The sequence below is a fragment of the Bos javanicus genome, chromosome 7, assembly GCF_032452875.1.
Source record: "Bos javanicus breed banteng chromosome 7, ARS-OSU_banteng_1.0, whole genome shotgun sequence".
Classification (NCBI taxonomy): domain Eukaryota; kingdom Metazoa; phylum Chordata; class Mammalia; order Artiodactyla; family Bovidae; genus Bos; species Bos javanicus.
This window is the reverse complement of record NC_083874.1, coordinates 41,424,895-41,496,983: the sequence shown is the minus strand read 5'-3', so window position 1 is coordinate 41,496,983 and position 72,089 is coordinate 41,424,895. Positions and strand designations below refer to the sequence as shown.

General features: G+C 37.4%; 2 protein-coding genes across 2 annotated transcripts; one reads left to right on the top strand and one right to left on the bottom strand.

Moving 5' to 3' along the window:
• Window positions 1-34,866: 34,866 nt before the first annotated feature.
• Window positions 34,867-36,012, bottom strand: LOC133252117 (olfactory receptor 2T12-like). Its single transcript, XM_061424835.1, has one exon. It carries the CDS (start codon window positions 35,878-35,880, stop codon window positions 34,867-34,869), a length of 1,014 nt encoding a protein of 337 aa, XP_061280819.1. The 5' UTR covers window positions 35,881-36,012.
• A 30,422-nt stretch (window positions 36,013-66,434) lies between these two features.
• Window positions 66,435-67,566, top strand: LOC133252027 (olfactory receptor 2L13-like). Its single transcript, XM_061424783.1, has one exon. The coding sequence runs from the start codon at window positions 66,459-66,461 to the stop codon at window positions 67,494-67,496; it is 1,038 nt and encodes a 345-aa protein (XP_061280767.1). The 5' UTR covers window positions 66,435-66,458; the 3' UTR covers window positions 67,497-67,566.
• Window positions 67,567-72,089: the final 4,523 nt, after the last annotated feature.

Here is a 72,089-nt window from a genome sequence, read left to right as displayed (position 1 = left end):
ATTTATATATATTGTAATATCTATCTATCTCTCTCTCTATAAGTATATGTATGTATAAATAAATAACTGGGCACTGGGTTGCCTTTGTATTAAATGACCTTTTTAAATAGAGATCTTGAGAAGAAGCTGATGTATATAAAGCCCTATCAGATGCTCTTATTCACTGAAGTTATTTCTACTACACCTTGATGAAAATTTCTCCTAAACCTTATCTTTACTATAATTAATAGAAAGTGAAACACTTGAAGAATAGTAAAAATCTATGTTATATTTCTTTGCATTAAGTTTTCCTTTTTACTCTTAGTCCTTTATTTAGGGGAGAAAATTGCTTCACACTCCATATGCCATGGTCAGAAATATGATACTCCAATATGTTATATTCAATACAGTGAAAAAGAATACTTTATGTGGATTCTGCATTAATTTTTAACATTAAGACAAAAAATCTGTTTTATTTATTTATTAATAGTAACACAAAGGAGGCATATGTGAGCCAATATGAAATAACAATGCTCAGAGATATTGATCCATGTGATATATTTTGCCCATATATCTATGGATGAAAAAAAAAAAAGTAGGCTACTCTTCTTCTCTAGTTCCTCCTTATAAAAGAAAAAAAAAATCATTTCAATATCAAAACAGAGACTAAGGTCCAGTAACAGTAAACTGGCATAAGGATTCAGTAAAAATGCAATTGAGAGCAGGTGTGAATTCCAGATTCTATGAGTATGTCTAGAATTGAGGTGGAAATATATAAATAACTTCTTAAAATTTCTAAAGATGTATGGAAAACACATGTGCCTTCATAACTACATGCTCACCCACAAATGCATTGTAACTGTGAGGTAATGGATATGCTAAAAGCTTGATTGTAGTAGGGCTTCCCTGGTCGCTCAGCCCATAAAGAATCTGCCTGTGTGCTGGAGACCTGGGTTCGATCCCTAAGTTGGGAAGATCTTCTGGCGGAGGGCATGGCAACCTACTCCAGTATTCTTGTTTAGAGAATCCCCATGGACAGAGGAGCCTGGCAGGGTATAGTCCATGGGAGTTACAAAGAGTCAGACACGATTGAGTGACTAAGCACAGTACAAAGCACAGCAATCATTTCACAGTGTATACATAAATCAAAATCTCAAGTTTTAAACTTTAAATACACAATTTTGTTTGTCAGTTATATCTTAATAAAAACTGAGAAAAAACGAAACTGATTGCATTGGAATATGCTATCGTTCACTGGCCCTATGACCTTGGACAATTTACTGAAGCAGTTTCATCACAGAAGAAAGCAGGAGATCACAATTAGAGTGATGAAAATACCCAAAACAAACTGTTGTGGTCTGGGTGCAGGTTATTGAAAGAATTTCCAGACATGAGACAGAATGAGAGGGAAATAAAGTTTATTAGAGTGGGAGAGGCTGTTAGAATAGTGGGCCAACTCAAGGGAGAACCAATGTTGAACAGGGGTCCTTAGTCCACTTTTAAACCCAGGGTACAAGGAATGGGATATGGGTCTTGCGGGTCATTTGCTGATTGGATAAGGCACATATACTGGGTGGGGGAGGGGGGAGAATAAGGCAAATATCTTCTCCCTAAGGGGTAGGAGGGGACACAGGTTATACTGCTTAGTGAAGTGAAGTGAAGTCGCTCAATCGTGTCCGACTCTTTGCGACCCTATGGACTGTAGCCTATGAGGCTCCTCCGTGCATAGGATTTTCCAGGCAAGAGTACTGGAGTGGGTTGCCATTTCCTTCTCCAGGGGATCTTCCCAACCCAGGGATCGAACCTAGGTCTCCCGCATTGTAGGCAGATGCTTAACCATCTGAGCCACCAGGTGGCTCATACTGCTTAGGAGGAGCTGAAATCCTTTAATAGTTACTACATGGGGGAGGGAAGGACGATAAGGGTCTGGTTTTTCTGTTCCTAATACCAAGACCGTCCTTGGTTTTATCTGTTCTTCCATCCTTGGGTCACCACAGAAACCACATTTGTTATGGGTTCTGAGTTTACACACTTAACTTATCACAGTGCCAAGTACACTGGAATCACTCAGTGTGTTTATCTTCTCATAATTATGCAAGAGGGAGGAGGAAGTTTTAGGGAGTTTGCCGAAATTTTCAAGGAAGGAGACATAATTATCTATGCTGAATAAATACTTTCAAGAAAAAAAAAGTCACTTCTACATGTTTGTCTTAGGAGAGAAGATGGAAAACAATGCAAGCTTTATAATTAAAGACGAGGGAATGAATTTCTCAGAGGGCTAAAGACTTAGATTTCTATTTTCTTATCATGAGCATGGTTAGTAGACATTCCCTAGGAATGAAATCCTTTTAATTTTAACTGCATTGTGTCTTCCTGGAATGTTACAGAGCATAAAAATTCAGTAAAAATACAATTCAGAGCAGGTATGGATTCCAGATTCCATGAGTATACCTAGAATTTAAATGGAAAATAGAAATAATTTACTTCTTAAAATACCTAGAAAGAGAAGAATATATTTCACTTTCATGGATATATACTCACATGGATATATCGTGTCTGTAAAATTAGATTTGATTTAGGTTGGGGGTTAAACAGAATAATGTACTTCAAAAATATATTGAAAGAAGTGATATGATGATGATTTGAAACCATTCTCATGAATATTATTCTATCCCTAGATATACCTTATCTATAATTCATTATTTTTCATTTCATTAATATATCAATAACCATAAAGTTTTCAAATTTGAGTTAAGAATTTTTTTATGCTAATATGAAAGCCTGCAAAATATGTAATTTTCTTTTCTGTGACCTACAATCTATTGAAATTGCCATACTGTGCAGACTCATACTAAGAAGTAGTATAAATAATAAGGTAAGAATGTGTTTAAACCAATGTCAAACTTTGCTGAACATGGATGGTTAGTTTCATTGATTTTTGTGCCAAGTATTTTTTGTAATTCTGTCATATTATTCAAAACAATATTAGTTTAAGGAATGTTTTCTTTAAGGATAAAGAACTGAGACAGAAGTAAAGTTACCTGCCTTAGCTCATAGATGGGAAAGACTAGATAGATTTTTTTTTTTTCTTTTCTTATATAGTAATAGTGTTTCCCAGGTAAGAAAGAAATTGACAATGGAGAGAAGTAAGTAGGAAAAAGGTGGCAAGTGAGAATAACGGTGTAATTGAGTTTTGAATTTGAATGGTGGTTTTGAATTTGAATGAGTTTTGAATTTGAATGGTGGTATAGGCCACTTTCAATTTTAATAAGCACAGCTCAGCCACAGGTATTTAAAAGTTGACATGCATGTTTTTAAGACTTTTGCTTGTTGTATTTATTGTTTAGTGTAACTTTAAATGAACATAAAAGTGCACTGATAACAAGTATTCATAGTGGGGATTTTTTGTAATATGCTTTTAACAATATTACCAGTGTTTTTGTTTTGTTTTTGTTTTTTTAATTTAATTTAATTTTTTAACTTTACAATATTGTATTGGTTTTGCCATATATCAAAATGAATCCGCCACAGGTATACATGTGTTCCCCATCCTGAACCCTCCTCCCTCCTCCCTCCCCATACCATCCCTCTGAGTCTTCCCAGTGCACCAGCCCCAAGCATCCAGTATTGTGCATCGAATCTGGACTGGTGACTCATTTCATATATGATATTTTACATGTTTCAATGCCATTCTTCCAAATCATCCCACCCTCTCCCTCTCCCACAGAGTCCAAAAGACTATTCTATACATCAGTGTCTCTTTTGCTGTCTCGTATACAGGGTTATTGTTACCATCTTTCTAAATTCCATATATATTACCAGTGTTTTTGAAAAGCAATATTACACTCTCTGATCACGTAATTCTCCTGACTCATACCAGTGATAACTGTTACCTCAATATTGCTATAATTCTTTAAAAAATATATCATCTGTGCTTAAACTTATTATAACAGGATTCATTAAAATGTTCCTTGTCGGGTATTTTTCTCATTCCACATTCTATTCTTGAGGTTCATTATTATTACTGGTAACTATGATTAATAATTATATTATTGATGTATATTTGGGTTATATTTTATGATAGATAAGAGTTGTTAAGATCAGTCTTGCTCATGTCACTTCACTCTTTTCTGTATTCTTTAATTCATGATTTCCATGATTGCTGCTGCTGCTGCTAAGTCACTTCAGTTGTGTCCAACTCTGTGCGACCCCATAGACGGCAGCCCACGAGGCTCCCCCGTCCCTGGGATTCTCCAGGCAAGAACACTGGAGTGGGTTGCCGTTTCCTTTTCCAATGCATGAAAGTGAAAAGTGAAAGTGAAGTCGCCTAGTCTTGTCCAACTCTTAGCGACCCCATGGACTACGGCTCACCAGGCTCCTCCGTCCATGGGATTTTCCAGGCAAGAGTGCTGGAGTGGGGTGCCATTGCCTTCTCTGATTTCCATGATTACTGGGTTGTTATTGTTTGGACACATATTTGTCATTACAATGTCATGAAATCCATGACTTTTCTTTGAGAAGTGATGAGATATAGAAAGCCAGTACAAAATAATAACAGAATATGCTATGAATATGCTAGAATATTCTATGACAAAGTGAAAAGTTTATTTCAAGCAAAGCAGTGTGCTTTAGATAAAATATATACAGACAAACCATAAATTTACAACTAAGGCAAAAAAGTTAACTCTGCAGGTAAAAACTGAAGCAGAGTTTAAAATTATGTACCTCGTTATATTAATATTTTTGAGAAAGCAGTAAGTATTCTGAAAAAAAAAAGATGTCCAAATTTGAAGTTTATTCCAGAAATAAATGTCTGACTCTTCACCACCATCTAATCACAAGGATATCCATCAGTTGATCACACATCCTGTGACTCTCTCCCTCATGTGTGTGTGCCTGCTCAGTTGCTTCAGTAGTGTCTGACTCTTTGTGACCCTATGAACTGTAGCCCATGAGGCTCCTCTATCCATTAATATCCTAGAACCAAGGTCATGTTTCCTCATATAAGAAACATCACTTGTTTATTTTTACAGAACATTCTTGTGTAAATATCCACATGATTCTTAAATAGCCGGTAGTAGGTAAGGCAATATTTGATATCTTCCATCTATATCAATATTAAAATGCTATAAATGTTTGATATGGCTGTTTCTTGCCAGATTTTCTGTGACAGGGCAAGCTCAGTGAAAGCAATTTCCACACATGACTGTGAAGGGAACTTTGAGGTTTAGAGAGTGGAGACAATATGATATATGTAAGTGTGAGTTTCTGTAAGTTCAACATGATCTAATGATGGAACTAAGAAACTTCAGAGGAACTGTGTAGTTTACACATTTGTTAGCCAATCTTATTTTGATATATCACTCAACAGGACTTAAAAGCTGTATGGCAGACATGTCCAGGCTATATTTAATAGGAGTATTCAAATTTTTATATAATTTTCATTACTGAGACAGATTTTTCCCCACATGTGCTAGCTGGGTATGGGCTAACTTTATCTTGCTTGCATGAATTATTCATGTTTTGTGATTGCTTTGATTTTAGTTTCATTTTTATAGAAACCCTATTGATAATACAATATTCTATACTACTCTAACCTTTCAATTTAGATAAAGAATGCTCAGATGTTAAATTTGGGGCAATTCCACAGTTTCATAAGTAAGGCAAGTATCAGCAGGACTTAGTTCTCTGTGACAGGATACTTCCTGACCTTTGAGATTCATAATCCTGTCTTGCCATATTGGTTACTGAGCTACATATTTTTCCAGAACATATTCTACATAAGGCACTCTGTAAATGTTTACCAAACCAATAAACAGATCATTTTGTTTTAAAGAATATATTTATCATGGCATGGGAGAATCAGACCTTTAACTCTGACTTCATCTTGCTGGGAATCTTTGATCACAGCCCCACCCTCATTTTCCTCTTCTCTCTGGTCTTGGGCATCTCTGCACTGGCCATCGTGGGAAATACTCTCATGGTTCTCCTCATCTACCTGGACACCCAGCTCCACACTCCTATGTATTTCCTCCTCAGCCAACTATCTCTTAAGGACTTCATGCTCATCTCTACCACTGTACCCAAGATAGCCTTCAACTACTTGTCTGGTAGCAAGTCCATTTCTGTGGCTGTTTGTGCCATACAAATTTTCTTTTATACATCACTACTTGGCTGTGAATACTTCCTCTTGGCAGTCATAAAATCTTGATGAAGAAAATATCTGTGATCAACATGCTTTATAGAAATCTATCAATTTGCAAAAATAATATATTTCTCTGTATTAGGATATATCTGTATTAGGATACAGACATTTTCTTTTCCTACATAAATTCAGGCATCATCAAAGTCAGAACACACAATTTCAAGTTATGCATAGAAAATTAATATAAGTGCATAGATTACAGCTCCATATTTTAATACATTTTAATGAATATACCAAATGATTTTTGTCTTTTGTATTTAATCCCTAATCCCTCTGAAACTGTAGTAGTCTATCAGTTTGTGTTACAGGTCTGTTTTCCCTTTTTGAGTTTTGCTTGACTGTAATGTCAAATCAAGCATCTTAGATGTCAAGTATCATTATGTGTTTCTTCTTTCCAAGAAATCTATGATAAATCCTCATTGCCAAATACTATTTATGCAAAGTCATTATTTTCTGCAGTGTTGTGCTGCTCAGTCACATCCAATTCTTTGAGATTCTTTGGACTGTAGCCTGCGAGGCTCCTCTGTCCATGTGATTTTTTAAGCAAGTATACTTGAGTGGGTTGCCATTCCCTTTTCCAGGAGATCTTTCCAACTCAGGGATCGAACTTGTGTCTTCTGTATCTCCTGCATTGCAGGGTGATTCTATACACGGAGCTGTCACGTAAATGGCTTCTACATCCTTATTCAGTTTCTGAATGTTCTAGTTCAATAGGCCCTTTTCCTGAGAATATATACTTCAATTCCTAGCTTCCTTAACTCTGCTCAAGCTCCCTTGAAAGATGTGTATTCTGTTCATCTGCTTCTCATTGCTTGTATAACATTACATATTGCCTTATGACACCTTTTCTTACTCATTCCTTTTCTCTCCCTTTTGTTTTTTTCAGTTAAAACTCTTTCCATTCTTGAAAGTGTGGCAGTTTAAGTACATATTTTAAGCACCTCTGTGTTGTAAACCTCAACTCACATAATACTAAATAAAAATATTTAAGAACATGAGGAAAACTGCTACAAACAGAATCATGGGTTAAAGAATTCAGGAACTCCTTGAAGAAGAAATTCTGAGAAACAGTCATGCAAAAAAAAAAAAAAAGGGGGGGGAAAGAGTATCCTGAGAGCGTTGAAGTGGAAATGAGTGGGGATACTCTCTAGGTACTCTCTATCCATCAGTGAGCAAGCTCCCCATGCTTTGCCAAAAAAAAAAAAAAAGCTTGGCAGTAATTCCAGTCTTGGCAAATTTGCTGTAAGACCAAAAGTCATCACATTTCCAAGGAAGTCTTCAAACAGAAGATATATACACAAAGATTTAACACACAAACACAGAATTAAAAGGCGCTGGGAACATTCAAGACATTTTTAGATTTTTTTTCATTGTTTCACAGAAATATGAGAAGCTGTTGAATCCACAGTACAATATATAAAAAGAAATACCAGGTAGGAAAAAAACAGGCTTTAGAAAATTAAAAAGACAATAAATAAAAGGATAGATTCAACTAAAGTTTTGAAAGATAAAAGAAAATCTACCAGAAATAAAACAACCATAACAATTAAATATAAAAATTAGACATTTAGAAAATATAAAGAATACAAGAATCAATATAAGATCAAGTAACATATGAGCATTTCTAAAAACGCATTTGACATAATTATAGAGCAAACATTACTAAACAAAAATATTTCCTCAAAATTGTTATATATGAGCTACAATGTTCAGATAGCATGAAAAGAACACATTAAAATGAGAAACAATTTATTAGATGATATTTTCTCAAAAATCATCTTGAAAATAACTCCTTTTAATTCTCAATATATCAGAAAGATAATACTCTAAAATCTGTTAAAATAAATTATTATAAAAATAAGAAGAAATACATGTAGTGATGGCAAATAAAATAGTATCAGTATCAGTATAGTAATTTTTTTTTGTATTGAACCAATAAATTTGAGAAAATAAAACAATATCATCAGCCCATGTTCCTAGACTTAAAGTAGGCTGCAAATATGTGGAGAGCACAAGAAGAGGGAAAGAGATTGATGGTGGTGATGTAGGGAGAAGGCAAATTCTATCCACAGCAGCCTGTCACAAATGAAAGACTGGTACTCAGAACTGTGGAATCAAACACTAGAAGATAAGTGTATTAAGTATGGGAAAATATCGGAAACAATTTTAAGATCATTTGAAATATTTGCCTTATGAATCAAGAGAAGGAGTTGTGGGACAATTATTTTCCCCTAGTATTGTTGATGCCATGTCCATGCAAAACTTGAATAAATTATTAAAGTGATATAATTTGCATGCTTTAATAATTTATTTAATTATTATATGGACATGACATCAACAATCCAAAGGGTAAAATGATAGTCTCACAACCCTTTCTCTTGACTCACAAGGCAAATATTTCAAATAAGCTTACAATTGTTTTCAGTATTTTCCCATAGTTAAAATAATACACTTATCTTCTAATGTTTGATTCCACAATTCTGAGTACCAATCTTTCATTTGTGACAGGCTACGGTGGATAGGATTTGCTTGTACTCAAAATATTGCACATATGAAACTCCAAACAAATTGTAAGAAAAGAGCAAATTCCCTGTATCTATGTGGAACAATTGATTTCCAACTACTCTGTGGCTGCTGGCAACTTGCAGAGAAAAAACTAGGGCAAATATCCTTTTTTCAGAAATTGGAATTTGGATTTAACATGAGACCAGCATATTAAACTGTATCACATTTACATACATTTTTACTATACATTTTGTCACACAGAATCTTAATTTTTAAAGCGACCGTATCTTTAATGTAGTATCATTTATTACAATAAACACTTTAGTCTTATTCAAAATAAATTCAAAAAAGAAGTTCCTAAATAATATTAGCTTTTGATCACATTATCAATTTCACTATGTTTTTCTACTATTTCACAATAGATTTTTAGAATCAATATCTATTCTTCCTGGAATTGTTTATAATTCTATTTTTTTAGGTTTAAAGAGAGTTTCACATCTTACAAAAGTAAACAAGTGTTAAAGCAATCCATTCATAATTGATTTTTTTTTTGAAGCCTGCTGTCAATTTTATAACCCAGGACTATCTTTCTAATAGACATAGGAGTGATCCCTCTGAAATCTGATCATCAAGGAAGATGGTGCCCCATTGACCTCCCTCTGTGGGAGATTAGGAGAAGACTAACCCCAGTAGCCTAACTTCAGGCAGCATGTTGGTCCAAGTAGTGCAGTATAAATAAAACAGGGTTCCTGAAAGGAAATAAAACCAGAAATAATCTGTTAAAACTCCTTCAATTAAATTCCTTTTTTTTTTAATTCCCTAGTTTCCTGAGATGCTTGAATGTATCAGTATATGAATTGCCTATGCTAGTTTTTCATAAAAAATCAGATCAGATCAGTCACTCAGCCATGTCCGACTCTTTGCGACCCCATGAATCGCAGCACGCCAGGCCTCCCTGTCCATCACCAACTCCCGGAGTTCACTCAGACTCACGTCCATCGAGTCAGTGAGGCCATCCAGCCATCTCATCCTCTGTCGTCCCCTTTTCCTCTTGCCCCCAATCCCTCCCAGCATCAGAGTCTTCCAATGAGTCAACTCTTCACATGAGGTGGCCAAAGTACTGGAGTTTCAGCTTTAGCATCATTCCTTCCAAAGAAATCCCAGGGCTGATCTCCTTCAGAATGGACTGGTTGGATCTCCTTGCAGTCCAAGGGACTCTCAAGAGTCTTCTCCAACACCACAGTTCAAAAGCATCAATTCTTCGGCGCTCAGCCTTCTTCACAGTCCCACTCCTACATCCATACATGACTACAGGAAAAACCATAGCCTTGACTAGACAGACCTTTGTTGGCAAAGTAATGTCTCCGCTTTTGAATATGCTATCTAGGTTGGTCATAACTTTCCTTCCAAGGAGTAAGCGTCTTTTAATTTCATGGCTGCAGTCATCATCTGTAGTGATTTTTGAGCCCAGAAAAATAAAGTCTGACACTGTTTCCACTGTTTCCCCATCTATTTCCCATGAAGTGGTGGGACCGGATGCCATGATCTTCGTTTTCTGAATGTTGAGCTTTAAGCCAACTTTTTCACTCTCCACTTTCAGTTTCATCAGGAGGCTTTTTAGTTCCTCTTTACTTTCTGCCATAAGGGTGGTGTCATCTGCATATCTGAGGTTATTGATATTTCTCCTGGCAATCTTGATTCCAGCTTGTGTTTTTTCTAGTCCAGCCTTTCTCGTGATGTACTCTGCATATAAGTTAAATAAACGGGCTGACAATATACAGCCTTGATGAACTCCTTTTCCTATTTGGAACCAGTCTGTTCCATGTCCAGTTCTAATTGTTGCTTCCTGAATGGCATACAAATTTCTCAAGAGGCAGATCAGGTGTTCTGGTATTCCCATCTCTTTCAGAATTTTCCACAGTTTATAGCTCTTAATAATTCTAATCAAAATTTTTCCACAGTTTATAGCTCTTAATAATTCTAATCAAAATTCTCTTTAAAATTTACAGAATAGTCTCAATTCTTATGCAATAAATAAAAGTAAAAATACAATTAGAGCTCATACCTTTGGTTATCTTCCTACAGTTACTGCATCATTGAACTGGATAGCCGACAGTGGTCCTATAGTCATCATACAATTAAAGTTATTTTTCTAAGAAGACTTCTTTAAATATTTTGTAAATAAATATATTCATCTCTCCTCCCTGCATATTATTTTAGATAATTCCATGAATCCTCAGCAGCAACGGATTTTTGGACTTATTCACCTGGAGATTAAGGGTAACACTAGTTTTTTGTGTGTGTGTGTGTGTCACCTGCAAAAGTCCATTGAGACTTAAATAATATAGGCTAAGTAACTAATAGGTCAGATTGGCCTTAGACCAAGAATGGGGGAGGAGTTTTGATAATTTAAAAAATCTTTTTACAGATGTGTTAAAGGTCAAGTTACTGTGGAAAGGAACAAATACATTTATTCAGATTCTTCCAGTGTCATTACATTTGTAAAGTTTTATGAAAGTCATATATTTTATAAAATTTTATTTTATATATAAAACATTTATGTTTTACATGTAAATTTTTATTTTATATGTAAAGTCTTTATTTTACATATACAATATAAATAAAATAAAATGTTTATTTATAAAACATATGACTCCATAAGTTTAATATAAATACATATAGAAATCTTTTTATTTCCTTCATTTTATTGTACTTTATTATTTGGCAGTTTGAAATATATTGGTTGGAAAATTGAAAACACTAAAGTGCAATGTGGTACATTTAATATGAATATATAAGAAGAAAACCAAAGAATTTGGGTGAAATCTTTTGTTTTTATATAATTTCTTTTTTTTTAGGGGAAATTCTTTTATTGATTTATTCTTTTTTTAAAATTTATTATTATTATTATTATTTTTTCACTTTACAATATTGTATTGGTTTTGCCATACATGTTGGAAATTGCCATTAAATTTTAAAACATCAAAAATATAATATAGGTAAAAAATGATGACACTCTCTTTAATGAGATACTCTTTAGATAATATTTAAGAAGGTATTTTTTCATTGCAGATAATGTGTTAAATGTTCTTATATTTCTTATCATATTCCATACTTGCACTAATGATAATTTTCTCTAGGTAAGTGTAATTTAAAGGGCTTTCCCCCTAACATTTTGAGATGCATATAAGATACAAATTACCATTTTCAGCTTTACAATTCAGTGATATTATACATATTCACATTTTTGTGTAACCATAACACAATCCATTTCCAGAACATTGTCATTATTCCAAACTGAAACTTCTCACCTAGAAATAATAACTCTGTCTTCTCCTCCTGATAACCATGATTCTTTCTTTCTAAAAAAAAAAAAACACACACACACATTATATATCTTTCATAAAAGTCTAATCATGCAACAATTTTTGTTTGGTCTCTGGCTTAGTTTGCTTCAACAAATGCTCTCATGGTTCATCCATTTTATAGCCTCTATCAGAATCGCATTCAGTTTTCAGGTCAAATAATATTTCATTATATGTGTATACTCCATTTTCTTTATGCATTCATCTTCCTTTAGGCATTTATGTTTTCCACACATTTAGGTTATGATTAATTAGGCTGCTGTGAACATTTGTATACAAATATCTGTTCAAGTGTCTGCTTTCAATTTTTTTATATATTTATAAGCATAATTGTTAGATCATAGAGTATTTATATGATAAAATTTTAGAGGAACTGTCATATTGTCTTTCATAACTGCTTAACATTTTCTATCTCAACCATAAATGTAGTTTTCAATTTCTCCCCACCTTGCCAACACTTGCTATTTCATTTTATCTTTCTTACTTTCCATTTTTTCCCTTTAATAATAGCTTTCCACATGAGAGGGGTTATCCACTGTGGTTTTAATTTGAATTTCCTTAACGACTGGCATTGTTAATCATCTCACCATGTGTTATTAGTCATTTCTATATCTTCCTTGAAAAACAAATGTATATTCAAATCCTTACTTATATTTTAATTTGGTTTTGTGTTGTTGTTGAGCTTTAGGAATTATTTATACATGCTGGGAACTTCCAGATGTTCAAGCTGGTTTTAGGAAATGCAGAGGAACCAGAGATCAAATTGCCAACATCCGCTGGATTATTGAAAAAGCAAGAGAGTTCCAGAAAAACATCTATTTCTGCTTTATTGACTATGCTAAAGCCTTTGACTGTGTGGATCACAATAAACTGTGGGAAATTCTGAAAGAGATGGCAAAACCAGACCATCTGACCTGCCTCTTGAGAAACCTGTATGCAGGTCAGGAAACCAAAGTTAGAATTGGACATGGAACAACAGACTGGTTCCAAATAGGAAAAGGAGTACATCAAGGCTGTATATTGTCACCCTGTTTATTTAACTTCTATACAGAGTACATCATGAGAAACGCTGGGCTGGAGGAAGCACAAGCTGGAATCAAGATTGCCGGGAGAAATGTCAATCACCTCAGATATGCAGATGACACCACCCTTATGGCAGAAAGTGAAGAGGAACTCAAAAGCCTCTTGATGAAAGTGAAAGAGGAGAGTGAAAAAGTTGGCTTAAAGCTCAACATTCAGAGAACAAAAATCATGGCATCTGGTCCCATCACTTCATGGGAAATAGACGGGGAAACAGTGAAAGCAGTGTCAGACTTTATTTTTTGGGGGCTCCAAAATCACTGCAGATAGTGATTGCAGCCATGAAATTAAAAGACACTTACTCCTTGGAAGGCAAGTTATGACCGACCTAGATAGCATATTCAAAAGCAGAGCCATTACTTTGCTAACAAAGGTCCGTCTAGTCAAGGCTATGGTTTTTCCAGTGGTCATGTATGGATGTGAGAGTTGGACTGTGAAGAAAGCTGAGTGCTGAAGAATTGATGCTTTTGAACTGTGGTGTTGGAGAAGACTCTTGAGAGTCCCTTGGACTGCAAGGAGATCCAACCAGTCCATTCTAAAGGAGATCAGTCCTGGGATTTCTTTGGAAGGAATGATGCTAAAGCTGAAACTCCAGTACTCTGGCCACCTCATGGGAAGAGTTGACTCATTGGAAAAGACTCTGATGCTGGGAGGGATTGGGGGCAGGAGGACAAGGGGACGATAGAGGATGAGATGGCTGGATGGCATCATCAACTCGATGGATGTGAGTCTCAGTGAACTCTGGGAGTTGGTGATGGACAGGGAGGCCTGGCGTGCTGTAATTCATGGGGTTGCAAAGAGTTGCACACGACTGAGTGACTTAACTGAACTGAATTTTATTATACTGATGATTGCTATAGCAAGGTGGGAAAAAAAGGATAGGATTAAGAAAGCCTAATTTCTATCTAAATTTTGCATTTTTAAAAAAGTCATCAGAGACAAATATTGTATTTCAAAGATTAAGCATTGTACTAGTTTCTAAACATGTGTTATACTATACCTATTATTATCTCCATATTTAAAATTTTTTTTAATTAATTAATTTATTTTAATTGAAGGCTAATTACTTTGGTATTGTAGTGGTTTTTGTCATACATTGACAAGAATCAGCCATGGGTGTACATGTGTTCCCCATCCTGAATGCCCTTCCTACCTCCCTCCCCATCTCATCCCTCAGGGTCATCCCAGTGCACCAGCCCTGAGCACGTTTTTAGTAAAGTATTCTCAATCTGAAACATATACCTTGTGTCTATGGATATTTATGCTATAAACTTGAGGATAATTATCTAGTATGATTTCTGGTAGTCTTAAAGATTATTCAAGAGAAATACTTCTTCATGGATACACAATACACCATTATAAAGTAAGATGATACATATTCAGTTTTTCTATGAGAGGCAAATTTTTACATTTCTTCATATATATATATCAGATTAATTACAATGAATAATATATGATTATATTTTAAATGAAATTTTGTGATTTTATTTAAAATTGAGAGACTAATTAAATTTCTTTTTCATTTGTGAGCTTGAATTAACATATTTTGGATTTATTGCTTTGTAGTAGGACAACTCCAGTGTTCTTGCCTGGAGAATCCCAGGACGAGGGAGCCTGGTGGGCTGCCGTCTCTGGGGACGCATAGAATCGGACATGACTGAAGCAACTTAGCAGTAGCAGTAGCAGCAGTAGGACAACAGAAGACAGTGTTTTATTATTAAAAGTTTATCATATAACTGGCAATTATTTAATACCAAACCTGGATTGACTCTAGTTAGCTGGTTTTGATGTGCAGTTCAGAGAGAGGACATTTTACTGCTATGAAATATATTCCTCTGCCAGGTGTTATCATGGCAACCATACAACTTTGTTTTCTTTAAATTTTTTAATAACAGATACTTACTGATACCTGAGAATTTCCCTCGATTGCTCTACTAGATTAGGGATCTAATTAACCCTAGGTTCCCAAGGGCAATGATAAAGTTTTAAATCTTGCTAATCGGGAAGCTATTTAATAAGGCACTGTGGGTGCTAAACTTAGTCAAACTCATTAAAACTTTTCTGCCAGAATCCCAGAGCCTGATTTAATGAGCCCCTGAACACTGCTCTTCTAATTAGGCCATTCCCTTTCATGCTTAGAGCACAGAGTTGCCTATGATTAGTGTCATCATTTTTGATAGTGAGCATCCAAGGCCCATGATGTAAGAGAAGGAAGAAGTGAATCAAAGATTCTTGGAACTTATCTAGACTTGTAGGCAGTTGGAAGCACCCCTCAATTTTTGTTTACCAATTTCATTAATAATATATTAAGTAACAGAAGATCCCACAATCTCTTTCAATACATTTTAGAACACAAATAAAATTATATGCATAAGGGATTATACAACAAGTCCAACAAAGCCAACAGTGATTAAGAGGGCTTGTTTGGCAAACTTCCAAATCTTGAAGGCTGACGAGATGTTACTATTTCTAGTATCTTTTTGATTCTTAATAATTTAATAAAAGAACATTTAAAGGAATCAAACAAGAATATCATAGACAATCTTTTAGCCAATTATTTTATTCATACCAACACCAGAGGAGGAGGAGAGGAGGGAATAAAAGCTATGAGATCATTTACCCCTGTAATACTTTTAATCTAATGGCTGTCATATATTACTGATATATTCAATTTCAATGATACGTAGGCTTTGGAGTGTTAAGACATAGTGGAGTTATGTAAATCATGAGTATATTGTTCCAAGGACAAAAAATCTCAAATTCACTCATTGATTCTTCACAGTTCCTCACATGTATGGTTTCTCTGAGAGACGATGCCAGTGTTGAAATGCCAGAGCTCAATGCCAAGTTGAAAAGACTCAATGTAAATATCATGATTTGGGGATTTGTTTTTCTCCATTTCCAGTGTAGCTGCTTAAAGAAATGAACCTGCCTGGAGAGCTGCTCCAGTCTCCCAGAATTTAGTTTTCTGCCTAAATTCACAGGCAAGCTCAGCATTTTAAAGACTCTTCTTTAAGAGTGAAGAAATTGACCCTAGGAAGGCACATATACTTAAGTAAATAATGGAAAGCTTCTCTTTAAAAACAGAAACTATTTTATGCACAATAGTGTATATATGTTAATCCCAGCCTCTTAATTTATCCCCCAGCTCCCTTTCCCCTTTAGTAACCATATGTTTAAGGACTGCTACAACTCAACAACAGCAAAAAAATGGGTCACAATGAGCAAAAGACTTGACAGTTCTTTAAAGAAGATATACCAATGGTCAATAAACTTATGAAAATTTGCTCGATATCACTTACCACTCAGTTCAGTTCAGTTCAGTTGCTCAGTCGTGTCCAACTCTTTGTGACCCCATGAATTGCAGCATGCCAGGCCTCCCTGTCCATCACCAACTCCCAGAGTTCACTCAGACTCATGTCCATCAAGTTGGTGATGCCATCCAGCCATCTCATCCTCTGTCGTCCCCTTCTCCTCCTGCCCCCAATCCCTCCCAGCATCAGAGTCTTTTCCAATGAGTCAACTCTTCACATGAGGTGGCCAAAGTACTGGAGTTTCAGCTTTAGCATCATTCCTTCCAAAGAAATCCCAGGGCTGATCTCCTTCAGAATGGACTGGTTGGATCTCCTTGCAGTCCAGGGGACTCTCAAGAGTCTTCTCCAACACCACACTTCAAAAGCATCAATTCTTTGGCACTCAGCTTTCTTCACAGTCCAACTCTCACATCCATACATGACCACTGGGAAAACCATAGCCTTTACTAGACGGACATTTGTTGGCAAAGTAATGGCTCTGCTTTTCAATATGTTATCTAGGTTGGTCATAATTTTTCTTCCAAGGAGTAGGCGTCTTTTAATTTCATGGCTGCAGTCACCATCTGCAGCGATTTTGGAACCCAAAAAAATAAAGTCTGGCATTGTTTCCACTGTTTCCCCATCTATTTCCCATGAAGTGATGGGACCAGATGCCATGATCTTCGTTTTCTGAATGTTGAGCTTTAAGCCAACTTTTTCACTCTCCACTTTCACTTTCATCAAGAGGCTTTTTAGTTCCTCTTCACTTTCTGCCATAAGGGTGGTGTCATTTGCATATCTGAAGTGATTGATATTTCTCCCAGAAATCTTGATTCCAGCTTGTGCTTCCTCCAGCCGAGTGTTTCTCATGATGTACTCCGCATATAAGTTAAATAAGCAGGGTGACAATATACAGCCTTGATGTACTCCTTTTCCTATTTGGAACCAGTCTGTTGTTCCATGTCCAGTTCTAACTTTGGTTTCCTGACCTGCATACAGGTTTCTCAAGAGGCAGGTCAGATGGTCTGGTTTTGCCATCTCTTTCAGACTTTTTCACAGTTTATTGTGATCCACACAGTCAAAGGCTTTGGCATAGTCAATAAAGCAGAAATAGATGTTTTTCTGGAACTCTCTTGCTTTTTCGATGATCCAGCGGATGTTGGCAATTTGATCTCTGGTTCCTCTGCCTTTTATAAAACCCGCTTGAACATCTGGATGTTCATGGTTCAGATATTGCACTAACCACTAGAGAAACACAAATCCCACAACCACAATGAGATGCCATTTCACATGGCCTATCCATTAAAATGTCTATATCAAAAAAAAAAGAAAGAAAAACAATCTTGATAGGATGTAAAAAGAAAAAATGGAATTCTGGTGTATGGAATGGAAAAAAAAAATAGTTTGGTTGGCAGTTGGGCCAAATATGACCCAGCAGATTGTTTCTGAGATCCAGTAATGGTGGAGTAGGACATGGATCTTGGCATAAATACATCACTCACACCAGGACATCATAAATACATCTACAAATGGAAAAATTCTCATAGAACACATACTGAGTACTAATGGAAGACCTTAAAAATTTGAACAGACAAAAAGATATCCATGTACCTTGATAGGACCTAAGGGATAAAAACAGAGAGAGAGAAAGCAGAACAAGGCCTATGCCCCTGAAAGGAGCTGAAGAAGAGGAAATGTTTCCTCACTCTGGGAAGTCTACTGATAAGATCAGGCAAAACCAAAAGGGAGCTTCAGAGGCTCAGAGAAGAGCACAATAATTGGTTTGTGGCAGCTAGAACAAAGAGAGACTTACACAGATGGACAGTACCACCACCCTGCATGTGCCAGTCTGAGACATATGTCCACTGATATGGGCAGGGGCTAGGAACTGAAACTGAAGCTCCAGGTTTAGAGGACAGACGTGGAAGACAGATGTTGGCTTCATGGAGATAGCCTGAAGGGACTGGAATGTGGTAAGTCTGCAACCAAGAGTGTTCCTAGAAGAAGCCCAGGTTCCCCAAAGAAGCAAACCATCATTATTAAATGGTGCATGAGAGGAGGGGCAGGGTTTTGTCTTCAGTCTTTTTCTCCATGTACCAGGCCCCAGTCCTGCAGGCTTTATGAAAGCATACCCCAGCAGTCACCGAGATGAATTCCCATGACCCAGGCACTGCCTCAGTCAACTCCCATCTAAGTGGCTTCATATGTACTAGCCATTGCCTGAGTGAGCTTCTGAGCCAACTACTGCCTCAGAGGCCCTGGGCACAGAGCTCAGTGGATTGCCAATGCACAGAGGTAAGGTTGAAACCACAGCTGAACCCCAAGGACCACAGAACTTAGAAAGCAGGGCTAAAATCTCTTGTCACTGCTGCATGAGCTGCAAATTTATACCTTCACCATTGCCTTTATAAGTTCAGCACCTGTAGGACGTACAAACAGACAATGGGTGCTCTGACAGCTGGGGCAGGTCTGGCCTTAGCACCTATGGGCTTTGTGGGCACATGCATGCAGGAGCTGGGCTGGGCCACTGGGTCAGGGCTGAGATGCCTCCAGAACTCCCACAGAGGGTCCAGGTAACCTACTACTGAGGTCCTGGGACCTGTCTTCAGTGGATCTACACTGGTGACCTTGTGAAAATAATGCCTGAGGGACACTAGGGCCAATTGCTGACATTCTCACAGTGGAGGTAGGGTCAAGGGCAGTGCCAACAATAGTGTACTTTGTGAGACCACACAACAGATGAAAGGTTACACAACAGAGCACACTCACCAGTGAACAGCTTCGGTGGAGGAATACTCTGGTTCCTCACCCAGTGGGGCCACTCCTATCTTGCCAACCTAGCACCAAAACTCAGAAGTGTAGCTCAGAAACAAACATGAGGGATTCTGCTCCAATGATTAGGAACAAGCCTCTGCTTCTGACAGGGAAGTGACAACCACAGAAAAAAGAGGAGGCCCTGCTCCATATCCAGTGCAGGCTTTGGTCACCACAACGAGTGACACCTCTTATCAAGAGGACAATGGCCAGCATATACTTAGAAAAGAGGAGCAAGAATCCATAGTAAAAAACAGCCCTCACACAAAAGCTATTAAACCCACTCATTATACACATGGAATGAGTGAATGAGTGAAGTTGCTCAGTCATGTCTGACTCTTTGCAACCCCATGGACTATAGGAGTCTACCATGCTCCTCTCTCCATGGGATTTTCCAGGCAAAGAGTACTGGAGTAGGGTGCCATTTCCTTCTTCAGAGGATCTCCCCAACCCAGGGATTGAACCCAGGTCTCCAGCATTGTAGGCAGACACTTTACTCTCTGAGCCACCAGGGAAGTCATACACATGGATGATCCTAACAAATATAGCTCTCCAAGGCCATAGTAAATAATTGTTTCTCCTAAACTCATGGAGCAAGAAAAATATAAGTAAAATGAAGAAGCAGAAGAACCACCCTCAATTAAAAGATCAAGCTAATTTCACTGCTGAACAACACAAAACAGATTCACATAAACCAAAAGTAACAGAACAGAAGCATAGTACAAAAGGAAATCACCGAACCACAAAAGGAAAACAAAACAAAACAAACGAACAAAAAGTCTACAGATAATAAATCCTGGAGAAAATTTGGAGAAATAGGAACTGATAAGGTCCACATGGGGTCTCATTGATAAGATGGCTCCCTATGTCGACCTTGGAAATGAGGAATAAAATCACAGTGATCCATGAGACTGACCAAGTTGCCCAAATGGCATCCTGTTATCTCACTGGCACTTATCTTCTCAAAGCTGTGAGACCACCAGATTCTGCACCTCCAGCTGTGTGACCATCCCTTCAGAGAATTTTTCATTGGTGAAGTATAAGAAGGACTCAGTCAGAAAGGGAGAACGCTGGTTCTCCTTAAGGACCAGTCACCCTCTCTTTTCCCTCTAATAAAATTCCCTTTTCTTGCCTGACTGCCTGGCTCACTTTCTTTTATCTTCACTCGCCTTATATTCTGGTGCAGAAACCCGGCGATCCACCCCACTGGGTGGGCTCTTCTCACAAGCCCACCTCCAGTGATCCCCTCCCTTGGACCTTGCTGAGAAACTGAGACAAGCTCCGGGTCGGGACTCTCCACTTGCCTTGCTGGACTGACATCCACACATCAGCCACATTTCATCCATTGATTACAAGGGAGAGTGAAATCCCATTCTCTTGGATCCTTTCTCTCACCTCATTTCCAAGTCCTACGCTAGGTGGGAGGATCCCCAAGGCCCTCGGAACCTTGGCCTTGTGCCCCATCTGACTTTGAAATAGGGGATGATCATTTCAAAGCAGACTATTCTTACTCTCTGGAAAGTTCTGATAATGGGGACGCGTTTTCTCTCGGACCTTCCTCCTCACTTTCTCCTCACTTTATTTAGCCCTTGTCTAACCTCCCTATTCAGCCTCAATGGGAAATTCTCAATCCCAGCCCTTAAAATCTACTCCTCTAGGATGTCTTCTCCAAAACCAAAAGCTTTGGGCTTCCAAGGGGATGTATAGACTAAAAAGACTTATTTACTATTCTAACACTGTTTGGCCACAATACAGAATTTTAACAGGTCCCAATGGCCAGAAAATGGAACTCTTGATTTTTAACACTCCACGGGACCTTGGTAACTTCTGCCGCAGTGGCAAGTGGTTAGAAATCCCTTATGCTCAGGCTTTCTTTGCTCTTAGCTCTTGACCTCTCTCTGTGAATCCTGTACTACTTCTCAAATTCTCCTAGCCTACTCTGGGCCACATCCTCCTAATACAATGTCTCCCAATCCCTATTCAGACTTTTCTTCTTCCTTTGGCCCTTCTGACCACAGCCCACCCCCTAGCACTCCCAGTCCCCTTTCACCCACTCCAGATCCAGTTCCACAACCTCCACCTTATGTCCCCTCCTCCCTCCCTCCTTCTCAAGGCCGCCCCAGCTGCCAACCCCCCTCCCCAGCCTGTGCCTGAGATAAGCTCTGAGACCTCAGCCCCACCTGTACCCTGAGGATCCCAAGGCTTTACCCAGACCTCCCTAGATCCCCTCCACGTACCTGGTTCCAAACAACTTTAAAACAGGAAACTTCACTGCAGAACCCCACTCCTTCCCCTGCCCCACTCCTCCCTTTATGGGAAGTAGCTGGAGCAGAAGGCATTGTTTGGGTTCATGTCCCATTCTCCCTCACTGATTTATCTCAGGTTGAAAAGCATCTTGGCTTCTTCTCCTCAGACCCTGATAATTATTAAAAGAATTCAAGTATCTTAGCAGTCTTATGACTTAACCTGGCATGATATTTACATCGTACTTTCCTCCACTCTCCTCCCAGAATGAGTATGGCAAGCCTCTTAGGTGCATGCTGATGAGATACACTGGAGAGATGACACTAAGCCTGTAGGGGCAACAGCTGCCCCCCGAGATGATCCCAACTGGGATTATCAGACAGGGAGACCTGGACAAACACCGGTAATCACATGGTTGCTTGCCTCATTGTGGGCCTTCAAAAGGCAGGGCATAAAGTTGTTAACTCTGATAAACTCCAGGAAATAACGACTAGATGAAAATCCAGCACAATTTCTAGCCAGGTTAACAAGGAACTACAAAAATATACAAAATTAGACCCCACTTCAGCAGAGGGCACCATTGTCCTTAACACCCATTTTATCTCCCGGTCATCCCCAGATATTGTAAAGAAACTTAAAAAAGGCAGAAGAAGGCTTCAAACCCCTCAATGAGACCTTTTAAATTTAGCCTTTAAGATTTTCAATAACCGGGAAGAACAGGCAAAGCTAGAGTAGGCCCAATGAGATCAGGCCAAATGCCACGTTTTAGCCACTGCCCTACATAGCTCCATGCCTCCATCAGCCAACAAAGAAAGGAAGCCACCTGGGCCCTGCTGCAAATGCAGCAAAGAAGGCCACTGGGCCCGCTTATGCCTAAAGACAAAGCCCCCTCCAGGTCCATGTCCCAGCTGTGGCATAAAGGGACATTGAAAGGTTGACTGCCCAAATCCCCATCCAGAGATCTGGACATCTCCTCTTGGTCTAGAGCAGGAGTCCTCTGACCCAGCTCTGCCCAGCCTCCTCAGACACCGCTGAAGACTGAAGGTGTGCAGGGTCTCAGGCCCCAATTCTCATCACCTTTAAGGAGCCCAGGGTAACTCTTACAGTGGCAGGTAAGCCAATCTCCTTTCTCATTGACACGGTGGCAACTTACTTTGCTATGCCTGCCTACTCCAGAAAAGCCAGGGTCTCTCAGGTCTCTGTAATGGGGGTTGACAGCTTAAAATCTACACCATGAATATCTGAGCCTCTACATTGCAGACCTCAAGATACCTCATTTTCCCATTCTTTTCTCATACTCCCAAAATGCCCCCCTCCTATTCTTGGGAGATGCCTTCTCTCAAAATTCAAAGCCTCTATTACTATCCCAAGCCCACCCTCTGATCTAGCCTAGTTACTGCTCCTTAACACCCACCACCTCTGACATTCATTTACAACAGGCTCCTTTCTGTTTTTTTTCAGACAAAACTCTATAAACAATTCTTACCCCCAACTAAGAACTATACCGACACACCTCTGTACACACTTCACATCTCTCCTTCCCTTCAGGTGGATCTGTCTATCATGTCTCAGGAACTGCAGGACATTCTCTTACTTTCTCAGGGAGACTCCCTTCTGCATATGGTATAAATACTCCTCTTGTAGGGGCTATACTGGCGAGTTCACTGTCAATTTCAGAGACTACCAACAAGTTCCCAGAAAAACTCATATTTGCTATTGATTTCAGCTGTTGTCTTCTTACTCCTGGAATATTTTTCTTATGTGGAACCACTACTTATTATGTCTTCCCATTAACTGGATAGGAACATGCACCCTAGTATATCTGGCTCCAGATATTTCTATTGCTCCTAACAATCAGACCTTTCCTATCCTACTAACTTATAACAGACCCAGACAGGCAATTCAATTCATTCCTCTATTAATCAGTTTAGGAATAGCCAGTGGGATTGGGACAGGGACTGCAGGACCCAAAACCCCTTTAAATTACTATCAAAGCCTTTCTGCAGACCCCCTTGACAGCCTAGAAGAAACAGCTAACAGCCTTATCACTATCCAAAATCAGCTAGATTCCCTGACAGCCTTGGTCCTCCAAAACAGAAGAGGATTAGACCTCCTCACAGCAGAAAAAGGAGGCCTACACCTATTTTTGGAGGAAGCCTGCTGTTTCTACAGCAATAAATCAGGTGTTGTAAAGGCAGCAGCAAGGAATCTGACAAACAGGGCCTCAAGAATATGCCAACACCTCAGTAATTCATGGGAAAACTGGTTAAGCAATTGGAATTGGATACCCTGGGTCCTACCTTTTCTAGGCCCTCTCCTTCTACTTACCTTTATTCTAAATTTTGGCCTATGTTTAATACTTCTATTTTCAAAATCTCAGGATCGCTTACAAGCCTTCACCAACCTAACTATCCACAAGCTACTTCTAACTCACTCAGATTATCAAAAACTTTGACCCCACATAAATCCCCTTTGGCTGGCATTCCAGCCTTTTCTTATCTTACCCCTATCCTGCAGGAAGCAGTTATAATAAAAGATTGACCTTCAGCCGTTATCCTAAATCAAAAAGGCTGGAATGATAGGGTGACGTGGGTCATTTATAAGATGGCTTGTTATGTTGACCTCCCAAACAAAGAATAAAATCACAGTGGTCCTTGAGACTGACCAAATTGCCCAAATGGCATCCTGTTATCTCACTGGTGCCTATCAAAGCTGCGAGACCACCAGATTCCAGACCTCTGGCTATGTGACCATTCCTTCAGATAATTTTTCATTGGTGGGGTATACTCCATCAGAAAGGGAGGACACTGGTTCTCCTTAAGGGCCAGTCACCCTCTCTTTTCTCTCTAATAAATTTCCCTTTTCTTGCCTGACTGCCCGGCTTGCTGTCTTTTTCTCTGCACTCGCCTTACTGGAACCTTCCTACACTATTGATAGGAATGTGAATTGATACCGCCACTGTAGAGGACAGTATGGTGGTGGTGGTGGTGGTGGTTTAGTCACTGAGTCATGTCTGACTCTTGCAACCACATGGACTGTAGCTCACCAGGTTTCTCTGTCCATGGGATTTCCCAGGCAAGAATACTTGAGTGAGTGCCATTTCTTTCTCCAGGGGATCTTCTTAGTCCAAGGACTGAACCCAGGTCTCATGCATTGCATACAGATTCTTTAATGACCGAGTCACCAGTGAATCCCTGGAGAACAGTATGGAGGTTCCTTAAACATCAGACATTATTTCTTTTGTTACTATTTTTTCAGCCACCAAATTTCTCTTTTCTCACAGGGACTCTGACAACATGAATAATAGGTCTGTTGGAGTCCTATAGAGCTCTGAGTTTGTATTTATTTGCTTTAAGCTTATTTTATTTTTTACAGGGGGATAATCTCTACCATTCTACCTTCATGTTCACTGATTCTTTTCTTTACTTTCCTTTTTCTACTAATTAACCCATCCAAAGCTTTAGAAAACTGATATTGTGCTTTTTAGTTCTAGAATTTCCATTTGATTCTCCTTTCTATGTTTTATTTCTTACTGAGAACTTTTATTTATCGATTGACATATTTATTTTTAAAAAATCAACTGTTTTTAATTAGTCATTGAATCAATTTTATGACATCTGTTTTAAAGTCCTTGTCAGATAAATCTAAAATCTGTGTCATCTCATTGACAATATTTGCTGATTTTACTTTCAATTTATGGTTTTCTAATTTCTTTCTTATAGGACAACTTATATAATGATTTTCAAAGCCACCCTGAGCATTTAGGGTATTATATTCTGAGACTTTAAATCTTACTTAAATTTTGTTTTACTAGATCTCTTCTAATAACATACAGGTTACTGCATGGTGAGGGTAAAAGTACAGGTAATCCACTTGGCCTTTTTTAACATTTTAGGGAGGAAGGGGGCCTATTACTCTTCTAATGATTTCCATTTGTGCTGACATGTAACCAACCAGTAGGGATAATAATATATGGATTTTAGTAATGGATGCTTATGTTGATTTATTTCTTAGCATAATTATTTGTACCATTAAAGTGGTTAGTCAAATATCATGAGCTGGAGCATGTTTTCTCTTTTGTTTTAATATTAGTATGTTATTTTTCCCTTAATTATTTCATTGGCTATGCGACTAAAATTAAGAGAGCCTTGATTTTTTTTTTCTTGATCCTCCAACATGTTTTGAGTAGTTACTTGTTTGTTGTTATTAATTTTTTTTCTTTAAAGGTTTCCCTTGTAATGTTTTCTTTACCTCTTTTCTATCAAGTGCACAACCTAATCTTAAAAAGTCAAATTTATTGGACTAAAAGCATACATTTATCAAAGCCAGGGGATACTTGAAACAACTGATAGTCCTAAAGCCTATATATAATATGTTTTTGCTATGCATATGTATTTATGTAGAAGTTGAATTTATGTTAGGTATAGTAAGAGATTAGCAACAATAGCTAATAAGAGGAAATTTATAACAATACATTGTAGTAAATTATGGGAATCTGATTCTATATCTCTCTCAAAATACCTCATTGTGCAAAAGTAATGTGTTTTTCATCTTAACTAAGAACTTATCACATGTGTACAATGTTTACAATTGAGGTGCCATAGCAAAACATGCACAATTTTTTCCTTACTCTTGTCTTCATATTCCCATGGATAGATTTATTCTTACCATAGATCTTAGCAACCTAAGTACATTTTTAATGTCCTTATTATGCCAAGAACTATTATCTTTTTCACTTAAAGAAACCACTTTCCAAGTTCTGTTTTTATTTTCAAGTTTCCAGATTTACTATTCTTGCTCTATGAAATTATTAAATAAACTCAGTTCAGTTCAGTTCAGTCGCTCAGTCGTGTCCGACTCTTTGTGACCCCATGAATCACAGCATGCCAGGCCTCCCTGTCCATCACCAACTCCTGGAGTTCACTCAGACTCATGTCCGAGTCAGTGATGCCATCCAGCCATCTCGTCCTCTGTTGTCCCCTTCTCCTCCTGCCCCCAATCCCTCCCAGCATCAGAGTCTTTTTCAATGAGTCAACTCTTCGCATGAGGTGGCCAAAGTTTAAACATAATACTGCTGCAATAGTGTGACAGTTGACATAATAGCCAAAATGACTCAGTTCAGTTCAGTTGCTCAGCCATGTCCAACTCTTTGTGACTCCATGGACTGCAGCATGCCAGGCTCCCCTGTCTATCACCAACCCCCAGAGATTGCTCAAATTCATGTTCACTGAGTCAGTGATGACATCCAACCATCTCATCCTCTGTCATCCCCTTCTCCTCCCACCTTCAATCTTTCCCAGCATCAGGGTCTATTCCAATGAGTCAGTTCTTTGCATCAGGAGGCCAAAGTATTGGGGCTTCAGCTTCAGCATCAGTCCTTCCAATGAATGTTCAGGACTAATTTCCTTGAGGATTGACTGATTGGATGTCCTTTCAGTCCAAGGGATTCTCAAGAGTCTTCTCCAACATCATAGTTCAAAAGGATCAATTCTTCAGCACTCAGCTTTCTTTATAGTCCAACTCTCACATCCATACATGACTACTGGGGAGAAACAAATCTTTGACTAGATGGACCTTTGTTGGCAAAGTAATGTCTCTTCTTTTTAATATGCTGTTTAATTTGGTCATAGCTTTTCTTCCAAGGAGCAAGTGTCTTCTAATATCATGGCTGTAGTCACCATCTGCAGTGATTACAGAGTTCAGGAAAATAAAGACTGTCACTATTTCCATTGTTTCTCCATCTATTTGCCATGGAGTGATGGGACCAGATGCCACGCTCTTAGTTTTTTGAATGTTGAGTTTTAAACCAGCTTTTTCACTGTCTTTTCACTTTCATCAAGAGGCTCTTTAGTTCTTCACTTTCTGCCATAAGGGTGGTGTCATCTGCATATTTGAGGTTATTGATATTTCTCCCGACAATCCTTGATTCCAGCTTGTGCTTCATCTAGCCTGGCATTTCTCATGGTCTACTCTGCATGTAAGTTAAATAAACAGGGTGACAATATACAGACTTGATGTACTCCATTCCATGTTGTTGTTCCATGTTGTTCCATGTCTGGTTCTAACTATTGCTCCTTGACCTGAATACAGATTTCTCAGGAAGCAAGTAACATGGTCTGGTATTCCCATCACTTGAAGAATTTTCCACAGTTTGCTTTGATCTACATGACACAGTCAAAGGCTTTGGCATAATCAATAAAGCAGAAAGAGATGTTTTTCTGGAGCTCTCTTGCTTTTATGATGATCCAACAGATGTTGGAAATTTGATCTCTGGTTCCTCTGTTTTTTTGAAATCCAACTTGAACATCTGGAAGTTCTTGGTTCCTGTACTGTTGAAGCCTGACTTGGAGAATTTTGAGCATTATTTTGCTATCATATGAAATGAATGCAATTGTGCGGTAGTTTGAACATTCTTTGGCATAGCCCTTCTTTGGGATTGCAATGAAAACATACCTTTTCCAGTCCTGTGGCCACTGCTGAGTTTTCCAAATTTGCTGACATATCGAATGCAGCACTTTCACAGCATCATCTTTTAGGAATTGAAGTAGCTCAACTGGAATTCCATCACCTCCACTAGCTTTGTTCATAGTGATGTTTCCTGAAGCTCATTTGACTTCTCATTTAAGGATGTCTGGATCTAGGTGAATGATCACACAACCATAGTTATCTAGGTCACAATGATCTTTTTTGTATAGTTCTGTATATTCTTGCCACCTCTTCTTAATATCTCTGCTTCTATTTCGCCCATACTATTTCTGTCCTTTATTGTGCCCATCTTTGCCTGAAATGTTCCCTTGGTATCCCTCATTTTCTTGAAGAGATCTCTAGTCTTTCCCATTCTATTCTTCCCCCATATTTCTTTGCACTGATCTACTATGTGACTTATTGGCAGGATACATTTGACAAAGGGATAATGCACATCTCAAGGGGAATGAGTATGGTGGTGAGAGGTTTTATCATACTACTTAAAATAATGTGCACTTTAAAACTGTTGACTAAAAACGATAGTCGCAACCTGAAAGTAGAGACTTATTTTATTTGGTGAGAATGTTAGGAAGTTGAGCCCAGGAGACAGCATCTCAGTAGCAGGGGGAAGTCAGTCTATATACAAGTTTGCAATAAAAGGAGGAAGCAGTCTGAACATCAAAGATCAGATATCAAATTAAGGAATTTAGTTTTCTGTGTATATGAAAACACAAGCCTCTGGACTCACTGATTTCCTTCCTTTCATATGTATCTCAGCTGTTTGGGGCCAGTCTTGTTTCCTTGTTCACCTTGCTTCTTGCATTTCACCAGCTCCTCAGCAATTACCTTGAGCGGTGGCAGCATCCTCTGGATTGCAGTTTTGGTTGCCCTTGTTCACATTTGGAAGCCAGAAATCGCTGATGGCTGTGACTTTTTTTGATGATTAATATGGCAGGAGCTATTTTCATTTCACAAAACTTCAGAACTTTTATTTCTAGAATTTTTCATTTAATATTTTCTATTCATTTTACTATGTTAGCCACTCAGTCATATCTGACTCTTTGTGACCCCATGAACTGCAGCCTGCCAGGCTCCTCTGTCCATGGAATTCTCCAGTCAAGGATACTGGGGTGGATAGCTATTCTTTTCTCCAGGTGATCTTTCTGACTTAGAGATTGAACCAGGGTCTCCTGCACTGCAGGCAGATCCTTTACCACCTGAGCTGCCAAGGAAACCCAACAGCTTACCATGGGTAACTGGAAACATGGAAAACAAAACCACGGATAAAGGCAGGGGAACTACTATATAAGAAATACTAGGCAAAATAGTTATTTAAAACCCACAAAATATTGCTAGAGAAGTTAAAAGAAAATTAGTGTTTAGATGTATACGGCTTTTGACTGAGGCATAATATTTTACCATGATTATTCTCTCTCAGTTGATGTATGGACTAACATAAACACTAGAAGTAAATGCATAATATGTTTTTACATCCTTCAAGTACGCTGTCAACTGAAAAAAATACTCACAAGTTAAGAATTAAGTATAGTTGATGAGAATCATGAGAACCCCAAGTCCAGGAAATAGCATCTCAGGTAGCCCAGAGAGACTCCTAGGAGGTGAGGGGAAGATTCAGGCTATATAGAAGTTTGCAGCAAGGAGACAGGTATTCTGAATGCAAAAGAATACTGTTATTAAGGAAAACTGGATCTCACACACTAAGGGATTTAGCACTCTTCTGTGTATAGGAAGATGCAAGAGTCTAGGTTTACTGAAATAATTTCTTTTATATGCATCTCAGGTATCTGGGGTCACATCTTGCTTTTTGAATGGCTATTGTTCACATCCTTAATTTCTCCTTTACCTTAAGGAGTGGAGAATATGGTGGATGGCTGCCTCTTGCACGTTCTTGTATCCACCCAGCTCTAAGTTGCTCAGCTCTTACAGTGGACAAAGTGATTGATGGCAGCTAAATGGCTGGTATTGTTTAACCTGGGCTCATAAGTTTGCATTTGAAAGACTGGAATTCCTGAATGACTGTAATATGGCTTGTTTACTGGTATAGCAGAAAATATTTCATTTCACAACACAATGATTTCTCAGAAAGTACACACCTAAAGAGCTACTGACCATATTTTTTTTTAAATGATAAATTAAATTTTATCAAGCTGAAAAACTTTGTTCATCAAGATACACTTGTCAGAAAACAAACAGGTCAGCCACAGAGGTAGTTTGAATAGATACTTTGGTTCAAAATATTATACTTAAAAATATTTTACAATTAAATGATATAAATATGATCCTGGTGAATTTAAAGCTCTTACTTCATTGCAAAATAAATCAAGGATGAAGCAGACAGGTTAACCAGATCAGATCAGATCAGTCGCTCAGTCGTGTCCGACTCTTTGCGATCCCATGAAACGCAGCATGCCAGGCCTCCCTGTCCATCACCAACTCCCGGAGTTCACTCAGACTCACGTCCATCGAGTCAGTGATGCCGTCCAGCCATCTCATCCTCTGTCGTCCCCTTCTCCTCCTGCCCCCAATCCTTCCCAGCATCAGAGTCTTTTCCAATGAATCAACTCTTCACATGAGGTGGCCAAAATACTGGAGTTTCAGCTTTAGCATCATTCCTTCCAAAGAAATCCCAGGGCTGATTTCCTTCAGAATGGACTGGCTGGATCTCCTTGCAGTCCAAGGGACTCTCAAGAGTCTTCTCCAACACCACAGTTCAAAAGCATCAATTCTTCAGCGCTCAGCCTTCTTCACAGTCCAACTCTCACATTCATACATGACCACAGGAAAAGCCATAGCCTTGACTAGACGGACCTTGGTTGGCAAAATAATGTCTCTGCTTTTTAATATGCTATCTAGGTTGGTCATAGCTTTTCTTCAAGGAGTAAGTGTCTTTTAATTTCATGGCTGCAGTCACCATTTGCAATGATTTTGGAGCCCCCCAAAATAAAGTCTGACATTGTTTCCACTGTTTCCCCATTTATTTCCCATGAAGTGATGGGACCAGATGCCATGATCTTCGTTTTCTGAATGTTGAGCTTTAAGCCAACTTTTTCACTCTCCTCTTTCACTCTCATCAAGAGGCTTTTTAGTTCCTCTTCACTTTCTGCCATAAGGGTGGTGTCATCTGCATATCTGAGGTTATTGATATTTCTCCCTGCAATCTTGATTCCCGTTTGTGCTTCTTCCAGCCCAGCATTTCTCATGATGTACTCTGCATAGAAGTTAAATAAGCAGGGTGACAATATACAGCCTTGACATACTCCTTTTCCTATTTGGAACCAGTCTGTTGTTCCATGTCCAGTTCTAACTGTTGCTTCCTGACCTGCATATAGGTTTCTCAAGAGGCAGGTCAGGTGGTCTGGTATTCCCATCTCTTCCAGAATTTTCCACAGTTTATTGTGATCCACACAGCCAAAGGCTTTGGCATAGTCAATAAAGCAGGAATAGATGTTTATCTGGAACTCTCTTGCTTTTTAGATGATCCAGTGGATGTTGGCAATTTGATCTCCGGTTCCTCTGCCTTTTCTGAAACCAGCTTGAACATCTGGAAGTTCATGTATTGCTGAAGCCTGGCCAAGAGGAGCAACCCCATGTCCAAGGAGAGGTGGCTGCACTGGCGCAGGAGGGCAGAGAGGAGCTACTCCACATTCAAGGTCAGGAGTGGTGACTGTGAGGAGATACCCTTAGTCCAAGGTAAGGAGCAGCGGCCACGCTTTTCTAGACCAGCTGTGAATTGATACCCCACGTCCAAGGTAAGAGAAACCCAGGTAAGATGGAAGGTGTTGCGAGAGGCATCAGAGGGCAGACACACAAACCAGTGCCAAATAAATAAATAATAAATGTTAAAAAACTACAACGGGAAACTAAGTATTTCAGTGGCTAAAATTAAAAGGACTTACAATAATGTAAAACAACCAACATTCTCAGTTTATAAGTGAGCTTTGCCAATAGAATATAAGTTCACGTAAAAATCTTAGTAAAATTTAACGTTATCAAGTACTGATCAATATTATTATAACTAATGAACTAATAATTCCACTGTTGTCTAAACAGAAATGAAAGCTGAGTTTATTAATTGGTAATACAGAAATGTCTGCAGCAGTTTAATTTACAGTAGCCCAAAACTGGAAACAATTCAAGTATTCACAAGAGATGAATTAATAAATGTTATAATATTAATATTCCACAATAAATAAAACATAGTATTTAATAGGAATATAAAACTATAAATAAATGTTCATAGTACTGAGGAAACAAAATATGGCATAAATAACACTGATATTTTAAGTAAGGATTTCTGGAGTTATTGACTGGAAGATAGCAAAAGGAAGACTTCAAGAATACTAGAAATATTCTAAACCTTAATATTTATTATGGTTACACTGGCATAAACATATGTAAAATTCATCAAAATTTACTTGTGAATTTGTATTTAATAAAATTAATAAAAATCTATATCAACTGTAAATAAATGACTTAATGATGATATATTGGAGTTTCAGCTTTAGCATCAGTCCTTCAAAAGAACACCCAGGACTGATCTCTTTTAGTGAGATCAGGTTGGGAGTTCAGTCTCCAATTAACATTCTCTTATTATTCATACTTTTGATATATTGCCTCTATCTGGTACTACTTTATTTCTAGACATATATGAAAAATATACCAGTGCAACTTTTGGAATTTTTGTGAAAATTTTATTAAAGAATTAAGAGTAGGAAATCCCCAAAGTAATCAAAACAATAAAGAGGTGTACATTTTATAACTTTGAAAACTATTTTGAAATTATTTTTTAATTATTGATTTCATATTTAACTACATTTTGTTCAGATCTTTTATTCAGTCACTCTGTCGTGTCTGACTCTTTGCAATTCCATGGACTGCAGCATGCCTGCAGTCTTCTTTGTCCTTCACTATCTCTGGGAGCTTGCTTAAACTCATGTCCATTGAGTCAGTGATGCCATCCAACCATCTCATCCTCTGTCATCCCCTTTTCCTCCTGCCTTCAATCTTATCCAGTGTCAGGGTCTTTTCCACTGAGTCAGCTCTTTGCATCAGATGGCCAAAGTATTGGAGCTTCGGCTTCAACGTCAGGACTTCCAGTGAATATTCAGGACTGAGTCCCTTGAGGATTGGCCAGTTTGCTCTCCTTCCAATCTGAGAGACTCTCAAGAGTCTTCTCCAGCACCACAGTTCAAAAGCATGAATTCTTCTGCACTCAGCCTTCTTATGGTCCAACTCTCACATCCATACATGACTACTTTAAAAACCATAGCTTTGACTAGATGGACCTTTGTTGGCAAAGTAATGTCTCTGTTTTTTAATATGCTGTCTAGGTTGGTCATAGCTTTTCTTCCAAGGAACAAGGGTCTTTTAATTTCATGACTGCAGTCACCATCTGCAGTGATTTTGGAGCCTAAAAAATAAAGTCTCTCATTGTTTCCATTGTTTCCTCATCCATTTGCTGTGAAGTGATGGGACCAGATGCGATGATCCTAGTTTTCTGAATGTTGAATTTTAAGCCTCTTTTTCACCCTCTTCTTTTGCTTTCATCAAGAGGCTCTTTAGTTCTTCTTCGCTTTCTGCCATAAGAGTGGTGTCATCTGTGATTGCATAGGCCAATTTATGCAGTTTCTGATGGGCGTTTGACTTTGATGACCAAATGTTCTGTTGTATCTGCCTAGAATGTGTCTTTAACAAATAAATAGTACTCTTTCCCAACCCTTAAGGAGTGACCTGTATTTTGTATAAGAAATAGCCCTAGTGATCTGCACATTTGTAGAGATCAAGTGTCTGTGATAACTTTTAAAAAAGAAATATCTAATTCTTACTCACATTTGAAAACTCATTATCATCAGGTGGTTTATTAAGATTGAGTATATTTATGTATCTCAGGTAATATCCATGGACCCATGTCCATCATAAATCAATATACCCTTTAAATATTATGGACAAAATCAGTTTCAAAAATAAGATTTTATTTGTGGTTTGCGTTAAAACATATTATTCATTGCAGTTACAATTAGATCCTAGGGAAAGGTATGGATTACTTAAATGAAAAGTTGCATGAATTGAAAAGACTGCCTTCGAATACCAAATAATACAGTCTGCAGAGAAATAAAAAACAATATTGTGACAATTTAATATTTCGATTACACACTTTCTCCTGTGCCATGGGCTTTCATTTTAAATTATAGCTAAATAGCAGTGTTCTTATCTTTCTTTGATCTCTATATTTAATTATTAGAAATGCACAGAACAAAGACATATAAAACATAATATTAAGAATAAATTACTAGAAAGAAGTAAAATATCAGTCCCATTTTTAACATTTTCACTGTTTGTTATTGGCGATAATATTTAACTTTCTAACTTCCTGTTTATTTAGAAAATGGGAGTCAAAATACTTATATCACATGGTTGTCATAGGATGCAAAATAATTTCAGGCTTCTGAGGTAAGGGAATCTGCCTATCTGTGCATGAGATGCAGGAGAGGTGAATTCGATCCTCAGGAGAAGGTAGTGGCAACCCACTCCAGAACTCTTGCTGCTTAGCATGAGGTATAGCAAATAGTAAAAGCTCAAGAAACATTATATCTTGATATGGGCCAGTATTCTTGCTTATAAAATCCCATGGACAGAGGAGCCTGGCAGGCTGCGGTCTATGGGGTCACAAAGAGTCAGACTGTACTGAGGGACTGAGTGAGTGTGCATGTGCATGTGCGCATGCACACACACACACGGTAGACTGACAATTCTTAACAACTCCCTATTATACCTGAATTTAATTTTCTTTTCAAGCATTACTAAAGAAGAGATAGCTATAATATGATTAAAATGCTAATAAGCTCAATAATTTGACAATGGATAATGTTAAATACTGGGACTAAGTTTGCTGGCATTAGAAGTCCGCACATTTTCCCAGCCACCTTTTCAAGGCTTCTCTGACCTCACTGTTCCTCCAACTGTAGATGAGGGGGTTCAGCACAGGAGTAAAGATAGTATAGAATGCTGACACAACCTTATCATGGTTAGCTGACCTATAGGATTTGGGTCTCATGTAGATAAAAATGGCAGGTCCATAAAAGAGTGCCACCACAGCTAAATGGGAGGAACAGGTGGCAAAAGCCTTCCTGAGGGCTTCTTGAGAACGCAAATGGAGAACGGCAGAGAGAATGAGGCTATAGGAAGACAGAATGAAGGAAAAGGGAATTAGGAGCATTAACACACAGCAAACGTACATGGCATTTTCAAAGACTGATGTGTCAGCACAAGCCAAACGCACCAACATGGGGGCCTCACAGAAGAAATGATCGATCTCATGAGCACTGCAAAATGGGAAGCTCAGTGTAGTGGCTGCTTGCATGAGCCCATCAGCTGCCCCCAGGAACCAAGAGCCCAAAGTCATTTGAATACATAATCGCCAGTTCAGGAGTACAGGGTATCTCAGTGGGTGGCAAACAGCTACATAACGGTCATAGGACATGGTGGCTAGGAGGAAACTCTCTGCACCACCAAGCGTGAGTGAGACAAAAATCTGCAACCCACAGCCAGCAGGAGAGATGGATTTGTTCCATGTCAAGTAGTCAGCAGCCATTTTGGGCATGATGGAGGAAACCAACATCAGGTCCATGAGGGAGAATTGGCTCAGTAGGAAGTACATGGGCCTGTGGAGTCGGGGGTCCAGGAGAATCAAGAGAAGCATGAGGGCATTGGCCATCAAGGAAGCAATGGCCATTGTCAGCACCATCATAAATAGAAAGAGGTGGGATCTTGTGTGCTTAAAGATTCCTAGGAGAATAAAGTCTAAGGTTGTATTTCTCTTCTCCATGATTTCTGCTGGATATGACACTGAAAATGAAAAAAAAGAAAAGGTAAGGGCTTTTATTATCCAAAAATCACGGTTCAACTTCATAACTTCTGGGTATGTAGTGGATATGGGATCCAAGGACCTGATTCAAAGCCTTACTTCCTGTTTATAGTGAGTCTTCTTGACCTATCATCCACTTCTCTATAGTGGAATGTTAATAAATGTTAATATTTTAAGTAAGGTCAAGCTATATAATTCAGAGAATACTGTATTAACTAATTGAGATGATAGATTAAAATAGATCAAAAGCAGAAAACAATGTGAATGATTAAATAATTGTAAATAGTTACTTTGACTATACATTTTGTATTGTTATTTTATGCTCTTATTATATGTAATGAAACCAAATTAACTTATTGAGGAAATAAACACTCATTTAGAAATTTGTCATCTATATTTTTTTAATGACAGGTAATTTTTTCTAAATGTTGGAAATTGTAACATATTTGATCTAGTTTTTTAATATATAACGAGAAATTATAGTTCCTAGGACCATGAAATGGAACGGATTAATATAAGTGAAACAAAATTTCTGCATTGAAGGGAGATAATATCCTCAGTAATTGATGAAAATGTCCTTTTTTTTCTTTTTCTCACTGAATCACTATTTCTATTTACATGATTTTAAAGTGCAGATATTCTAGTTCATTACTATGTCCTCTGAAATCTTCAATGTTTTCCCACAACACTTATTCTCACAAACTTATTTCTCCAGCTTACTAAGGCTTGGTGACAAGGCCTAAACACCATTTCACTGCAAAGTATACTGTCACAGAGATTTCAAATCATCAGGTGAATATGACAGGGAAGCATGAAAGATCTTTCATGTTAATAAATGCTCAGAGGAAATACCAATAATTATAATGAGAAGTAACATTACTAAAAGGACAAAGAAACAATTTTAAAGCAACTTCATTACCATGAAGTGTAATTATTAACAAAATGTAAAGATACTTTGGAAGAAAAAACACTTTATTTTAAAAATACCTAAATTCGAATATGTTGCTTGTCTTTAAACATAGTTTTTAATATTCAACAAAAAAGAACCATTTTCGTGTGCTGTGTGTGCTTAGTCACTCAGTCAGTCTGACTCTTTGGGACCCCATGGACTGTAGCCTGCCAGCAGCTCTGTTCATGGGGAATCTCCAGGCAGAAATACTGGAGTGGGTTGCCGTGCCCTTCTCCAGGGGATCTTCCCAACCCAGGGATTGAACTCAGGTCTCCTGCATTTCAGGTGGATTCTTTACCATGTGAGCCACCAGGGAAAACAAAACTGAAATGACTGAGATAAATGAGTACAGCTTCATTAGAAAGGATTTACAGGTTGAAAGCCATTATACATGGAGTACAAGTAAGAATTTTTTTAGTGTTTACCATTTTTAAAGTTGATACTAAGAAAAAAAAACATGTAAATTTATAAAGAGCAGAAGAGTATATACTGCAAGGAACCAATAATCCCTTGTTATTAGCAGAAAAAAATGCACAAATGTGCCACTTAAAAAAAAAAAATAAATGTAACATTTGCAGATCATGGCATCTAGTCCCATCACTTCATGGCGAATAGATGGGGAAACAGTGGAAATAGTGACAGATTTCATTTTTGGGGGCTCCAAAATCACTGCAGATGGGGACTGCAGCCATGAAATTAAAAGACACCTTGGAAGAAAAGTTATGACCAACCTAGACAGCATATTAAAAAGCAGAGACATCATTTTGCCAACAAAGGTTCGCCAAGTCAAAGCTATAGTTTTTCCCGTAGTCATGTACGGATGTTAAGAGTTGGACTATAAAGAAAGCTGAGTGCCAAAGAATCGATGCTTTTGAACTGTGGTGTTGGAGAAGACTACTGAGAGTTCCTTGGACAGCAAGGAGATCCAACCAGCCCATCCTAAAGATAATCAGTCCTGAATATTCACTGGAAGGACTGATAATGAAGCTGAAACTCCAATACTTTGGCCACCTGATGTGAAGAACTGACTCATTTGAAAAGACCCTGATGCTGGGAAAGATTGAAGGTGGGAGGATAAGGGGATAACAGAGGTTGAGATGGTTGAATGGCATCACTGACTCAATGGACATGAGTTTGAGCAAGCTCTGGGAGTTGGTGATGGGCAGGGGGCGACTGAACTGAACTGAACTGAAGGTTTGCAGACTTTATTTCTGATATGGTGAAGAAAACATCATCAAATCTTTAGAGATGTAATGATTTCTAAGTCTGTTGTCTAGAATTTCTCCAGTTATTGATTATTACAGACAGAGGTAGTGATGATGCTTTCTGTTCTAAAGAGTTTGATTTTGTGAATATCTTAATTCTATAAAAATTATATGGCCATCATAGCCCACCTCTTGCAGAGAAATCATGACAGCATACACACTGCTGCTGCTAGCAGTCTTTTTAAAACATCTGCAGAAAAGCAGTGCTAATTGCTTATTAAATCACTATTTGAACCACAAGAACATTCACATTTGAACAGACATAAAACACATATTAACACCAGTATCTTTTGGAGACTTGTTTAAGCATCAGATACCAGAAAAATAGGTATTCTACTTTACCCAATCAAGGCATTGTTAAACTTTGTGAGTCCAAATAACCTCTATCTAGTATACGCAGTCCCTTGTGCTATGCTGCTGCTGCTAAGTCGCTTAGGTCATGTCTGACTCTGTGTGACCCCATGGACAGCAGCCCACCAGGCTCCCCGTCCCTGGGATTCTCCAGGCAAGAACACTGGAGTGAGTTGCCATTTCCTTCTCCAGTGCATGAAAGTGAAAAGTGAAAGTGAAGTCGCTCAGTGGTGTCCGACTCTTAGTGACCCCATGGACTGCAGCCTATCAGGCTTCTCCATCCATGGGATTTTCCAGGCAAGAGTACTGGAGTGGGGTGCCATTGCCTTCTCCACCCTTGTTGTATATGCTATTTAAAATATCTTTCTCCTATTTTTGCCATGAACCTTGAATTCAGACTCCTTCTGCCTTCATTATAAATTTAAGTTACCCTTGGATTCATCTTACTGATGTTGAACAAAGACCACGAGACCTGGAATACAGAAGTCCTGGTTTAAGAATCATTCTGTCATTTTCTACATATGTGATAGGTCAGTCAACTTTGTTTTGTTTGTTTACTTAGGCTTAAAATTGTAAACCTCCTAAACAGATTACTCAGATAATTAAAAGAAGACATTTTGTACATGACAGATTTTTGAAATAATTTCCCAAGTCATTTTGCAGACTCAGACAAAATTTTAAATTTTAATTTAATTCATCATTCAGGATCATTTGCTGCCATTTAAAAAATTTTTATGTAAACAGGAGCTAGAAAATCTCAGTATAATACATTGATTTGATAAATTGACTGAATGCTCTGGCAAATTGAAGGTGACGTTCAAAGGCAAAACTTAAATGATAGAGATACACACATACACATGCATGCACGCATGTATGTGTTTAAATTAAATAAGAATAAAACTTGGAACTATTACTCTTTAAAATGAAAAAATAGTAAAAGTAAATAAATCTGTTATATTTGTTTATTGTTTTAATAAATTACACTGCTCAAAATTCAATATGGTAATTTAATAAAAATGTCAGCTTAAATGTATTACATAATTTTTTCAGTTATATAGACAAGGAGCTTCATCTTTTTTTCCTAAATATCATACAAAGTATGCTTAAATGAAGAATTTTTGTAATTATGAATATATCAATGTATTTACTTGCTATGTGAAATGTTTAGCTGTTAAATAAAAGGCTACATAAACTCAGCAAATTATGACTATGGACATGCCCTTATAAGTATTTCTTCATTAGGTCAATTGTGGACAAAATTAATTCCAGCATGTTATTAATAAATAGGGTAAAAATTGAAAAAAATTAAAACTATACATATTTTTTCCAGAAATTATAGAAATATTTCTCCTCCAGAAATAGATGATGTATACTTTTTTTAAAAAATATTTTTATTTTTTCAGTCTCTTATTTTAAAAATTTTTTTCACAATAAAATGTTTTATTTTATTTTTTTTTCTACAAACTGTGGCCTCTGATTTTATTTTATTTTAATATAAATTTATTTATTTTAATTGGAGGATGTATACTTTTTTAGATGCACATGTATGTATCCTTTAGAGAAAGAAAAGGGACTTTGTTTAATTTTCTTTAAAGTAACAGAATATCTTGCCCCCCCAATGTTTTATACTTACTTTGTGCCTCTTATATGAAAAATATTTTGAGACTCCATTAATCTCAAAAGTATGCCCTTTCTGATGCTGTTACACAAATTGATTATAGTCTCCCCCTATCCACACTTACTTGTAAACACTGGTAGAGATCACTGTCATGAATTACTGGGAGTTGTCCTTTATAAACTCCTTTTCTCTTCTGCCATCCTGCACTTCACAAAGAAAGTGCCTTTATAGTCACAAGATACTGATATAGTATGGTTATTTCCTTAAAACTGTCCCACTGTTCAGTGAAAAATCACCTTAATATTAACTCAATAAATTGACTGCATTCACTTCCATTTCAAAATGACTTTTTAACTCACAGAGTGGACACAGCTCACAGCTTACATGTAGACAATAGGGAGGCTCTTATTTTTTATCATTTGTGGATGAAATGTTACAAAATTACTATGAAATTAAAAATTCAAATGTAAAGCATCAAGTACATAGCAAATATGAATTGACTGAGATGACTTCTTAAAAAATGAGTAAATGATTTTCAAACCAATTAGACTCACCTCTATAGAAGAGTCACAATCCATGAAATGTGTATATATACATATTTGATGCTCAATCTTTCTGATAGGTTGGCTACAAATGTTTGCTTATATGAGTGTTAAGGATACTGCTTTCTGCTCCTGGCTACATGCCATATTTACTTAGCAGTCCTATATGACTGCTTAAAATATGCTACACCTACAAAATATCTTCCCTGGAGCAATGGCACTTGCAAAGGCAAATCTTCTATGGCAAGGGAACACAGATAAATGTTTCTTCAGAGTAGATGATGAAATGAACTAATTTACCTCCTAGATTTTCGTTAAAGCAAAAGAATCCTGAGTGGTAAGATGAAGCAATGTGACACTATTGGGAACAGCAAATACAAGAAATTGTTCAAGGCAAAACTGGAATTCTGCTCCTTGAACCAAACACATGTGATTTAATTGCCTGAAATAGACAGCTCTACAAGAATGCAAACAATATTAATACTTTTTAAAATACTGTCCTGAGATACCAGAGTAGAAAGATTTATCTCTAAATCATTTTAAATTTGTGATTCTCAGAATTTAGGGAATATCTGAATCACCAGAAGGGCTTGTTAATTACACTTTGAGAAATATTTCCTTAATTACACCATCTAAAGGTGAATGTTGACTCTATCCTGAACTGGATGTCAGTGCTCCATAAACTCATCAATTCCAAATTGTGTGTGTGTGTTTAAATCCTTGTGTCTATTCCTTATCCATTTCACAATCTTGCATTACTGTAATGAATAAGCCCTGCCTTTCTTTTCCAGGAAATATGTGTAACATTGCTTACTTGGTAGCATTATTAGAAGGATTAAATCAAATAGTTGTAAACTACCTGGAGAGGTATCTGGCCCATTGTAAATGCCGTATCAGTGTTTATTGTTATCATTATTGTGATTGTTTTGAACAGGGGAAAAAAAATCTCTAAAGTAGTGTTTCTGTTGATATTGACCCAAGCATTGTGAAAAGTTATCTATAATAGAAAATAAGGCAAAGGGAAAAGAGCCTGTCATTTCTGTATTATCCTGGAGCATTGTTTAAGATGCTTGTTTAAAGATTGCTTAGCTCTCTAGGTGAATGCCTCTGTGTTTAACTTACTATTTACTACTAAGTTTTTAAGGCCTAGAATTTGTGAAGTTGTGTATGAACATGTGTATTTGTGTCCAGTACAGATGCAAATAATTTCTGTCCAGTAATGCAAGAAATCAGCCAGCTTAACTGAAAACAGAAATACTTCACCATGTAAATTAAGTGGGAAAGGATCATTTCTTCAGTACATGTATTGTGAAAACTGGATACTCATATGCTAAATAATAAGATAGAAATCTTATTTTACATCTTATACAAAAATCAACTAAAAATAGAGTAAAGGCCGAAATATAAGACAGGAAATTATTAACTCCTAGAAGAAAATATTAGGAGAAACTTTCTTGACATTATGTTAGTAATGATTTTTTGGATATGGCACCAAAAATTCAAGCAACAAAAGCAAAAATAGGCAAGTAGTATCATATCAAACTAAAATGTCTTCACAGCAACATGCTGCTGCTGCCACCGCTAAGTCGCTTCAGTTGTGTCAGACTCTGTGCGACCCCAGAGACGGCAGCCCGCCAGGCTCCCCGTCCCTGGGATTCTCCAGGCAAGAACACTGGAGTGGGTTGCCATTTCCTTCTCCAAGGCAGGAAAGTGAAAAGTGAGAGTGAAGTCGCTCAGTGGTGTCCGACTCTTAGCGACCCCATGGACTGCAGCCCACCAGGCTCCTCCATCCATGGGATTTTCCAGGCAAGAGTACTGGAGTGGGGTGCCATTGCCTTCTCCATCACAGCAACATTAACAATCACAAAATAGGCAACGTACACAGTGGGAGAAAATATTTGCCAACTATATATCTGATAAGGAGTTAATATATGAAATATATAAGAACCTTAGTGAATTTAACAGCAGAAAAACAGCTCAATTATAATACTGGAAAGAAACCTAAATTGATATTTTTACAAAGAAGACACACAAATGGCTAATGGGCTCATCATAAAAAGGGGTTCAGCATTCACTAATTATCAGGGAAATGCAAATCAAAACCACAATAAGATGTCCCCTAACACCTCTCAAAAGGGCTATAGTCAATAAATAAATAAATAAAATAACAAGGATGCCGAGAAAAGAGGCTCAAGCCTTGTAATTGCTAGTGAGATTATAAATATGAGTTTCCTATCACTTCTTTAAAATGCCTTTGACAAAGAAAATTTTTTAATAATAATACTTTTATATTTCTATTTTTTGAAGTGTTTGAGCTTCTTAATTTGGTATCTTCTCTGTGATCATGAGATATAGTCCCCTAATATTGCCTAAATTTTGTTCTGATATTGCTTTCCTTGAAAACTTTAATCTGTATGAAATCAAATCTGTGTATACTGTATTTTTCTTATTTAGTTTGCATCATTTTCAAATCAATTTTCTAAAATTTTTTCTACATATAGTTATTAAAATTTATCTAGGGGAATTTTAAATCATAATTTTTCATAAATTTATTTTTTAATTTTAAAAATAATGTGCTTCAATAATAATATGTATTGAATACTAGCCTTTATAAATTTGTCTTTTTTTGCTTTTGGATTAGATGAAAATTGAAATACAAATATGAATAAATGTAATGATAACAAATATTATTTCCTTATTTCTCTTATTTAAGAGTTTATTAAAACTTTCAATATCTAATGACTTATTTTATCTAAAAATGTATCTATAGTTCATATTTTTGATATTCATTCTTTCTATATATTTTTTATTCTACATCATGTCTGTCATTAATTTCTGGTTGTTTGAAGAGTTTATTCTTCTATTGATGTAGCACAGCTTCACTTCAATGTGTCTTGGTCTCATTTACTTTCACTTTAACTTCTTGGACTGTATTTGAATTCCTGAATCTAAGAATTCATCTTTGGGTTTGAGCAAACTCCAGGAGATACTAAAGGACAGGGAAGCCTAGCACGCAGCAGTTCATAGGGTCACAAAGAGTCAGACACAACTTAGTGACTGAATAACAACATTAAGACATTAATTCTTTAAGTATTATCTCCTTTACTTTAGAGGAGGGAGCAGATATATTTGCATTTTTGTGAAATATGTGAACATATACATGCTATATTCTTCCTGTTGTTGAGTCTGTAAGTTGTGTCCGACTCTTTGGGACCCAATGAACTGTAGCACGAGACTTTCCTGCCCAAACTATCTCCCTGAGTTTGTTCAAGCTCATGTCCATTGAGTTAGTGATGTCATGAAACTTCACCCTGTCATGCTCTTCTCCTGCCTTCAATCTTTCCCAGCATCAGGGTCTTTTCAAATGAGTCCACTCTCCTCGTCAGGTGTCCAAAGTGTTGGAGCTTCAGCTTTAGCTTCAGTCTTTCCAATAAATATTCAGGATTGATTTCCATGAGGATGGATGAGTTTGATCTCCTTGCTGTCCAAGTCACTCTCAAGAGTCTTCTCCAGCACCACAATTTGAAAGCATCAACTCTTCAGCAATCAGCCTGCTTCATGGTCCAACTCTCACATCTGTACATGAGCATTGGATAAACCATAGCTTTGACTCTACAGACCTCTTAAGCAAAATGATGCCTTTGCTTTTTAATATACTATCTAGGCTTGCCATAGCTTTTCTTCCAAGAAGCAAACATCTTTTAATTTCATGGCTGCAGTCATCACCTGAAGCTATTTGGGAATGCAGGAAAATGAAATCTGTCCCTGTTTCCATTTTTCCCCTTCTATTTGTCATGAAGTAATAGGATCAGATGCCATGATCTTAGTTTTTTGAATACTGAGTGTTAAGCCAGCTTTTCCACTCTCCTCTTTCACTCTCATCAAGAGGCTCTTTAGTTCCTTTTTGCTTTCTGTCTTTAGGGTGGTATCATCTGCATATCTGAGGTTATAGATATTTTTCCCGGTAATCTTGATTGCAGCTTGTGAGTCATTCAGCCCACTCTTTTGCATGATGTACTCTGCATATAAATTAAATAAGCGGGGTAATAATATACAGCCTTGATGTAACTCCTTTCCCAAGTTTGAATCAGTCAGTTGCTCCAAGTCTGGTTGTAACTGTTGCTTCTTGTCCTGTGTTCAGGTTTCTCAGGAGACAGGTAAGGTAGTCTGGTGTTTCCACCTCTTTAAGAATTTTCCACAGTTTCCTGTGATCCACACAGTCAAAGGCTTTAGTGTAGTCAATGAAGCAGATGTTTTTCTGGAATTCCTTTGCTTTCTCCATGATCCAGAAAATGCAGGCAGTTTGATCTCTGGTTTCTCTGTTCTCTGAAACACAGCTTGTATGTCTGAATGCTCTTGGTTCATGTACTGCTGAAGCCTAGCTTGAAGGATTTTGAGCATTTCCTTGCTAGCTTGTAAAATGAGTACAATTGTATGGTGGCTTGAACTTTCTTTGTCATTGCTTTTCTTTGGGATTGGAATAAAAAATGACATGTTCTAGTCTTGTACCAACTGCAGAGTTTTTCATATTTGCTATCATATTGAGTGCAGCCCTTTAACAGCATCATCTATTTGAAATAGTTCAGGTGAAATTCCATCACTTCCACTAGCTTTGTTCATATTAATGCTTCCTAAGGCCTACTTGACTTCACACTCCAAGATATCTGACTCTAGATGAGGGACTACACCATCGTGGTTATTCAGGTGATTAGGATCTTTTTTGTATAGTTCTTCTGTGTATTCTTGCCACCTCTTAATATCATCTCCTTCTGTTGGGTCCTTTCTGTTTCTGTTTTTTACTGTAACCAGCTTTGCAGGAAATGCTCCCTTGATATCTCCTATTCTTGAAGAGATCTCTAGTCTTTCCCATTCTATTGTTTCCCTCTATTTCTTTGTTCACCTGAGAAGGCTGTCTTATCTCTCCTTGCTCTTCACTGTAACTTTACATTCAGTGGGTATATCTTCCCCTTTCTCCTTTGCCTTTCACTTGTCTTCTTTTCTCAGCTATTTGTAAAGCCTCCTCAGACAACCACTCTACCTCTTGTGTTTCTTTTTCTTTATAGTGGTTTTGGTGACCTCCTCCTGTACAGTGTTATGAACTTCCATCCATAGTTCTTCAGGCACTCTATCTACCAGATCTAGTCCCTATTCGTCACCTCCACTGTATAATCCTAAGAGATTTGATTTAGGTCATACCTGAATGGTCTATTGCTTTTCCCTATTTTCTTCAATTTAAGCCTGAATTTTGCAATACGGAGTTCATGATCTGTACCACAGTCAGCTCCAGTTCTTGTTTCTGCTGACTGTATAGAGCTTCCCCATCTGCAGCTGGAAAGAATATAACCAATCTGATTTCAGTGTTGACCATCTGGTGATGTCCATGTGTACAGTCATCTCTTGGAAGAGGGTGTTTACTATGATGAGGGTGCTTTCTTGGCAAAACTCTGTTAGACTTTGCCCTGCTTCATTTTGTACTCCAAGGCCAAACTTGCCTGTTACTCCAGGTATCTCTTGACTTCCTACATTTGCATTCCAATCCTTTATAATGCAAATGACATATTTTTCAGATGTTAGTTCTCGGTCTTCACGGAACTGGTCAACTTTAGCTTTTTGGAGGATTAGTGGTTGCGACATAGACTTAGATTACTCTGATACTGAATGGTTTGCCTTGGAAAAGAACCAAGATCATTCTGTCATTTTTGATGTCTCATTCAAGTACTGCATTTTGGACTCTTTTGTTGATTGTGAGGGCTACTCCCTTTCTTCCAAGGAATACTTGCCCACAGTAGTAAATAGAATGGTCATCTGAATTAAATGTGTCCATTCCCATCCATTTTAGTTCACTGATTTTTAAAATGTCAAAGTTCACTCTTGCCCATCTCCTGATTGACCACGTTCAATTTACCTTGGTTCATAAACCTAACATTCCAGGTTCCTATGCATATTTTTCTTTAAAGCATTAGGCATTATTTCACCACCAGAAAGTTCCATAACTGAGAATTATTTTTGCTTTGGCCCAGCCTCTTCATTGTTTTTGGAGATATTTCTCTGCTCTTCCCCAATAGAGCAGTGTGTGTGTGTATGTGTGTGTGTGTGTGTGTGTATATGTATTATATATTGTATATATCTCACTGGTATATATAGAGCAGTATATATATTATATATACCAATATTATCCTTTGATCATCCAGAGACCACTTGTTCGCTGATATTTTAATATGTAGTAAAATTGTGAGAAAAGACAGAAAGACAAATACTATATCATATCTCTTATATGTGGAATCTAAAATATGGCACAAATTTATCTACAAATTACTATCTACAAAACAGTAACAGACTCACAGATATAGAGAAGAGACTTGCAGTTGCCAAGAGGGAGGCAAGAAGGAGAGGGATGAATTGGAAGTCTGGTGGTAGTAGATGCAAACTGTTACATTTAGAATGGATAAACAAATTTCTACACTATAGAATAGGGAACCATATCCAATCTCCTGGGATAAATCAGGAGTAAAAGAATATATTAAAAAAAATATATGTATGTGTATAACTGAATCACTTTGCTATACAGCAAAAATTAGCACAACATTGTAAATCAACTGTAATTCAATAAAAATAAATAAAAAATTAAAATTTCAAAAAGTCTTGAAAATAATATTTACTTAATATTTGTTTAAAATTTCATATGTCTGTATTATGTTAGTGGTATATATTAATATTATATTATTAATACCCTGTATTAATAAGGAAATATTGATTTATACATCACCATATTTATATTAATTTGTAAAATATACAAAAATGTTTATTATCTTCAAAGTTACCATGAGATGCAGATGCTGGAATGCCGCTGCATTTATTTCTGAGTTTGTAGCCACAATGAAAATATCTACCATGTTAGTCAGTAATCTACTCCTGTTTTATTACAATTTTTATTCTTTTTATATAATCATAAAAAGGTGATATCACTGTGCAATTCTTACACTTGAGATATAATTTATCTTTATATCTATATAATTTATCTTTATTTATTTCAGGTAATTTTTAATAAAGTGTTTTATTATTAAAGTTGCATTTCCAATAAGTGAAAGTCGTTCAGTCATGTCCAACTCTTTTTTTTTTTTTTTAATTTTATTTTATTTTTAAACTTTACATAATTGTATTAGTTTTGCCAAATATCAAAATGAATCCGCCACAGGCATACATGTGTTCCCCATCCTGAATCCCCCTCCTCCCTCCCTCCCCACACCATCCCTCTGGGTCGTCCCAGTGCACCAGCCCCAAGCATCCAGTATCGCGCATCGAACCTGGACTGGCGAGAATTCTGCACCACCAAACCAGCTCTCCAACAAATACTAAAGGATATTCTCTAGACAAGAAACACAAAAACAGTGTATAAACTCGAACCCAAAACAATAAAGTAAATGGCAACGGGATCATACTTATCAGTAATTACCTTAAACGTGTCCAACTCTTTGTGACCCCGTGGACTGCATGAAGCACACCTACAGGCTTCCCTGTCCTTCAGCAACTCCCGGAGCTTGCTCAAACTCATGTCCATTGAGTCAGTGATGCCATCCAACCATCTCGTCTTCTGTCCTCCCCTTCTCTTCCTGCCTTCAATCTTTCCCAGAATCAGGGTCTTTTCTAATGAGTCAGCTCTTCTCTCAGAAGGCCAAAGTACTGGAGCTTCAGTTTCAGCATCAGTCCTTCCAATCAGTATTAGGATTGACTGGTTTAATCTTATTGGTATGATCATGTAACCAGGTAGTAGAAAATAAAAATAGAGACAGATAGAAATAGGATGTGACCCACACCTCTGGGAAGTCCCCTCATTGATTGTAGCCCGTCAGGCTTCTTTGTCCATGAGGATTCTCCAGGCAAGAATACTGGAGTGGGTTGCCATGCACTCCTCCAGGGGATCTTTCAAACTCAGGGCTCTAACCCAAGTGTCTTACATGTAACCTGCATTAGCAGGGGAGTTCTTTACCACTAGCATCACTTGGGAAGACCACTTGAATCATAGTACTTATCAACATAATTTCATCATTTATTTTTTCACTTTAGTTAGCCCACTTAACTCCAAAATGTCAAATTTTCTTATCTCAATAAAGAACTCACTGTTTTCTTTATATATTTGTAACATAATGTCCAAGATCCTACATATTTAAATGTTTTGCAGACCAGTGTTAAGTTTTTTTCTGTAATTTCAATGATCATACACTGAAACAATCCTCTCTCTTCACCAATGTCATGCAGAAATACAGCATGATCTCATTCTCATTCAAATTATAACACTTATTTGTAGATAAAAAGAGCATAATTGATGCTAATATTGTTGATAATTAAAATTATAAGATATTGGAAAGCAGAAAGACTTAAATAGATATTAATATAGCATAACAGTAGGAAAGGCAAAAAGATATGACACCAGAAAATGAGATTTCATTCAGGTTGATAAGTGTCCAATACTTACCAACTGATATATCAGTTGTATAGCAGTATATACAACAATGTATATACCTCACTAGCCAGCTTTCACTAACCTGTTGGGAGAATCTTTATCTCTACTCCATGATTATGGCATTTGAAAACAAGGAATGCTAATCTTTGGCACAATGTTTTGCAATTACTTTTCATTGAAACTTTTAGATTAAAAAAATAAATAAATAAAATAAAACTAAGTTGGTTTCTGCCACAAACCAACACAATATTGCAAAGCCATTACCCTCAATTTAAAAAAGAGAGAGACAAATATTTACAAAACTAAAACAAGCAAACAAAAAAACTAAGTTGAAGTCTAATACTTAAGCAAAAATAGTTTGAATAATGCTGCAGAAGCATTGCATCAAGCACTTACAAAGTGCTTTAAATATGTCTATACCCTTCAAGCTGACCATAAACTGTCCCTAGTAGAAGACTTAGTTCAAGTTGCGGTATATAAGGTAAATGTGCTCCCAGTGTTGTCAGAATATTAACTTCCCTCTGATTTAGTAGAGCACAAACTCTTCAAACTATAGCTTCTGTGTAGAGTGATGTTATTACATATCCCTGTATACACTGGAAAGAATCTTTAGAGCAGAACAGATAGTGACAGTTAGAACAGAGTGGTGCATCCATCATTCACTCATTCAGATGGTGTGTTTTTCCTTCTTTCTGTTTCCTTTTCTTCATTGCCTATTCAATGGCAGATTCTGTCTGGATTTAGAGTAGAATGGGGATAAGTCCACTGATCACTTTCTTTTCCTTCCTATCTCTGGACAGAAATCATATACTGTTCAGATTCTGTGGGTAAGGTACTATGTATATCCATGAATGATGAATTGTACAAGTTCTTGAAGGGAGCCATTGTTCAGAAAGACAAATACATAGCTTAACAATACAAAGGCTGAACTATTTGAACCAATACAAAGGCTGAAAAAATTGTTGCCCCTGTAGGATGGAAGATTCCCCATGTAATCATCCTACCCCCAGGTTACCTCAGTGAATGTTGCCATATCACTGTCTTGTCTTTAGTTTACTCTGTTTCGATATGGGGCATTAACCAAGGAAGGTTTGACGGGGCCAAGTTCATGTTACTAAGCTCACATTTTGATTGCATATAAGCCACCATATATAGTCACTGTGTAAGCACAGTGAAATAAGCACCAAAATGGCTCGAGAAAGAGGCTGGCATATCACAGGAAGACAAACATACCCCTCACAGTATTGGGGCCTTTTACAAAGTGATGTTGTCATGAGATGACCATTTAGAGCATGGAAATACATGAACAATTTGTGCCTACCCCCAAAATTTGCCATTTTAAAATTGATTTTTCCCAAATCCCTCACCAGACATCTAGCCATTATCCACAGTAATGCCTTCACACTAATTGGAACTCTACCTCATTTAATCCTTTATCCCTGTCCTCAAAGACTTCCACACACATAAGTAAAACTCTTAAACATGTCTGTCATTACCAAGGTTCCCTGTACTCACAAAATTATCACAGAATGATCTCTTAACCCTAGATAAAACAAAACCCTAGATAAAACAAAATTTCCTAAGAAATTAGGAAAAAGAAAAAAATCTCAACTCCTTTTCATCACAGTGGCTCCATGGAAACACCATCACAGAATATTTCATACTCTGGATTCTCTCAATCTTGGCAACCCCTTGCCCATAATACCTACCACTGTTCTACCTTAAAAAGTGAGCAAGTTTCATCCCCATGATAGAAAGAGATGCTTGTGATCTCTGGTGAGAACTCCAAATTTTTATATTATTATTATTATTTTACTCTTTCCATACATCTCACCCTCTCCTCTCCCCATGTCAATAAGTCTATTCTCTATGTCTGTTTCTCCATTGCTGCCCTGTGAATAAATTCTTCAATACCATTTTTCTAGATTCTGTATATATGCATTAGAATATGACATTTATCTTTCTCTTTCTGACTTACTTCATTTTGTACAATAGGTTCTAGGTTCATCCATCTCATTAGAACTGACTCAAATATATTCTTTTTTATGGCTGAACAATATTCCATTGCGTATATGTACCACAGCTTCTTTATCCATTCAACTGTCGATGGACATCTAGATTGCTTCCATGTTCTAGCTATTGTAAATAGTGCTTCAATGAACAATGGGATACCATGTGTCTTTTTCAATTTTGGTTTCCTCAGGATATATGCTTAATAGTGGGATTGCTGGGTCATATGGTGGTTGTATTCCTAGGTTTTTAAGGAATCTCCATAATACCATCTTCCATAGTGGCTGTATCAATTTACGTCCCTACCAATAGTGCAAGAGGGTTCCCTTTTTTCCACACCCTCTCCAGCATTTATTGTTTGTAGACTTTTTAATGATGGCCATTCTGACTGGTGTAAGGTGATATCTCATTGTAGTTTTTATTTGCATTTCTCTAATAATGAGTGATGTTGAGCATCTTTTCATGTGTTTGTTAGCCATCTGTTTGTCTTCTTTGGAAAAATGTCTGTTTAGGTCTTTTTCCTACTTTTTGATTGGTTTGTTTTTCTGGTATTGAGTTATATGAGCTGCTTGTATATTTTGGAAATTAATCCTTTGTCAGTATTTCATTGCTATTATTTTCTCCCACTCTGAGGGTCTTTTCATCTTGTTTATAGTTTATTTTCCTGTGCAAAAGCTTTTTAAGTTTAATCAGGTCCCACTTGTTTACTTTTGTTTTTATTTCCATTACTCTAGGAGGTGGGTCATAGAGGATCTGGCTTTGATTTATGTCACCAAGTGTTCTGCCTATGTTTTCCTCTAAGAGTTTTATATAGTTTATGGTCTTGCATTTAGGTCTTTAATCCATTTGGATTTTGACTTTGTGTATGGTGTTGGAAAGTGTTCTAATTTCATTCTTTTACAATTGCTGTCTAGTTTTCCCAGCACCATTTATTGAAGAGGCTGACTTTGCCCTATTGTCCAATTTTTACATTATTTTGAAGAGCAAGATCAAATCCTTTGGAGCCATATTTTCTTTTAATTCTCAAGCATTTACATTCTGATGATGATAATCCAGGAGAGAATACAATGGAAAGAGAATATGGTGAGAAGGGATTAGCCTCAGGCTTAAGTAAAAGGAGTGGATTTGGATAGGAGTAGGATCATTTCTCTGCTCATGGATCTCAGCCTTGTGGTGGCAAAGGGGTTTGAATAACTCAATGAATCTATAAGCCATGCTGTGCAAGGCCACCCAAAATAAATAGATCATAGTGAAGAGTTCTGACAGAACATGATCTATTGGGGGAACAAATGGCAACCCAATCCAGGATTCTTTCCTGAGGGCCCCATTGACAGTATGAAAAAAGAAAAAAAATATGACACCAGAAAATAAGCCCCTCAAGTTGGAAGGCATCCAATATGCTACTGGGGAAGACGGAAGGGCAGTTTCTAATTGCTCCAGAAAGAATGAAGAGGCTCAGCCAAAGTGAAAACAATGCCCAGCTGTGTATGAGTCTGGTGATGAAAGTAAAATCAAATGCTCTAAAGAACAATATTGTATAGGAACCTGGAATGTTATGTCCATGAGTGAGGGTAAATTGGATGTGGTCAAGCAGGATATCACCGACTCAATGGACATGAGTTTGGGTAGGCTCTGGGAGTTGGTGATGGACAGGGAGGCCTGGAGTGCTGCAGCTCATGGGGTGACAGAGAGTCAGACATGACTGAACTGAACTGAAGCAGGATATGGCAAGAGTGAGCATAGACATCTTAAGAATTAGTGAAGTAAAATGGACAGAAAGGGCAAATTTAGTTCATATATATATATATATATATACACACACACACACACATATATATGATATATCAGATATATCTATGACTGTGGGCAAGAATCCCTAAGATGAAGGAGTAACCATCATAGTCAAAAGAGTCCAAAATGCAGTACTTGGGTGCAGTCTAGAAAATGACAGAATGATCTCAGTTTGTTTCCAAAGCAAATCATTCAACATCATAGTGATCCAACACTATGCCCCAACTGCTAAAGCCAAAGAAGCTAAAGTTGACCAGTTCCATGAAGACTGCACACAACATCTTCTAGAACTAACATCCCCCAAGTATGTCTTTTTTATCATAGGGATTAGAATGCAAAAGTAGGAACTCAAGAGATACCTGGAGTGATAGGCAAGTTTGTCATTGGAGTACAAAATGAAGCAGGGCAAAGGCTAATATGATTTTACCAGAAGAACATGCTGGTCATAGCAAACACTTTTTTTCCAGCAACATAAGAGAAGACTCTACACATGGACATAACCAAATGGTCAATATCAAAATAAGACTGATTATATTCTTTGCAGCTGAAGCTGGAGAAATGCTATACATCAGCAAAAACAAAATCTGGAGCCGACTGTGACACAGATCATGAGCTCTTTATTGCAAAGTTCATACTTGAATTGAAGAAAGTAGGGACAAACACTAAGCTGTTCAGGTATGACCTAAATTAAATCCCTTATGATTACACAGTGGAGGTGACAAGCAGATTCAAGGAATTAGTTCTGGTAGACAGAGTGCCTGAAGAACTATGGATGGAAGTTCATAACACTGTACAGGAGGTGGTGACCAAAACCATCTCCAATAAAAAGTAATGCAAGAAAGCAAAGTGGTTCACTGAGCAAGCTTTACAAACAGCTGAGGACAGAAAAGAAGCAAAGAGCAAAGAAGAAAGGGAAAGATACCCTACTGAATCCAAAGTTTCAGAGAACAGCAAGGAGAGATAAGAATTCTTTCTTAAATGAACAACGCAAAGAAATAGAGGGAAAAAATAGAATGGAAAAGACCAGAGATCCTTTAAGAAAATTGGAGATATCAAGGGGACATTTCATGTAAGGATGGGCATGAAAAAGGACAGAAATTGTAAGGAACTAATATAAGAAGAGATTAAGAAAGGATAGCAAGAAAACACAGAAGAAATATGCAAGAAATCACTTAATAACCTGAATAACCACGATGGTGTTGTCAGTCACTTAGAGGCAAATTTCCAGGATTGTGAAGTCATATAGGCATTCTGTTCAGTTCAGTTACTCAGTTGTGTCTGATTCTTGTCTATGCAACTGATTCAGTCTATGCAACCCCATAGACTGCAGTATGCCAGGCCTCCCTGTCCATCACCAACTCAAGGAGCATGATCAAACTCATGTTCATTGAGTCAGTGATGCCATCCAACCTTCTCGTCCTTTGTCATCCCCTTGTTGTCTTGCCTTCAGTCTTTCCCAGCATCAGGGTCTTTTCAAATGAGTCAGTTCTTCCCATCAGGTGGCCAAAGTATTGGAGTTTCAGTTTCAACATCAGTCCTTCCAATTAATATCCGGGACTGATTTCCTTGAGGATTGACTGGTTGGATTTGCTTGCTGTCCAAGGGACTCTCAAGAGTCCTCTCAAATGCCACAGTTCAAAAGCATCAATTTTCTGTGCTCAGCTGTCTTTATAGTCCAACTCTCACATCCATACATGACTATTGGAAAAACCATAGCCTTGACTACACGGACCTTTGTTGGCAAAGTAATGTCTCTGCTTTTTAATATGCTATCTAGGTTGGTCATAACTTTTCTTCCAAGGAGTAAGTGTCTTTTAATTTCATGAACTGCAGTCACTATCTGCAGTAATTTTGGAGTGCCCCACCCCCACCCAAAATAAAGTCTGCCACTGTTTCCCCATCCATTTGCTATGAAGTGATGGGACCAGATGCAATGATCTTAGTTTTCTGAATGCTGAGCTTTAAGTCAACTTTTTCACTCTCCTCTTTCACTTGCATCAAAAGGCCCTTTAGTTCTTCTTTGCTTTCTGCCATAAAGGTGGTATCATCTGCGTATCTGAGGTTATTGATAGTCCTCCTGGCAATCTTGATTCCAGCTTGTGCTTCATCCAGCCTGGCATTTCACGTGATGTACTCTGTATATAAGTTAAATAAGTAGGGTGACAATATACAGCATTGACTCCTTTTCCGATTTGGAACCAGTCTGTTTTCCATGTCCAGTTCTAACTTGCTTCCTGACCTGCATACAGATTTCTCAAGAGGCAGGTAAGGTGGTATAGTATTCCCATCTCTTGAAGAATTTTCCACAATTTATGTTGATCCACACAGTCAAAGGCTTTGGTATAATCAATAAAGCAGAAACAGATGTCTTTTCTGGAACTCTCTTGCTTTTTTGATGATCCAACAGATGTGGCAATTTGATCTCTGGTTGCTCTTCTTTTTCTAAAGCCAGCTTGAACATTTGGAAGTTCATGGTTCACGTATTGTTGAAGCCTGGCTTGGAGAATTTTGAGCATTGAGTGCAATTGTATGGTAGTTTAAGCATTCTTTGGCCTTGCCTTTCTTTGGAACATATAGGCATTATGAAGCATTACCATGAACAGAGCTAGTGGAGGCAGTGAAATTCCAGCTGTGGTATTTCAAATTCTAAAATATGATGCTGTGAAAGTGCTGCACTCAATATGCCAGCAAATTTGAAAAATGAATCAGTGGCATAGAACTGGAGAAGATCAGGTTTCATTTCAATCTCAAAGAAGGGCAATGCCAATGAATGTTCAAACTATTTCTTTAATATTACCCTCATTCACATGATGGAAACGTTATGCTCAAAATCCTTCAAGCTAGGCTTAAACTGTTAACTTTCAGATGTACAAGCTGGATTTAGAAAAGCAGAGGAGCAAGAGGTTGAATTGCCAACATTCATTGTATCATGGGGAAAGTAAGGGAACTCCATAAAAATATCTAATTCTGCTTCATTGACTATGCTAAAGGATTTGACTGTGTGGATCACAACAAACTGTGGAAAATTATTAAAGAGATTGGAGTATCTGACTATCTTACCTGTTTTCTGAGAAACATGTATGTGGGTCAAGAAGCTACAGTTAGAATCAGACATGGAACTATGGACTGGCTCCAAACTGGGAAAGGGTATGACAAGTCTGTCCATTGTCACCCTGCTTATTTAAGTTATATGCAGAATATGTCATGTGAAATGCCATGCTGGGTGAATCACAAGCTGGAATCAAGATTGCTGGAAGATATATCAATAAGAGTGGCATCATCAGATATGCAACTGAGACCACTTAAATGGTAGAAAGTGAAGAGGAACCAAAGAGTGTCTTGATAAATGTGAAAGAGGAGAGTAAAAAAAAAAATGCTGGCTTAATATTCAATATTAAAAAAAAAAAAAACAACTAAGATAATGCCATCCAGTTTCATCACTTCATGGCAAATAAAATTGGAAAAAGTAGAAACAGTGACAGATTTTATTTTCTTGGGCTCCAAAATCACTGCAGTACTTGACTGCAGCCATGAAATTAAAAGACACTTGTTCCTTGGAATTGAAACTATGAAAAACATAGACAGCATATTAAAAAGCAGAGACATCAATTTGCTGACAAGGTCCATGCATTAAAGGCATGATTTTTTTAGTAGTCAGGTATGAGTGTGAGAGTTAGACCATAAAGAAGGCTGAGCACTGAAGAATTGATGCTTTGGAATTGTGGTGCTGGAGAAGACTCTTGAGAGTGCCTTGGACTGCAAGGAGATCAAACTCATCCATCTGAAACGAAATCAATCCTGAATATTCATTGGAAAGATTGTTGCTGATGGTGAAGCTCCAATACTTTGGCTACATGATGTGAAGAGCTGACTTATTGGAAAATACCCTGATGCTGGGAAAGATTGAAGGCAAAAGAAAGGCATGACAGAGGACAAGATTGTTAGCATAACTGACTCAATGAACATGAATTTGAGCAAACTCCAGGATGTAGAGGAGGACAGGAGAGCCTTAGCATGTCGATAGGACTGCAAAGAGTGAGACAAGACTTATCAACTGAAAAATAGTAACAGGGTCATTTTTTGCATTGCCACAAGAAATAATAGGGAATTATGGGTCCAAAGTTCAGAACACTTGTACATTCAGTTCTAATAGAATTGGAATTGTGATTGATAATGTTTTAATACATTTTTTTCTTTTCTATTTGAGCCTACAGATTATTAAAGTGTGTTGGAGTTTTTCATAGAAAAGGATGCATAGATTACTAGTTTAGAGAAAGTCTGCAGAGATTATGGCCATATTGTGACTTTGCCAAGAAGCTAACTTAAGATTTATTTATCTTTTTTAATAATTTTAAAGTGAGATTTGTCACATAGTTCTTAATTTTATACTGTTTTATACAAAACAGTCATGTTTTGCTGCTCAATGGGTCCTTTGGTCTTGATAACATGCTGAGGATGAGATTTAACCAGGTTAGAGTAAATTCAAAGAGGATGCCATATGGTAGGGAGACATAGACATTAATATAATTACTATAAGAAAAATTATGCAAATGTTAATAACTTATCCCCTAATCAAAGGCAAAGCAGTAAAATTAATTCATTCCATTTATATTTTATTTTATTTTCACTATATAAATACATATAATGTGCCATATATAAAGTACAACATTGTTATTTATTAAGTAAAATCATGCTAAACAATATTCCATGACCTTTTCCCAGGACAAATGACCCTATTTTAATACTTTTCTTGATTATAAATCTGTTAATTGAATGGGGTAATAAATCCTAAAATGTATTGAGGCTTTTCTCTGTGAAAGGTACTGTGTAAACATCTGACATATATTATTCCATTTTGTTCTTAGAATATTTTTTAGAACAACTGTAGAAGCTTAGCAGTAAACTAGAACCTTAAGTAAATTTTCCCAGCCAACTGTTTAACCAGTGGTAGGCCTGGCAGGCTAGGTTTCTCTCTGTGTCTAAATGCTTATTGTATTGCATTACCTCTAGGAGTCAACTTTCCACTTCAGTAGAACAGCTGACTAGATTAATATTTTTATGTATCGCTTATCTACTCCTCAATAAAAGGGAGAAAGCATTTGACATAGCAAAATTTAATTTAGTCACAATCACCAATAATTTCCTCTGTTGTTGTTGTTCAGTCACTAAGTTGTGTCTGACTCTGCAACCACATAACTGCAGCACACCAGGCTTCCCTGTTCTCCACTATCTCCCAGAATTTGCTCAAATAGGCAGGAAACTGTCTCTGATACTGTTTCTATGATTCAGCCAAGTACCAATAAGTACTATCTGCAACTCTTAAGCCTGTAGATTTCTAACTTACAAAATTTTAATATATATGATGTGATATCTCACAGGTATTAAGTCATGTTTTGGAATAATGAAGTTCATCCTTTCTTGGGGATTTTGGGAATGCAACATAAACTGAGTTGACTCTTTTTCTCTAGGTGCATAACTGAGTTCATCTTTAAATAAGCAAAGTCAACTAAATTTCCAAGAACATTGGGGATCAATTACAGGAGAGAGAGAAATAGCTAAAGAGTTGATGATGTAACAATCTGCATATAAAGTGTTACAACTTACCTTTCTGTCTTCCAACAGTAGGACCTGAGGGAACTAAGTATAAAATGTGTTTGTCTGCATTCACTGGAACAGGTAATAGGAAAGAAAGTTGCTTTAACTAACCAATACCTATGCAAATGGAAAAACATTTCACTATACAGAGTTAAGTTATTTTCTAATTCCAGTGACTCTTGGACAAAAGGAAACTAAAAATGGCCATAGTTTTATGCTAAAGAAAATGATATACAGTAGGAGCAATGAGGAATATATATCACAATGTGCTCTCAGAAATTTCTTTCTCATGAATTTTAGCAAATAAAGCAGAGATTCTTATGTCAGACAGAGAGTTTTGATTTGATGTAGACATTTTTGACCAATGACATGATCTTGTAGCCTAGCCCATGAAGCAATGTCAGTAAAATTTGGTACTTAAACATTTTAAATAATTCAATGTACTTATAGCAAGAAATTGTGCCATTATAAGGCTACATTCTCTCTCAAAATACACAAGAACTTCAGACAAGGCGAGTCATAGTATTTTTATAAAATTGAGTTGATTTGGGTTACTAGGGAGTAACATTGAAGATATGGTTTTCCTGTCTTAGGAAAATATTTTGTTCTGCACAGAGAATAAGCAGTTTCAAAGCAAATTGGAAAAGTAAAGTGTGAACCTGAAATATAAAAATGTAAAAAGAAGTAATATGTACTGGATAGAAATATATCATGTGTGGCTCTGGAGTGGTGTGTTACCTTAACTAAGACACTTTATTTCTCTCTGTGTGCTATTTATCAATGATTATAGATATAGAATGACAAAGATATAGAATGGACAAAGAAGAATGACACTGACTGAGGACCTCTGTGCTTGCTGAACACAGAGTCTGTTTAGGTCCATCTTCAGAATTGTCCTATAAAGTTGTGGGAATTAAGTTAGCTGAGGCTCAGACAATTTGTTTATTGGTCTTGGGCTGTCTGTCTACAAGACTTTTTTAAAGGGTCCCTGAAATGTAACTTTTGCAAAAATAAATTCAGGACCCTGACATTGACACATTTACATATAGCAGATTCTGTAAGTTGAGATTTTTTTTTCCTTTTAAGTCTATGAATGTCAGAAATATGATTCTTAAAATAACCAAGAGAAGCATTCATTGTAGGCCCAGTTGCAGTCTCAGGGACAATATTCTCCAAGCTATAATATAACCAAAGGGTGTTGTTTCATATAACTTTGGTGCATTAAGTAAAGTCCATACCCAAGAAAGAAATCTGTTGGGTATCAACAAAAAGAGACCCTGAGTTCCAGCTTCTGTGATCCATGTCCTAAAAGCTTCAAGTTCCAGATTTATAGGATATTGAAATTAACTGTTGGTTTCTATTGTCTACCAAAATGTCAGCTTTTAGTTTAGAAAGAAAAATAGGTGTTGTAGCTATCATCAAAATATCTTTATCATTCTCTGAGCTCTAATTCATACAGCATAGAATCAACATGCTTATGTGTCTCTCTACAAAATTACTGGCCCATACAATACATTAACAGAGCTAGCACTGTTTGTATAGCACTTGCTATTTGAAACACACCTCTTAGGAGGACTGGTTGGTACTTTTCCTCCCCTGAATTTAGACCTGGATTAAATGAAGAAATGAGGAAAGTGTCCTATGAGACTCTGTTCTCTTAATTTCCAAGCCACATATACTAAAGACTGATTTTTGAACTGAACTGGCTACCTTTTATGAGTATCACGCTAATCTACTTTTCAGGCAATGCTTTCATTCATTTCATCAGACAGATAAAATGTTGAAAGCCACTATGCAATAGTCACTATGTAAGGGTACAGAGAAAGGATGATTCATCAGGTAATACCCTATCCCTAAATCGGTAAACAACTGTCCTGATTTTCCCAGGGCTTCAGTTCAGTCGCTCAGTTATGTCCGACTTGTAGGGCTTCTGTTTTAAAATCAGGACAATCTCCAGCATAAAATGAAAAACTCAAAAGTCAGATGATAGAGCCAAATATAAACAAATGATAAAATATGCAAAACTTTTCTAGTATCAGCACCTTGGTAAAAGTCAAAATAAGTTAGAAAAATAAATGCTAGGCATTCTGCAATCACAGCTATGATTTATGCTAGGTTTATATCTGGGGATGTGAGCTTATTATTGAATTCAAGATCAAATATTAACATTAAATGTGCACTGCCTCCAAAGCCTGGAATAATTTTGATGCCATTACCTAAATGAAGCAGGTTACTGTCTGGGGCTGTTTTGACTTCTTAACTAGTATTCTATTCATACATGTACTCCTCCTTGCACTGTTTACTCACCCAGAGCATCTTGTATGAATTCTAGAAACATACCTAATCCTGCCATTCTCACTGGCTTCTTTGTCTCAGAAAAAAATGGAAGCTCCTATCATAGTATATTAGTTCCTACACAAATGCCCTAATGTTCTACTTATCAAGAACCCTGATTTCATTGGTATTGTTCTGAGAAACAAAACAGATATTCCATTTTACCTGTTGTTCACTCTGAGTTGAAAATTCTTTAACCAGACTTTCTTTAATATTGCCTACTGGTTTTATTATTAATATTGCCTACTGGGTTTATTTATTTATTCATTTTTTCAGTTCTGTCATATATATCTTTATTTCTTTACCCTAGTTATTTTTATTTTTAGTACTAACCATTATATAACAACAGATAGCAACATTGAGTTTGTTGCTTTATTGTTTTTTCACTTACTAAAATTTAACTTTTGGTTGTAGAATTGTGTTTTAATTAACAAAGCAGCTCACTGCCTAGCAGTACTGCTGTAAAATAAAAAGTAAGTGAATATTGTTTGAAGGAATGAGTGTACTTTAATGATGGTGACTACTCTTTGTTCTTACCTGTTAGGTCATTATTTTTTATTTCTAGAAATTTAAAAAAAGCAGAAGATATCTAGGATTGCCTCTCAGTTCAGTTCAATTCAGTTGCTTAGTCGTTTCTTACTCTTTGTGACCCCATGGACTGCAGCACGCCAGGCCTCCCTGTCCATCACCAACTCCTAGAGCTTGATCAAACTCATGTCCATCCTGTTGGTGATGCCATCCAACCATCTCACCCTCTGCCATCCCCTTCTCTTCCTACCTTCAGTCTTTGCCAGCATCAGGGTCCTTTTCAATGAGTCAATTCTTCATATCAGTTGACCAAAATATTGGCATTTCAGCTTCAGCATCAGTCCTTCCAATGAATATTCAGGACCGATTTCTTTGAGGATTGACTGATTTGATGTCCTTGCAGGCCAAGGGACTCTCAAGAGTCTTTTCCAACAACACTGTTCAAAAGCATCAATTCTTCGGAGGTCAGCTTTCCTTTATAGTCCAACTCTCACATCCATACATGACTACTGGAAAAACCATAGCTCTGACTAGACGGATTTTTGTCTGCAAAGTAATGTCTCTTCTTTTTAATATGCTAGGTTGGTCTAGGTTGGTCATTGGAGAAGGCAATGGCACCCCACTCCAGTACTCTTGCCTGGAAAATCCCATGGATGGAGGAGCCTGGTAGGCTGTAGTCCATGGGGTTGCTAAGAGTCGGACACGACTGAGTGACTTCCCCTTCATTTTTCACTTTCATGCATTGGAGAAGGAAATGGCAACCCACTCCAGTGTTCTTGCCTGGAGAATCCCAGGGACGAGGGAGCCTGGTGGGCTTCTGTCTATGGCATCACACAGAATCGGACACGTCTGAAGTGATTTAGCAGGTTTGTCATAGCTTTTCTTTCAAGGAGTAAGCATCTTTTAATTTCAAGGCTATAGTCACCACCTGCAGTGATTTTGGAGCCCAAAATAATAAAGTCTGTCACTGTTTCCATTGTTTCTCCATCCGTTTGCCTTGAAGTGATGGGACCAGATGCCGTGATTTTAGTTTTTGAATGTTGAGTTTTAGGTCAGCTTTCTCACTCTCTTCTTTCACTTTCATCAAGAGCCTCTTTAGTTCTTCTTCACTTTCTGCCATAAGGGTGGTGTCATCTGCATACCTGAGGTTATAGATATTTCTCCTGGCAATCTTGATTTCAGCTTATGCTTCATCCAGCCTGGCATTTCGCATGATGTACTCTGCATATAAGTTAAATAAGCAGGGTGACAAGATATAGCCTTGACATACTCCTTTATCAATTTGGGATCAGTCTGTTGTTCCATGTCCCATTCTAACTATTGCTTCTTGCCCTGAATACAGATTTCTAAGTAAGCAGGTAAGGTGGTCTCATATTCTCATCTCCTAAGGAATTTTCCAGTTTGTTATGATCTACACAGTCAATGGATTTGATGTAATCTATAAAGCAGAAGTGGAGAAGGCAATGGCACCCCACTCCAGTACTCTTGGCTGGAAAATCCCATGGACAGAGGAGCCTGGTGGGCTGCAGTCCATGGGGTCACTAACAGTTGGATATGACTGAGCGACTTCACTTTCACTTTTCTCTTTCATGCATTGGAGAAGGAAATGGCAACCCACTCCAGTACTCTTGCCTGGAGAATCCCAGGGGGAGCCTGGTGGGCTGCTGTCTATGGGGTCTCACAGAGTCTGACACGACTGAAGTGACTTAGCAGCAGCAGCATAAAGCAGAAATAGATGTTTTTCTGGAATTATCTTCCTTTTATGAAGATCCAACAGATATTGACAATTTGATTTCTGGTTTTTCTGCCTTTTCTAAATCTAGCTTGAGCTTATGACATTTCATGGTTCACCTACTGTTGAAGCCTGGCTTGGAGAATTTTGATCATTATTTTGATAGTGTGTGAGATGAGTGAAATTATGTGGTGGTTTGAAGATTCTTTGGCATTGCCCTTCTTTGGGTTAGGAATGAAAATTGACCTTTTCCAGTCCTGTGGCCACTGCTGAGTTTTCCAAATTTGCTGGCATATTGAGTGCAGCACTTTCACAGCATCATCTTTTAGCATTTGAAATAGCTCAACTGGAATTCCGTCACATCCACTCTGTTCGTTGTGATGCTTCCTAAGGCTCACTTGCCTTCATATTCTAGGATGTCTGGCTCTAGGTGAGTGATCACACCATCATGGTTATCTGGGTCATGAAGATCTTTTTGTACAGTTCTTCTGTGTATTCTTTCCACCTCTTCTTAATATGTTATGTTTGTTAGGTCCATAATTTTCTGTCCTTTATTGAGCCTATCTTTGCATGAAATGTTCCTTTGGTATCTCTAATTTTTTTGAAGAAGTATCTAGTCTTTCCCTTTCTATTGTTTTCCTCTATTTCTTTACATTAATCACTGGGCACGGCTTTCTTATCTCTCCCTGCTATTCTTTGGAACTCTGCATTCAAATGGGTATATCTTTCCTTTTCTCCTTTGCCTTTTGCTTTTCTTCTTTTCATAGCTATTTGTAAGGTCTCTTCAGACAACCATTTTGCCTTCTTGCATTTCTTTTTCTTGAGGATGGTCTTGATCATTGCCTCTTGTACAATGTCATGAACCTCCATCCATAGTTCTTCAGGCACTCTGTCTATCGGATCTAATCCCTTGAATCTATTTCTCATTTCCACTGTCTAATTGTAAGGGATTTGATTTCGGTTATACCTGAATGGTCTAGTGGTTTTCCCTACTTTCTTCAATTTCAGTCTGAATTTGGCGATAAGGAGCTATTTGGCAATAAGGATCTCCTCTAGCAACAACGATATTGTGTACCTCTTTTGTGACACTATGCATTTTTTATTGCTAGCATTTGCCAACTAAACAGATATAAACATTTTTTCCCCATTTCTCTACGCTAAGTTTTTTTTTTCTCACAATATTATTCATGCTGTCCAAAGTTACATGAACTAACAGTTGATTTTAAGTTATGAAACAGGAATAATTGCAACAAACCATTAATTCTTGTTCCTTACTGTTTAAAAGAGTAATAGCCCAATCAACATTATCTAAATCTTTGACATAACATGGCATTAAGAGTCTTCTTCAGATAGAAGAACACAAAAGAAAGCACACAGTCTATCTGTCGCTTAAGCTGTGTAAATGAAGTATGCTGCTGCTAAGTCGCTTCAGTCGTGTCCGACTCTGTGAGACCCCATAGACAGCAGCCCACCAGGCTCCCCCATCCCTGGGATTCTCCAGGCAAGAACACTGGAGTGGGGTGCCATTGCCTTCTCCAAATGAGGTATAAAACATACATTAAAAATAAAAGAAGTATACTGCATTCACAGTTTATATGTGTTTGAGAAACTGAGTGAAGGAATGTACAAATGGTCATAACTAACATGAAAGTGAAAGAAAGTCGCTCAGTCGTGTCCGACTCTTTGCGACCCCATGGACTGTAGCCTACCAGGCTCTTTCGTCCATGGGATTTTCCAGGCAAGAATACTGGAGTGGGTTGCCATTTCTTTCTCCAGGCGATCTTCTCAACCCAGGGATTGAACCTGTGTCTCCCGCATTGTAGGCAGACGCTTTACCATCTGAGCCACCAAGGATGTCCCCATAATTAACATGACGCATAGAGAAAAAGAAGCTATAAAATGTTGGAGGCCTCTGCCTGTCAGCCTCTGTTACTACAGGCACTCCCCACACATCCCAGTGGTGATTGCCATGTTATGTCCCTCTCCCTGGCCTGAATGAGCATGTGAGCCCTAATCAGACTGCTGCTTTCATCACATCTTGTCTGGGTGGGTAACAGACGCCAGAAGGCACTGTACAAGCAGAGGTAGGGCCTAAATCGAAGCTGAGCTCCAGGAGCTGTGTGACCAAAGAAAAGGAAGGAAATTCTCTGGTGCAGCTGCAGGCCAGGCTGAGTGTGTGTGCTCAGTTATGTCTGACTCTTTGTGACCCTATGGACTGTAGCCCATCAAGCTTCTCTGTCCATGGGATTTTCCAGGTAGAATACTGGAGTGGGTTACCATTTCCTCCTTGGGGAGATCTTCCCAAAGCAGGGATCGAAATTGTGTCTCCTGTGTTACAAGATTATTTGCCGCTTGAGTCACTGGGGAAGCTCATAAAATATTGTTGTTCTTCAGTCTCTAAGTTGCATCTGACTTGAGTTACACATAAAAATTCCCAAGGAAAAGTGTAGACAGAAAAAGTTGGAAGAGTTTCCAGAAAGGAAAGTTTATTCATTTTTACCTCTTCTTGATTTTTAAAATTCTAAGTAATATATTACTTTTCTTGCTTTAAACAGTCAAGTCTAAAGACAGTAAGCTACAAACCAAAAGCAGTTTTTTGGTCATACCCTTTTTCAAGTGAGAGTTCCCTGGTGGCTCTTATGGTAAAAAGCGTCTGCCTACAATGCGGGAGACCTGCGTTCGATCCTGGGTGGGGAAGATCCCTTGAAGAAGGCAATGGCGACCCACTCCAGTACTCTTGCCTGGAAAATCCCATGGAGGGAGGAGCCTGGTAGGCTACAGTCCAAGGGGTGGCAAAGAGTCAGACACGACTGAGCTACTTCACTTTAACTTTCTTCCAAGTGAAAGTTTTTCAGTTGCTAGGACTCTACTGCCATCTACTGTGTGGCAAATTAAGTAAAGAAAAATAGTAACTATCTTCTCCAGTTTCAGTATGCTTTGATCTATACGAAATTAAGCCAAATCTTTTTCAAAAGAGCAATGATTACACTGTTGTGTTGAATAAGGCATGGTACACAAAGCAACACATTTACTAATTAGGAAACTTGAAATATTTAAACAACTAGAAGTTTGAAGTAGCCACACAGGCTCAAAAACAGGGCTAATAGAAGACCTAGAATTTAAGCATATAGAAGGCCCTGAGTCACATAAGTCAATTACTTTGGTGAATATGTTGTAGCAACCTGACAGACACTGGGAAAGCAGAGATTTGTGTGACTTGTTAAATTGTGAGTGATGAGCCTGGCTAGGAGTTATACAGAAATGAATGCTTTAGTTACCTTGCTTATTTTTGCTGGCTATTATACTAGATTTTAAACTAAAGATCACTTGATAAGATACTTACCAGAGAAAAATGGAAGTGAAGCATTCAATTCAGATATTGAAATTGATTCAACAAAAGTTTCAGTATTGAAGGAAAAACAATTCATTCTAAGTAAACATTAATAAATGTTCCTTTTTATGCTCCTGTTTTGTTTCATTTCATGTTTTATGCTCTTTTTCTTTTTTGTCTTTGTTAGTCTTTCAAGAGAGTTAAAGCAATACGTTTTCATGGAGAAATGGAATCAAACTTCCAATGATTTCATTTTGTTGGGGTTGTTCCTCCCAAATCAAACTGGTCGGCTTCTCCTACTTCTTATCATCCTCATATTCTTTCTAGCCTCTGTGGGTAACTCAGCCATGATTTATCTCATACGTTTGGATCCCCGGCTCCACACACCTATGTACTTTCTCCTCAGCCAGCTCTCCCTCATGGATCTAATGTACCTCTCCACTACCGTCCCCAAGATGGTGTTCAACTTTCTCTCTGGCCAGAAAGGCATCTCCTACCTGGGATGTGGAGTGCAATCTTTCTTCTTCCTGACCATGGCATGCTCTGAAGGCTTACTCCTGGCCTCAATGGCCTACGATCGTTATGTGGCTATCTGTCACCCCCTGCACTATTGTATCTGCATGAGCAAAAGGATGTGTATGAAGATGATTATGGGATCTTGGATCTTGGGGTCTCTCAACTCCCTGGCACACACAGTCTATGCCCTCCATATTCCTTACTGCCAGTCCAGGGCCATTGATCACTTCTTCTGTGATGTCCCAGCTATGTTGCCTCTGGCCTGTATGGACACCTGGGTCTATGAGTACATGGTTTTTGTGAGCACAAGCCTCTTTCTCCTCCTTCCTTTCCTTGGCATCACTGCTTCCTATGGCCGAGTTCTTTTTGCTGTCTACCGTATGCGTTCAAAAGATGGAAGAAAAAAGGCCTTTACCACCTGTTCAACACATTTAACTGTAGTGACATTTTACTATGCACCTTTTGTCTACACTTATCTTCAGCCCAGGAATCTCCGCTCACCAGCAGAAGATAAAATTTTGGCAGTCTTTTACACCATCCTCACTCCCACGCTCAATCCCATTATCTACAGTCTGAGGAATAAGGAAGTCCTGGGGGCCATGACAAGAATGTTTGGGATATTCTCTTTTACAAAGTAATAATTATGGCTCTCTTTACCCTCTTTTATTCCCTCTTTCTATGGTGATTAGAATACCCTAGAGCACTACTATCTGATAGAAATATATGAGCTATTCTGTAATTTAAAATTTTCACTTAAAGTATTGCTACTAAGTGTCATTTAAAAAGTGAAATTAATCTAAATAATGTATTTACTTAATCACAAAGTTATAATCAATACTGAGATTAAGAACATTGATATTAATGACATATTATTGTAAAATATTATGCAATATATTTGTCACATATATGTGCATATATCACTTATAATAATACACTCATACTGACATTATCATTTCTACATGCAATTGATACAAACTTATTGAAGCAATCTATTACTTTATTTTCACTCTAAGTCTTTACAGCCCTTATGTTTATACTTATAGGCCATTGCAATTTTTGACTACGCACATTTTTAACTGCCCATTAGCCATATAGGGCCAGTGGTTACTGTGTTGGAAAACACAGGCCTAGAACATGCAATCAAATGTTTTCAAATGTTTTAAATGTAGTGTATAAAATTATATTTGTGATATATAAAATATGGATAGTGGGACTTCAAGTAGCAAGCAAAGCAAGCTTACTAGTGTGTTTATGAGGTGTTTTTTTTTTTTAACCTGTTTCAATCTTTTATTTTGATTGTAATTAACTTCCAGAGTCCATCATAATGTAATATCCTTTATGATACTATTTTAAGGGGGCTTATGTGGCTTAGAATTTTTCAGATTTCAATATAGAGATTAAGTGACCTTTGTAGAATTGTGAGAATAATCAACAGTGTTATTCTACGTTCAAATTAAGAAAAGTATGTATTTAAATGACCTTAAAGAAATTTGTATTCAACAAAGTCATTTACTTAATGGCAGGGAAACAAAGGACTGAGGAGCTACAGCATGCAACATATAAAATGAAAGCAATGTCTCAGATTTCAGTTATAACATGTAAAATATGAATGTGAGCTTATACACATTGAAATTCTATGCTAATATGTCATAATGTTGTGTTTAAAGAAAGTTTTACTACTGGTGTTTTACTAACACACTTAAGTTATTTCATGACTGGGATTATGTAGGAGTTAGTTTTAATGATCATAGGGGAAAAAAGGCTTAGAAGAGTCCCTCTCCCACAAATTCTCCATTTGCTGCCCAAGTTTAAGCTCCCAGGATCTTTTCCTGGTCTTTTTAAATTAAATTTCTTCTCAAGTGTTTAAATTTTAAATTAAATTTAAATTAAATTTCTTCTCAAGTGTTTTCATGACTCAAGTCCATTTCAATTATAAAATATATCCTACAATTTCCCAATCAAGTTAGTTTCCTAATATATATATATATATGAAAATGTCATTCCACAATCTTTGGTTTACTATTGTATTTACAAAACTTTCTAATCTCAAATTCAAGCTCAGGTGCTTTTAAAACGCATATCAAATCTACCTTTACCTGTGTCTAACATCCAGCCTACAGACTTAGTGCCAGAATTCCTTTAGACCTCCAGTTTGCCCTTGTAGCCGTCTATTCCTCTCCACATCTGAAATTTAGCTTGGGTTATTTCCCACTTCTGGAAAGTTTTTCTTCACCCTTTAAAAATATGTTTATTTTTTTTTTTTACTGTACTGGGTCTCCACTGCTGTGCAGGTGCTTTTTCTAGTTGCAGCAAGTGGGGGCTACTCTCTAATTTCAGTGTGCTGGCTTCTCATTGTGTTGGCTTCTTTTGTTACAGAGCACAGGCTCTAGAATGCAAGGGCTTCACTAGTTGTGGTGCATGGGCTTAGTTGCTTTGCAGCATATGGTAACTTCCTAGACTAAGGATTGAACCAGTGTTCCCAGCATTGCAAGTCAGATTCTTAAACGCTGGACCAGCAGGGAAGCCTTCAGATTTTTATTTATTTATTTAAAAAAAAATTTTATTTTATTTTATTCTTTTTAATTTTATTTTATTTTTAAACTTTACAATATTGTATTAGTTTTGCCAAATATCAAAATGAATCTGCCACAGGTATACCCGCGTTCCCCATCCTGAACCCTCCTCCCTCCTCCCTCCCCTACCTTCCCTCTGGGTCGTCCCAGTGCACCAGCCCCAAGCATCCTGTATCCTGCATCTAACCTGGACTGGCGACTGGTTTCATACATGATACTATACATGTTTCAATGCCATTCTCCCAAATCTTCCCACCCTCTCCCTCTCCAACAGAGTCCATAAGACTGTTCTATACATCAGTGTCTCTTTTGCTGTCTCGTACACAGGGTTATTGTTACCATCTTTCTAAATTCCATATATATGCATTAGTATACTGTATTGGTGTTTTTCTTTCTGGCTTACTTCACTCTGTATAATAGGCTCCAGTTTCATCCACCTCATTAGAACTGATTCAAATGTATTCTTTTTAATGGCTGAGTAATACTCCATTGTGTATATGTACCATAGCTTTCTTATCCATTCATCTGCTGATGGACATCTAGGTTGCTTCCATGTCCTGGCTATTATAAACAGTGCTGCGATGAACATTGGGGTACACATTTTTTTTTTAAGACTGCCAATGTGAGTTACACTTTTATTTATATATAACACAACATTTTCTTCTCATCATCTTATTCAGTTAATATCTTCCTCTCCCACACCTGTGCTCCTATAGTGCTATAGAAGTACTTGTCAGTAGTAACTCTATTTTGTATATCAGGACTCTGTCTGTTAAAATATGGAACTGTACTAACCCTGATAACTGGCAAATTAACATGTTACTTGCTGAGGAAGAGCCTTCTAAGAACTACTGTTGAGAAAGGTATTTCTGAGAACTGTATAAAAATGTGGTTTTCTTAATAATGAGGGAAATGTCTTCACAGGGGAATAAGTTGTAAGAGAAAAAATAATAGCCTCCAGTTGTAGCTCTTGGCAAACAACTTGTGAAACCTATTGTACTCTATTTTTCCTTTAAAAAAAATAGAAAAAAAAATCTTTGACTCCAGAACTGGACCCTGTTTTGTTTACTGCTGAAATCTGTGTTCCCCAAATTGCTTTTCTAAGACCCCAAATAAGTGCATTTGTTTTAGAGACTGTCTTTTTTTCTGATGGCAGTGCTTATGACAACATATTTTACTGAATCTTATTCTTGTCTGTGTCCATACTTGTCTCCTTTTAGATTTAAGCTCATTGAATATAATAATATTTAAGAAAATAATGCCAGTTAATATTTAGCAATTATGACTGCTTCTGCAATACTATGATTCTGTTATTTTCTCCACTTTGAGTGAACACAGGGAGGTTTGGGACAGCAATAAACTCTCCATCAGGTCATAGAGCTAGGAAGAGTAAGTCTCAATTTGGAAAATAGTTTTCTTTGAATCAGAGCTTAAATTCATTGCCTCTTCATTACCCTGCATGAATAAGAGTCTTGCCATTTTGATATGGGTTTTGGTAATTTTTTTACTTACAAAAAGATACATATATTTGATATTCATTTCCTCCATTCCTGGCACAGAGCCCCTAAAACACTTAGAGTTTCTTAAGGGACTAAAAATACAGTAGTCTTCTTTTGTGTAAATAAAGTTATGCAAAATAAAGCTATGTAAATAATGTTCTTGTTAAATAAAGTTTGTTATGTAAATGAGGCAACTTTGAAAAAGGCTCTAAGTGTCTGGTTGCAAGGGGAATAAAACTTGTAATTAAAGGGTTGAAACGTTCAGTCTTACTCCCTAGAGGCCCAGAATGAGGAGGTGAACGAGAGTTGATTCACCAATGACCAATGATTTCATTAACCATGCTGATGAAATGATGAGCTTACCTGATGGCTCAGATGGTAAAGAATCTGCTTGCAATGCAGGAGACCTGAGTTTGATCCCTGGGTCTAGAATATCCCCTAGAGAAGAAAATGGCAACCTACTCCAATATTCTTGTCTGAAGAATTCCATGGACAGAGGAGCCTGGTGGGCTACAGTCCATGGGGTTGTAAAGAGTTATTCATGACTGAGCAATTAATACACACACTGATGAAATAAATATTCACATTTTCAGGCAAGACAAGAGAAGTTTAAACATAGAATTTTTTTCCTTCTCTTTGTCATTCTCTTGTACCCATCTCACATGCTAACAAAGTAATGCTCAAAATCCTCCAAGCCAGGTTTCAACAGTATGTGAACCATGAGCTTCCAGATATTCAAGCTGGATTTAGAAAAGGCAGAGGAACCAGAGATCAAATTGCCAACATCTGTTGGATCATAGAAAAAGCAAGAGAATTCCAGAAAAAAAAAAAAATCTACTTCTGCTTTATTGACTATGCCAAAGCCTTTGTGTGGATCACAACAAACAGTGGAAAATTCTTAAAAAGATGGGAATACCAGACCACCTGACCCGCCTCCCGAGAAATCTGTATGCAGGTCAAGAAGCAACAGTTAATACTGCACAAGGAACAGCAGACTGGTTCCAAGTCAGGAAAGGCGTACATCAAGGCTATATATTGTCACCCTGTTTATTTAACTTACATTCAGAGTACATCATGAGACATGCCAGGCTGGATGAAGCACAAGCTGGAATCAAGATTGCCGGGAGAAATATCAATAAACTCAGATATGCAGATGATA

Bases quoted from the DNA above. Each gene is read 5' to 3' on its own strand.
- LOC133252027 (XM_061424783.1), top strand. From the start codon at position 66,459: ATGTTCCTTTTTATGCTCCTGTTTTGTTTCATTTCATGTTTTATGCTC.
- LOC133252117 (XM_061424835.1), bottom strand. From the start codon at position 35,880: ATGAAGTTGAACCGTGATTTTTGGATAATAAAAGCCCTTACCTTTTCT.